This window comes from Xyrauchen texanus, chromosome 34, assembly GCF_025860055.1.
Source record: "Xyrauchen texanus isolate HMW12.3.18 chromosome 34, RBS_HiC_50CHRs, whole genome shotgun sequence".
Lineage (NCBI taxonomy): Eukaryota > Metazoa > Chordata > Actinopteri > Cypriniformes > Catostomidae > Xyrauchen > Xyrauchen texanus.
The window spans coordinates 13747848-13819936 of record NC_068309.1 but is presented as its reverse complement, the minus strand read 5'-3'; the positions used below and the strand labels follow the sequence as shown (position 1 = coordinate 13819936).

The following is a 72089-nucleotide window of genomic DNA, read 5'->3' as shown; positions in this document are numbered from 1 at the left end:
GGAAATAGCTATTGAGAATCATTCAATGAGGATTTGTTGGGATTTCAGTTTACCATGGCAGTGATCTCATCGTAGGACTGCAGGAACTCCACAATCTTGGATTTGTGGGAGGGCTCGACACGGGCGAAGCATCGAGCAGTCAGCACTGCCTCGCGCTGGGCAGCAAGAGACAGATCGTCAAACTCTCGGCCAGTGTAGGCCATGTGCGAGACATCATCATCCTCGCCAAAGATGCCAATGCGTCTACAAATGGCGACAGCTGTGCCCTTGTTGTCACCAGTGATCATGATAACTCTGATGCCTGCCTGCCGGCAGAGTTTGATGGAAGCTGCCACCTCGGCTCTGGGGGGGTCCAGCATGCCCACACATCCCACAAAGGTCAGGTCCGTCTTAATAAGGAAGAACAGCAATTGTAATCACTATTAGAAGTAAATTGATTATAGAAAATGATACGGATAGTTCTGAATCTAAGCTCTGATCGGAAGAGCCGCGTTTGAAGCCTTTGTTGAAACAGCTGAAATAATTTCTGTAGAAATAATAAACAGTCTACAGTTAAGCTGTTTATTCTAATTATTATTAAATAAAAAGGTAAATATTAATTGAACATTTATCATATTGCTTTAAATCAGGTGTAAGAACACCCCTTATCCATGGAAAAATCATTGTAAATACCAAGCCTTGAATGGCTTATTTTTTTTATTATATTATAGTTATAAAACATAGTATGAAAGTCTAATCCAATCTAAATAATATGAAAGCAGTCCAAGATTTGTAAGCATCAAAAAAATAATTCAATTAGCATCTTCACATTTAACTAAATAAAAATATATATGTTGTGTATTTTGTCAATATTTATTGCGATAATGCGCATTCATCAAGTCCGATATCCTTCTCACCTCATACTCAATAAATCGTCTCGAGTCCTCCAGTACCATGCTCTCTTTACTCAACGGGTTGTCACGGGTGGCCAGAGCCAGACAGCGCAGCGTGTCACGTCCTGTGCCGTACTCGCGGATCACAGACAAGATCTTCTCTTTAATGCCTGCCGTCAAGGGAACCTTATTCCCACCCACACGGATGTGCGTGCATCTGTCAATCACTCCCTCTGGAGCACCCTGCACTCAAATAGCATGAGGTTAATGAACATGCAGGCACGTTGTTGTATCACAACACAAAGTAGAGTAGTGCTGTTTTGCACAGACAATAAACATTGAAGTGTGACGTCACCTTAACGAACATCTTGCCAATGGAAGAGCGAGCTTTGTTGGGAGTGCAGTAAACCGACATGGATTTTCTGTCTCTTGAGAACTCCAGAGTGAACTCTTTCTTCATCAGCTGCTTGATGACCTGAAAGAGAGAAAGCAACATATTACTCAAAGATAAGAGCTGCCATTACATCACAAACACAGAAAGGGATGATGTGTCATCATAATTGTTCATAAATTCATTCTTGTGTAAACTGAATTAAGTGCAATAATTTACATTAAAATTGGTTTAACAAAGTTGAAGTCAGAAGTTTACATACACCTTGGCAAAATACATTCAAACTCAGTTTTTCACAATTCCTGATATTTAATCATAGAAAAAAAAGTCCCTGTATTGGGGAGTTAGGATAAATATTTTATGAATACGAAATGTCAGAATAATAGTACAGATCATTATCTCAGCTTTTATTTATTTTATCACATTCCAAGTGGGTCCGATGTTTACATACACTTTGTTAGTATTTAGTAGTATTGCCTTTAAATTCTTTAACTTGGGCCAAACCTTTTGGGTAGACTTCCACAAGCTTCTCGCAATAAGCTGCTGGAATTTTGGCCCATTCCTCCTGAACTGGTGTAACAGACAGGATTGTAGGCTACCTTGCTCAGGCACACTTTTTCAGTTCGGCACACAAATTTTCTATAGGACTGAGGTCAGTGCTTTGTGATGGCCACTCCAATACTTTGACTTTGTTGTTCTTAAGCCATTTTGCCACAACTTTGGAGGTATGCATGGGGTCACTGTCTATTTAGAAGACCCATGTGTGACCAAGCTTTAACTTCCTGGCTGATGTATTGAGATGTTGCTTCAATACATCCACATCATTTTCCTTCATGATGCCATCTATTTCGTGAAGTGCACCAGTCCCTCCTGCAGCAAAGCACACCCACATCATGATGCTGCCACCCCCATGTGTCATGGTTGGGATGGTGTTCTTCGGCTTGCAAACCTCACTCTTTTTCCTCCAAACATAGCTATGGCCATTATGGCCAAACAGTTAAATTTTTGTTTCATCAGACCAGAGGACATTTCTCCAAAAAGTAAGATCTTTGTCCCAATTTGCAAACTGTAGTCTGGCTTTTTTATAGCTTTTTTTATGGTTTTGGAGCAGTGGCTTCTTCCTTGCTGAGCAGCCTTTCAGATTATGTTGATATAGGACTTGTTTTGCTGTGATATATATACTTGTCTACCTGTTTCAGCATCTACTAGCATCTTCACAAGGTTTTTTGCTGTTGTTCTGGTATTGATTTGCACTTCTTCTCTAGGAGACTGAATGAGTCACCTTCCTAAGCAGTATGATGGCTGCATGGTCCCATGGTGTTTATACTTGCGTACTATTGTTTGTACAGATGAACGTGGTACCTTCAGGCATTGGAAATTGCTCCCAAGGATGAACCAGACTTGTGGAGGTTGACAATTAGTAAGGCCAATCTCTTTTTTTATTGACTTCAACCTAAGTGTATGTAAACTTCTGACTTCAACTGTATGACTTAAACTGAAGTTTAGTCTGTTTGTGTTCATGAAGGCACTTTGACATTGCAGTTGGAAATGTCTGACTTACTGAGTTGCATGCGTTCGCTCTCTCAACCTTGGAAAGGTCCTTCAACTGTGTGTCAAACACATTCATTTTCTCCACCAGACAAGTGAGGGCAGTCTCTGTTGCTTCTCCCACCTTCTCGTAAACACCTTTGGCCTGATATACACAGAGGTATTACTTTAGAAATCTGAAACTGCTGTGTGACAATTTAAGGACTGTTTTGAACTATATTGCATAGTTAAATAATTTATATTGTTAAGCAATTACGAAACATGTTAATAGCAAACCTCATTGAAATCTAGAGAGGAGTCATTGCATAGAGCACAGATGGTGGCCATTTCAACCAGAGCATCATACTGGGAACATTGCACTGGTTTGCTTTCATTAAACCTGGAAATAGAAATAGGAAGTAGCCAGTAAATATAATTTGAAGAAAAGAATCAACAGAAGTGTCTCAACCACTTTGAGATGTTTGTGTGTGTGCATGTCGCAGTAAAACTTACACTTGTCCATCAGGGGCATATGTGGAGCCAGTAACGCTAAACTCTTTCAGGGAACAGCTTTTTCCATCTGCCTGATCAACAATGAACATCTGAAACAAACACAAAAACAAAATTAAAAGCTGAAGTGTGTAAACTTCTAAACCACTAGAATCATCAAAAATGTGCAAAGTGACAGAGTTGAAAAATTCCCAAACACTCATAGTCCCATCCTAAACTCTTGCTATTGCTTGAGCCAATGTGATGCGTCAGGCTGGTCAGTTTACTTATAACAATATTTCGAAAGCACCTCAAAGCCACAGTGTACACTTTTAAGGGAAATGAACCTACCACTGGCTTACTTATTTGCCTCTGTACATTAAGCTGGGATCGGAGAACGCATACAAAAAAAAATCTTTACCAGCAGGTGGCAGAACACTCCACCACAGATCAACTCTGCAAACAGATGTTTCAGTGCACCTTGTGAAAACAGCCGCACTATACCTGACCTGAATGTACCAGAGCCGAACAAAATGTAAACACATCCTACATAACACTCAATTAATGGTGAACTTGAGGTCATAAAGTACTTTAAAACTCTCCAAAAAGCCCAAAACATAAGCAAATGGGCATTTAGGAGTTTTTAAACCGCAGAAGACAAATGGCATCCCCCGGATGTGTTCGAAAAGGGAAAAGAACAAAAGAGATGAGAGAGAGTGGGAGGTTAAAGTGGAATAGCATTCTGCTTTAGTACTAGGCCCAATGGACAAAAGTAGAGTGTAAAACAGGACAGTGTGTGGGAGACAGAGAGAAACAGCATTAGAGTACTCAATCTTTAAGGCTCCAGGAACTGTGGAAAAAGCGTTATTTGTGAATAATTGGTCAAACCCCCGCTCATTTGCCTATGCACTCCTAGACTTTCACTCTCTGATGGCTCATAATTAGAGATGTTTGATGTGTGTAAAGGAAAAATAATGTGATGGAAAAAATTTAACCGAACTAGACAAATGAGTTTTGAACGAACCCCTAGTATAGGAACCAGAGTATGAGAGTGTAGAGGCAACAATTTACCCTCCGTGCTCAAAGCACTCTATGGGTGCATCTCAATCAGCGCTCTAGTTCAACAGTCAGGGCACTGATTGGGGAGTGGGCCATTTTAAGGTCTGTCTCAATCACAAAATCATTCTAGGACACTGAAACTTTCACTCATTAAAACTATACCACAATGCACTGTAAAAACCAGGGAGCATCATTGCTCACTATGTTGCAGGTAACGGAGTAATAAGTGTCCCAATGTTTACTGGATGAACACCCTTGCCAGTGCCCGAATTCAAGATCACAAATTCACAACATATGGAGCTGACTAAGACGTACCCTTTAATAACTCTGCTCTAGCGTCACTCCGGGTTGTCATTTCCCACTCCCTGATAAAGAAACCCCGCTCAAGTGTTCACTCCATGGTCAAATTTGCGCCAAACTACCGCTCCACTGTAAAGTTATTTCAGTATGCTTTTATATATCAAAGACCTCCATTCAGCAAATGTATTAAATTAAAAATAAGACAAAACTAGGAGAAACGCTTCAACGTGCTTTATTATAACACTAACACACTGTCTACATCAGATGAGAGCGGCACGTATCGTTGCGTCAAAATCAACGATGCAGTCAACACCGGAGGAGCCTTTTGAGTGCATTGTCTGATAGTAAATTGGTGTCCAGTTCCATTTTGCACTGCTCGCACTGGTGTCATTACGGTCAACAACACAAATAAATGTTTTAGAAAGTTCGTTTCAATGTGTCTAGCGTAGACAGCCTCAAGCTGTTGCGTCACGTAACCTCAAAGTACGTGCCCGGTGTAGACAGGGTGTAACATTAGCCCAAGTCTGTATTAAATTAGCTTAGTTTTGAAACATGTCGACAACATTAGCAAACCCATTAAATAAAATAATTACCAAACTATATATATTGTTATTATGCCTATGTATTATTATTATTATTATTGCCCTTTATTTAATTTAGAAATAAACCTTTCCCTAGAACAAAATAACATTTGGTTGAATTACATTTTTAAAAAAAATTTAAAGACTAAACAAGAAAATCAAACCTTAGTCCAATGCGGAGATCACTTTCAAAATGATAGCTTTTAAATATTTTAAACATTTCACATAGAGGTCAACGATATATCGGTTTTGCAGATTAATCGGCACTGATCACAGATTTCTGGAACTACTGGTTATTGGCAAAAACCACACCGATAGGACACTACACTAAATCTAACCTCAAGTGGTTAGAACAAGGTGACAAAATACACACAAGTCTTACACAAATGTTTAAATGTCACGATCGTTACCATCTACAGGTGAAACTCGAAAAATTAGAATATCGTGTAAAAGTTCATTAATTTCAGTAATTCAACTTAAAAGGTGAAACTAATATATTATATAGACTCATTACAAGCAAATTAAGATATTTCAAGCCTTTATTTGATATCATTTTGATGATTATGGCTTACAGCTTATGAAAACCCCAAATTCAGAATCTCAGAAAATTAGAATATTACATGAAATCAATAAAAAAAAAAGGATGTTAAATACAGAAATGTTGGCCCTCTGAAAAGTATAATCATGCATATGTACTCAGTACTTGGTTTGGGCCCCTTTTGCATTAATTACTGCCTCAATGCGGCGTGGCATGGATGCTATCAGCCTGTGGCACTGCTGAGGTGTTTGTTATGGAAGACCATGATGCTTCAATAGCGGCCTTCAGCTCTTCTGCATTGTTTGGTCTCATGTCTCATCTTTCTCTTGGCAATGCCCCATAGATTCTCTATGGGGTTCAGGTCAGGCGAGTTTGCTGGCCAATCAAGCACAGTAATACCATGGTCATTGAACCAGGTTTTGGTACTTTTGGCAGTGTGGGCAGGTGCCAAGTCCTGCTGGAAAATGAAGTCAGCATCTCCATAAAGCTTGTCTGCTGAAGGAAGCATGAAGTGCTCTAAAATGTCCCGGTAGACGGCTGCGTTGACTCTGGACTTAATAAATGACAGTGGACCAACACCAGCCAATGACATGGCTCCCCAAATCAACACCGACTGTGGAAACTTCACACTGGACTTCAAGCATCTTGGATTGTGTGCCTCTCCATTCTTCCTCCAGACTCTGGGACCTTGGTTTCCAAATGATGCAAAATTTGCTCTCATCAGGACTTTGGACCACTGAGCAACAGACCAGTTCTTTTTTTCTTTAGCCCAGGTAAGACGTTTGACATTTGAAGCCCATGTCCAGGACCCATCTGTGTGTGGTGGCTCTTGATGCAGTAACTCCAGCCTCAGTCCACTCCTTGTGAAGCTCCCCCACACATTTGAATGGCCTTTTCCTGACAATCCTCTCCAGGCTACGGTCATCCCTGCTGCTTGTGCACCTTTTTCCTTCCACACTTTTCCCTTCCACTTAACTTTCTATTAATGTGCTTTGATACAGCACTTTGAGAACATCCAACTTCTTTTGCAATTACCTTTTGAGGCTTTCCCTCCTTGTGGAGGGTGTCAATGATGGTTTTCTGCACAACTGTCAGGTCAGCAGTCTTCCCCATGATTGTGAATTCAACTGAACCAGACTGAGAGACCATTTAAAGGCTCAGGAACCCTTTGCAGGTGTTTTGGATTAATTAGCTGATTAGAGTGTGACACTTTGAGCCTACAATACTGAACCTTTTCACAATATTCTAATTTTCTGAGATTCTGAATTTGGGGTTTTCATAAGCTGTAAGCCATAATCATCAAAATCATATCAAATAAAGGCTTGAAATAGCTTACTTTGCTTGTAATGAGTCTATATAATATATTAGTTTCACCTTTTAAGTTGAATTACTGAAATTAATGAACTTTTGCACGATATTCTAATTTTTCGAGTTTCACCTGTATTACGATCTCTTCGCATTAGTTTATATCCAGCTGATCATGTTTATACATTCGTAAGCAAGCCAAGTTGCATATTAAAGCTAGTGACGTGAGAAAGCAAATTAATATCTTCATGCAGCTGAGAGAAATGTATACACATATCAGAAACGCATCTGATTTCAATTTTTTTTTTTTTTTTTAAAGTGTCCTCACAGTAATACAATGACTGCAGATCAATCACATTCTTGCACTAAAAAAGCCTAGACACAGCACAACAAATACAGTTTAACAAAGAAGGTGTCTCAATATGCTTTTAAAGATCTTTTTAATTAGACACATTATCTTAAAAAACAGCGCTCCTGCACGAGACACTGAATAAAAAAAACAAAGGGAAACAAAGATGTTCGTCTAGCACTCATTTACATATAAATACAAACGCAAAAGCGTTGGGTGTGAACATCCCCTTACAGTTGGTGGAGGTCTTTGGCCATTGCATCTTGCTCGCTTTAGAAGTTCTCAGATTAAGCAATGAGTTGTTTAAATGCTTTGTCAGGAAAGATGTTCAACTTTCAAATGTGTGTCTGTCATTATATCCTTGCATTCTGTTCCAGTCTGTTGTGTTCCATCTGTTTGAACAGCCCCTGGCCTGGGCTCGTATTCTGAGCCACTTCACCACCAAGTTCAGCCGAATACCACCGCTATCTGTGAATTTTGCTACTCTACATACAACTGTACTGAATATAAAACAATGTGGTATTTCACGGTTATGAAGCTTGAGTCTGGAGTAGTACGAATCAGTGCAAGTGTAGCATCTTGTGAACTGTCTATTGAAGTGTTTCCTCCACTCATTTTAATTTTGACATAGCATTTGAGAATATGGACAGACAAAAACTTTTTATTTATGCACATTAGTTGAAAATATATATTTTTTTAACAGCCAGGATAGGAATGTTCTAGGCAATAATATAACTGTGCTGAATGGTTTATGTATTTATTAAACTCTCTTGTGGACTAAGGAAAGAACTTCAATAAAAAAAAAAAAAAATCAGCTGACTTTAAAATTTGAATATTAGTTCATTTATATTAAGATTAATTTCATTTAAAAAAAAAGTACGATACATTTTCATGGTTCACACAGTATGGTTTATTTTTGTAATAAAGATCAGCACTATTTTACTTTGAGTGTTATTTTTTCATTCAGTATCAATTTTAAAAACTATCTGTTTTTAATGAATCGTTATTGGCAGGTACTGCCCAACTTGGTTATCGGTAAAATCCACAATCAGTTGACCATTTCAAATCTACCCCTCTCTACCTCCATTTGTGGAGCTTCTACATCTGAATTACAGCACTAAAATAAACTTTAGATGGCAATCAATTAAAGTCAAAGTGGAGTGCTCTAGAAGCGATAAAAAAAAAAAAAAAAAAAAACACTCGGTCCGCTTCTAAATCACCTCACATACTCTTTTAAAGCCTCACGATTGCCTTAGCAAACACAACTAATCCAAATTGCATTCCTTCTGCAGAAATCCAGCTAATTTTAGAAGCAGATTTTCCATATAGCATCATTTTAGACTGTAAAAGCAATCTGGACATATAGGGTACAAATATTTTGGTTTGTCCACATCCTGAGCATAAATCTGAATTAATCAAGCCTTAAAGTTAATTTGATGATGAAAAGCAAACCTGATTCTACATTTTACCATTCTACTGCAGATGCACAGCAAATGGATAACTGAAATCTCTTCAGTACTACTGTGTTTCAGCTGTTCCACACATGTGGCTTGTGAACATACAGTAGAGCCTACAACAAAGGAACTGCCGTGGATCACAGCAAGATCTCTCATACAAGGTCAGTTATGCAACACTACTGCAAGTAACTGACAAATGCATACTGATCAGCACTCGCTGCAAAGGTGTGGAAGAACAGAAAGAGAGGGATAGAAGGGGAAATGAGAAAAGATATGACTGGAGAAAAGTATGCAATAATGTGAGGGGGAGAAACGAAGGAGAATTCAAATGAACAGAGAAGGGTGGCGTCCTTTGAAAGGAATCTTGTCAAGCAGAAAGAACAAGGAGGAAACAGGCATTCACAAAAAACAACCTGGGGTGGTCTAACACAAGGTTATCAGTATCATAAGAGTTTTTAAATATCTGAATGATTAAACTAAATGATTAAAGGATAGTTTACCAAAAAAATTACTTTACATCCATGGAACACACAAGGAAATATTAGGCAGAAAGTTAGCCTCTCTCACAATTCACCTTCAATGTATATAAAATGGATGCAATGAAAGTGAATGGTGACAGAAACATCTCTTTTTGTGTTTCATGGAAAGTAGTAAGGGTTGAGCAAATCGAGAATTTATATTTTCTTAAAGTTTTGGGTGAACTACCCCTTTAATCATACTGTTTTCATAGCCACATGGTTTAATAGTTTCCCATGACTTTTGTTGCCAATATAAGTCACATACTAGTCCTAAATCAAACCCATCATGAAGCAGTCTTTTATATTCATGAGTATTTGCAGCCAACTCTATTCAGTAATATTACTCAAAGTTCTTGGATAAGGCCCAGCCCACAAATTACTAAACAATAACAGACACAGTTGCCAAGAAATTAAATGATGGGCTTAACATAATTTGAAATAGCCAGGGATACAACTTATTTCCTCTTTGAAGAGCCCTAAAGCTGCTCACAAAAGTTGTTGTAAAAAAAAAAGCTGCATCCTTGCAATTTTTAACTCATTCCCATTAGTCAGAGGCCAACAATAGAACACCACTGTCCAGATCTGGACACAAGATTAAATAAAGACAATAAAATATATTGACTACTGAAACGGTGCCATTTTGGAACCTTTAAATACCCCTGCCATTGGCCATCCTATTTCAAGCATTCTTACCCTGCAAACGGACATCTGATTGGTGGTAAGAGTGCCGGTCTTGTCCGAGCAGATGACGGAGGTGCAGCCCAAGGTCTCCACGGAGGGCAGAGAGCGTACAATAGCATTCTTCTTAGCCATACGATGGGTACCAAGAGCCAGGCAGGTGGTGATAACAGCAGGCAATCCTTCTGGGATGGCGGCCACAGCTAGTGCAACAGCGATCTTGAAATAGTACACTGCTCCGCGGATCCATGAGCCACCGTGAACGGGATCGTTGAAGTGTCCGATGTTGATGATCCACACTGCGATGCAGATCAGTGAGATGACCTTGGAGAGCTGCTGGCCGAACTCATCAAGTTTTTGCTGCAGTGGTGTGCGATCCTGTTCTGTGGACGCCATCTCATCACGGATTTTGCCGATCTCAGTGTTCACGCCAGAAGCAACCACTACGCCCACTGCCTTGCCAGCTGCAATGTTGGTACCCTATAAAGATGAAATTGTAGGTGAGATTAAGGGCAAACATACCACCATATTAATGTGCCACGTCCACACTAGTCTGTTTTCAGTTTCCAAAGCTTTTCCAAGTATATGGCATTACTGAGCTTTTTCGAAAGTCTGATTTTGGTGGAGGAAATTACATTCTAGTGTGGATGAGACGTATAAACTAGGGCTGGGTAAAAATATCGATTTACCGATGTTCAATCAAAGATTGATGCAATCTCATTATCTATTCTTCAATCCCAAGATCGATCTTTCACTCTATGTGGCAACCCTCCAATGCAAATACAAGTTTGAAGCACTACATAAATATGGTGTTGACAGCAGTCGTACGAGCTGAAGTCTGACTTACAGAAAAGAGCATGTTCTTCTTGTCCTGGTTCACAGCACGAGGGTCAGGGACAGGGTCTGTATGCTTGATTACTGACACAGACTCTCCTGTAGAAAGAAGATACAGATAACAAGAGGGTGAAATACAAGTTCTCTCAAATCAGTACAATCCTCAGTTTAATAAATGAAGAACAGGTTAGTAGTACATAAAGACAGTCCAATGAACTAAGACTTGATGGGCATTTGAGTAATTGCCTGAATGGTTTTAGTTCTGTTGGGGATGGAAAAGTACACAACACCAACAAAAATAGCCATGGATGGAGCAGCTAAAAAGTCTTGGAAATGTTGCACAGACTGTTACCAATTAAGGCAGTAAAGTAAGTCCTGACTCCTACAAGTGCATTTCCTCGGTCTTCCTTTCACCCAATTTGAACACAGCTGACCTGAACTGGCTTTATAAGGACGCCTACTGCTGCAGTGCTTCCTAATCTCCAGCATCACAGCAAACAAGTATTTTCACCCAATTTTGGAGTTTTCAGTCTGAATTGAATGTGATAAGACTGGGTACTGTACCAGAGACATTATAGGATGAGGAGTCACTCGTATACATACGAATGAGAGACATCGTAATGTTAAATATGTCGAATGTATGATATTGCCAAACAACTCTTTGGTAGAGACATCGCCTGTCAGTTTAATCAAGAACGCACATGCGGTTGGCTGGGCCAACCTGAAAAACTGTTTTTGTGTGTGATTTAAGCTAAAGCAGTGCAATTTATGCGATTTGCCAATTTGAAATATGTTATTTGATTGAAATCTTGACCAACCAAATTGGGAGATTTTGGTCTTTCCCCTATGAAGTTGGTAAGGTCTGTACTTGTATAACTAGAAAATACTGTATCTTTTTGAAGCAGTTACGAATATTGCCGCAGAGTGACCGGATTTTCAGTAAAAGGGACTTGGGTCCTACGAAAATAAATTGAAAACTTTCTGTTGGGTTTCCATTATATTTCTGATGGCTGCACTCAAAATCAAAACACAGCAGTATTTAGGAGGCAAAAACTGTACTGTGGATATTTTTAACATCTAAAGTAAATGATCTTCCCTTGTAATTAAGTGGGCACAGAGCTACAAATGCGTTTAAAAAGCAATGTGTTTAAAACTAGCAAAAGCAATGGAATTGTTCTTACCTGTTAGAATGGATTGGTCCACCCTCAGGGTCGTTGACTTGATTGACGTCAAGCGAATGTCAGCAGGAACTTTGTCACCCACTAGAAGGAAACAAATCATGCTGTTAGCTGGAGATAATTTCAGCACTCTAAGCGAACAAGACTATGAAACACAAATGAGGCCAACCAAAACAATTCTGCCAAGAATTTACAAATTTATGAGAAAATGTTTTGAGCAGCAATAAAACTAAAACACTTTAGTGGCAAAAAAAAAAAAAAAAAAAAACTTGCAATCTCTGAGCAAAGGAAGTCAGGATCCACCGCTCCACAAGAGCTGTACTGTCAGTCTATTTGCCTCTCTAGCTCTAAACATCATTCCAGGTGACAGCAAAGGTGCTGTTACAACTCTCAAACCGATGTTTAAAAGCCACAGAGCCAAGATGAAATTATGAGTTACCAAGAAAGCAAGTCTTGAACCTTAAATATTAGCTCGACAGCTAATGGCTTGTGCTTTCAAGGTAGATGGATGAAATCAAGGCCAAAAAAAATATTAAATCTTTGCTCTCATATACAAAAACAGCACAACCCCCATTACAAAGGGGGTTGTGGTTTAAATTTCAGCACTTCTTTCAAAACACACTAGCTAAGCAATGTGATAATATTCATTATAAGAACTTTGGATTTTACCCTGCCTGAAAAGCTCTAAATTCTGCAATAAACTCAGTACAAACCAAAAATCAAAAGGAAGAGGACAATGGATCTCATCCATTCCTTTTAAAATGCACACAAAAGGTACATCTCAAAATTATTATAAATGTTTTATTATTAATAGCCAACATCTTACATTTGTTAATTTTCAGAAATAGTGCAGAATCTTAAATTAATTTCAAAGTTGTCTCAGATTTTCTTGGATCCCACTGTATATTCAAAATGTTCCTACCATGAAGAGGTTAAATGAATAGCATCAAAAGCTTTGAAATGTTCTAGTTCTACTTGGGCATGGACAAAAATAGACTGTGCTTCATTTTTTCCATAAACAGAGGGGGGTTAGTAATTGCTACTAGGGGGAAAAATAGCAAATATAAATACTTTAATCTTTCCCAAACAAATCTCCTTATGAATAAGAACACACTTGACATTTATTATTCTTGTGAGATGGCGTCCGATTAAACCAACTTCTTAACATGCATAAAGTTTACGCAAGGACAGACAATGACAAAGATTCTTTTTACAGGATGTTCTAGGAGGAAAGGACTTCAAATAACCTGAAGATACAGCATAGGATGCATTGCCGTTTCTGGACCAAGTTTTAACCGGCGAGCAAGCACACTGATTGGACTCTCTGCCCTTTTTTATGGAGGAGGCAGCATAACCGGTGGTAACAGACCAACAAGCAACACAGGTCCTATATTTTATGAGCCAAGATGCACAATCAAGCTAGTAAACAGTTTTTGTTAGAGATGATTGGATGGTCAGTCCAATGGAAAGGCCAGTTCCATGTTTAAGAGGTTTTAAACCATGTGGAGCTGACGTGAAGTATAAATAAGATGTTTGTTCATTTATTACCATAAAACATGATTAATGAGAATGTTGGCCTCACACACCATTCACTTCCATTGCACCTTCATATAAACTCATTTTGAAAATGACACCCATAGTATTAATGCAGACTTCGTCCTTCTAGGCAGCTTTAGATTGTACAGGGGAAGAAAAAAAAAAGTGTCTTCAATAGTATAAATTAAATGACAAGTTGAATTTTTTTGGTAGACGCTAGGATGGCGAAGAGCACGGAATATAGCTCTAATGAAAATAAACATTCTTCCCATGATCTAAATGACAAAAATACACTTTCAAAATGCCCCTAAACCAAACTATAGAATGTGGAACATGAACTGGATATATTGCTCAAGTTAGAAAGACATATAAAAAGGTAACCTACTTTAGGTAAACAATGAGAGAATGCCCTAATAGACCTCGGAAACTAATCATTTTGGAGCGATTTAATATTACGTTTATAACAATGTTTAAATGATAAGAGTTAATAAAACTATAGTTGCTAAAAATAAAGAGTTAGTAGTAGCTGCAGGCATTTTAATTAAAAGAATGCTCAAAACTTCTTCAAAAGGCACACTATGATATAAAGCTTATCAGGGTTCTTCCCTGTTCCCTTTATGATTTTATCTAACAGTGCTGTAATAGACTAGTCTTAAATCAAACCCAAACCACAATAAAAAAATAAAAAAACAATCTCCCTTTTTTCTCCCCAATTTGGAATGCCCAAGTCCCAATGCACTCACAAGGTCCTTTAGGACCTGGTGGCGTAATGACTCACCTCAATCCGGGTGGCAGAGGCCGAATCTCAGTTGCCTCCATGTCTGAGACAGTCAATCCATCCATCTTATCATGTGGCTTGTTGAGCGTGTTACCACGGAGATATGGCACGTGTGGAGGCTTCATGCTATTAAATGCGGAATCCATGCTAAACTCACCACGTGCCCCACCGAGAGCGAACCACATTATAGCGACCGCAAGGAGGTTACCCCATGTGACTCTACCTTCCCTAGCAACCGGGCCAATTTGGTTGCTTAGGAGACCTGGCTGGAGTCACTCAGCACACACTGGATTCTAACGCATGACTCCAGGGTTGGTAGTCAGTGTCTTTACTTGCTGAGCTAACCAGGCCCCCCAAACCACAATAATAAACTCATTAATCAAGGTCACTTTCACTGAAAACAAGGAAGTTAAATAGTTAAATGAGAGCAAGTAGTTTTGTCAGATCCACTACTAATGTGGAGTTGAAAACAAACTGTCCTTTGAGTTAAAGAAAAAACTTGAGCTAGTTCCTCTTCCTTAGAAACAGTGTAGTGCCTTATCTAAGTTGTGAAAACAGCATCAGCAATTTCAACTGAAAGTTGTTCACAAACAGACCATTAAGCAGTTGTAACACCACAGTTAGTGCTAACAATATAGGATGTGAACAGAAAGAGACCTGAAACATGTTAAATAAATTACTATAGAAAATGAGGAAAAAAAAAAAAAAAAAGATGCTTTAGTAAGACTAAACTCCAAAATTAGATTTCTACATTTTTGGAGAAAATGGTGCTTGCCCGTGAAGAAATTGCAGCCACAATTCCAGGGCAATGCTGCGTGGTTGATTACGGTCACATTAAAAAGAGCCCACCTCAAAGCCTTTGATATTTTAGTCCCTAGATATGGTTCAGGTTTCTCCTACACTGTATGGATTTCTTTTCTCCAGCTGTTCGATAAAACTCTGATCCCAAGAAAAGAAATACTACACCTCTCCTCAACTAGCAGATTTGAGGAATGGGAGATGCACCAAATTGTAATACTAGAGTTAGGGGTTTATTCAAATCCCAAACCTCCAAGTGCGAGCAATATCAAGCACCACTAATAAATTAAGTTATTTCAACAAGAAGCAAGTAGTAATGATTGACGTTACGCTCATATAATTTTGGGCCAAAAAAGGGATCTCTGGACCACTCAAACATGTTAGTAAGCACATTTTGAAACATTGGAGAAGTCTAATCCCTTCTTGAAAAGAAGCACTAGGAGTCTTAATTATTTTCCTTGTGTTATGCTTGATTATCGTTGGCTGGTTTGCGGATAGGACGCAGTGATGACCAGAGCACATAAACAAAAGGGCCAGATATGCTCCTTGTGATGCAGACAACTTGTCCTCAGAGCTGTTCAAGGGCCCAAAGAATTCGGTTTAATTCTTTCCCATTATTAATATAATTTTTTTCCAAATTATGTTATGTTTTCAGGTTTTGTTTTTTCTGGACTCCACGTTTTAAAGTTTAATCAAATGTTTAAAAAAAAAAAAAAAAAAAAAGAGCATCACAGTGTTAAATGCGTTGATAAAATTTTTTAGTTTGCTTAAATATAAAATTGAATAATCATTATTATTATTATTATTATTATTACTACTACTACACTGAATATTAGCCTACATTTTACTATACAGTTGTAATATAATTGTCACAACTTCATTTTCACATGTCTAGTTACATTGAGTTTTTTGATGAAAGCCGAATTAAGCCATTTGAGTTCATATGTTTTTGATGACAGCATCACACCTCCGGATATGCAGTGCACTATAGGGCTTAAATTATCTTATTAAACCACAAAAGGATACGATTTAATTTTATAAATATATAGTCTGTATGTACTGCATGCTTCAAGCTTAATGCACGATCTGCTGTCTGTAATTAATTAAGCACAGAGCACACGTGATGCTTATGCTAAGGTGTTAGTGTATCAGCAGCTGACTTTACACATTCCCTTTTAAACATGCAGCATATTCAGAATTAATATTTATTTAATTAAATCTCAGCCTTCTGTGGTTTAAATAATCACTTTAGGATTTTAATTTGATTTAGCATTAAATACATACATTTTCTCAAATAGGTCTAATTCTGTGACATTCCACATTTAACCGTCAGTTCCTTTGTGACTGGATTCCACAATTGTGTCTGTGTTTTTTATCAATCGCAGAAATCATACGGCCCTACTGTTCCAACAGCAGCCATAACTGATCCTTGCTGAGGACAGCAAGAAAGGACAAAGCAGAATACCTCCCCCCTTTAACACAAGAGTGTAGAAAGTGGCCATCTGGTTCACTGATCATTTATCTCGTCAAATCTGCTTGGCTAACAGCACATCCTGTCTCTGTCCTTCATTCTCACACTATGTTGGGACAGGGTGGTGGCTTAGGAGGCCAGTGTTTCCCGATCCTGGTCCTAGAGTACCCCCAACACTATTCACATTGGATGTCACCCTTATCCAACACACCTGATTTAACTCAACGTCTCTTTAGTAGAGGCTCAATGACCTGAATTGGTATGACAAATAAGGGAGAAGGTTACCATGACTGGAAAACACTGGTTAGGCTACAGGACAGTGGTGGTTCTCACCAAGTTTCACAAAATGTCTCAGTACCCATGATTTTGCCTGGGCAGACTTTAAATGCTTCTAAACGTTGACGAAATGTGTTTTCAGAGGTAGCACTGAGATTACCTTAAAGCTAATAGATATGGACTAAAGGCAAAACTTTCATTTTGATTTCATGGGGACTTTAAAAGGCCAGAGAAGTTTTGTTTTCCACGTGCAGCTGTTTCGCACACACTTTTGTCATCAGCTTAGTATGTGCGGATCGCATTAAGAAGTTTCTCTAGACACGCAGACAGTACATCCCTGGGTGCGTCGTCTGCACATGCATCTGAAATTGACTGTACTAAAAAGTATTACAAAGCAGTTGTAGTGCGCATGTTCCAAATTAGTCTGTACGGGCTAGCAGTTAAAATAGTATACTTGTAAAGGCTGGGCACTGACTGTGCATGAGACAGAACGGCACACAGAGAAATACCCTAGCCTTAAAATGCAAAACAATGAAACTGGAGTGGTTGCAAAGCAGTCTCAAATTACTTGTTCTGTGGACAACTCCCATGGGTCATGGCTGTATCCATAGCAAAATGCAAACTGTTGGCTCATTAGGAGAGAGGCGCCGTAAATTTATATTTATGCTTTTATCCAAAGCGACTTAGTGCATTTATTACAGGGACTCCCACCTGGAGTTAAGTGCCCACACAATGTGGGGATCGAACCAGCGACCTTCTGATTAACAGTTATGTGCTTTAGACCACTACTCGTAAAAGTAAATAACTAAATAAATATGCTGGGAGGACTTCAATAAGTATGGTCAACTGTAAAATAAATTCACTGTACAAACAATAGAGATCAAGAAAATCTTAATTCTGGTCTAATAGTCAATAGGAAAAAGAGAGCATTAGTAGGTTTCATGTGCAGAAAGATGTGAACAGCATTCACACTGCATATGTTAGCACTTGGCAAATGCAGCTTGGCAAAGGCTAATATATATATATAATGTTTTCTACTTTTTTTCCAGGTCAATTGTACTTTCGCTTGCATCAGCACTGTGCCATACTGTATTTCTCAGGATCAACTGGGACTTGTCTACACTCATCTTGGTATGAAAGGGGTGATGCCCACTGCTGAGTGGTCAATTACCACCACCGCTCTGTAGATGACAGGAGATGTTCCCCAGGCTCAACTGTAATCAGATGTTTGGAATTCGAGAAAATGGCAGCACCTTACATGCTATCAGCAGGCAATCACATAAAGGATGAAGGTAATAACGGAGATAGGTTAGTGGCTGGGTGAGGACGTGTTGAGGGGTTTTGATGAAGCATAGAGGACGTCATCTTCAGCATTGGCTTACAAGGTCATCCTTTTATGAGTGAGATGAGATATAAACAGCAATCATGGACTAGTTTATGACTCCCCTTCTTAAAGTAGGAAAGGTAGGCAAAAATGCAAAGCTATAAATGTACCAGAGGCAATACATTGCTCCCTCTTCACCCATTTAGAAAGATGATGCTGCTGTTGACAGGGTAACTGTGTTGAGGGGTGGGGGTTCAGTGCCGCTATGCAGCTGTCACTGTTTTATGCTCAACAACATCAGATTGCTACACTAGAGGATGACAACACAGCTAATTATATGGCAGGTTGAACCATTTTATAACTATATTTTTATATTTTCTGAAGAAAATGTGAGTGGTGCTTGCCTGTGAAAAAATTTTCACCACAAAGCCAAGATGTTCTTGAGGGTTGCTAGTGCATTGTTAGGGTGGTTGCTTACTAGAAAATAAAAAGTCAAAAGATGCCACCCAAAAGTCTATGACTTTCTGGTCATTAGATATGCCTTAAGTCCCTCCTTCAAATTAAGTTGGTGGGATTCTTTCACCTGTTTTATCATTGTCAAATGACAATCTGATCTCTTTCAGAAGTAATGGCATTCCTCTCCCAAACAAGCCACAAGAGTTGAGGTATAATTCATGTTCGTAGCACAAATGGCACAGGAAGAGTTGCATGACAAAGTAGGGTTCCCAAGTGTCCAGTATTAACCGGGATGTACCGTATTTTGGACAAAATGAAGATGTTCTGTACGATAGGATACGTCATGTAGACCTCATTAGGGAGCAAGAGGACTATCACTTTTCTAACTTAATTCACCATCTGCTGAATGTCAGGTCATTGACCTCTGGAGGTTACATGCTGCTGATCATGAAAGCTCATAAGCTATGAGCTCTGGTGCCACTCGACTGGGAGGTTGCACAGCTGCTGCCTCTACACTGACACTTAACATTCCTCTCACGAGACTAATTTTCCACCCTGCAGTCACCTCCCTCTTTGTTTCCTTCACTCCCTTTACCACTGTCTTTCAGCTCTACTGTTTATCTCCATTAACCTGTACCAGCATCCATCTGGGACACAAAGGGTCAAGAATTCACCCAGCTTCAGTTCCCTGTGTAGTGGTTTAAAATATCAGACTGCACAATGACGTTTCTTTTCTTCACAAGGAGAAAAGGAATGCATTTCTCCATCTCTGGCTGCAGATAAATAAGCAGCAGCAATCAGAACGATGTTGTAGAATGACGCAGGACAAAGGTGACCAATCAGAGGCAGGAACAAGTTACAAATCACCCCCAACAAAGGCGAGGAATTCTGAAGAATAACGATTTTCGACCCGGTGGAGGAAAACCTATATTTTTCCCTCCACCCATCCTTTCTCTTTCAGCCTCTTCAAAAGTGGTTTCTTTTCAATTAAAGTCTATATTCACATCCAATAATCTCATCTCTTTGATGTGTCCTTTGCAATTCCACCACCTACACAGAGGTAATGTATGTGTAGTGTTTAATATGACCCATCCGTTTACGGCACCCCTCTTAACTTGCGTAACAGGTACTCACCTGGTTGCATTACTGCAGGAAATTAGTCAGGACGCAATACGTTGCCTCCAGAAATCTCCTCCAATCTCCATCCAGCTGATGGGGGCTTTGCTGTACCATTTGGATCACCTCTCAGTACAGCTCGCTTCAACTCACAGTGACTAAGCAAATATCTAATTCTTATCATTCTTGCTATAGCACACACTATACATCTCCTCGCATGGCTACATGGGGTAATACAAAGATCACACACACACGGTAAAGAGTGTGTCCAGGCCCAGAGCCAAAAATGGCACAGCGAAAAGAATCTGTTGAGGGCACTTATGACTAAATGTTTTCATGATTTAGTCATGACTAAAATAACATCTCCACACTTTCTAAAAGTGTGCAGTCCAACAGACCAAGTGGAACATTGAAATAACATTAAGGTGAATCTGTATTGCAGTACTGTGAGTAAGTACTGGCCAAAAAGAACAGCTGCCCTGTGTGTGAAATACTGAGCGAAGCAATAAGGAAGAGTCTCGATCAATTCCAGTGAATGAAGAGAAACGTGGTGTAATGAGACGCAATATAGAGCAAGGGGCATTCCTGATAATCATTGTGCAGATTAATTCAGGTGGAAAGGACAGTGTTTTAAAGACCTTGTGAAATCAGAATTGGAATTTTGTGGCTTTTAATTCATGCCTGTTAGAGTTAAGGCCATCTACATGCTACAGCACTCTAAAAGATGACAAAACTAAGTTTTAGCATTTAAATCCACAGTCTCTCTCCTGGCAAAATATTGATGACTCCTCTCGCCCTACACAAATGTTTGTCCAATAAATTGTTCTCTTGGATGAGAATGCTCCCTCCCCTGCACCAACTTAAGACAAGCACACTTAACTACTCTCAGTCTTTTGCTTTAAGTTGTGGTGATGTGCACACTACACGACTGGGTGCAGCAACTACACGACCAAAGCCTTTTTTACACCAGCTATTAAGATGTGTTTAAAGGGATTCGATCACAAACAGACCTGATAATCTTTTTTTATCAATCGTGTTCAGATTTTGAGGAGAGTCTCTGATTTCATGACAGCACACATCAATCATTACGCCAGTGTTACTGCATGATAAAAAAATAAAAAGCGATAAACCATCACAGTTTCTCTAATTATACTTGCATTAAATAAATGGCAAAAATATGACATTTAGAGCAGAATTCTGAGTTATTTTAGTATAAAACCTGCATTAACAGTCAGATGTGCGTGCTTCTCATCTCAGTCACTGCACGTTGATATGAGGCATATTTCATCTGTGAGGTTCTTGTGCATGTACATTTCTTAACTTTTTTCAATTTTCTAATTGGATAAGTCATTTCCTTTCAAATCTGTATGTAACTAACAATGAATCCACTGAGTTCCCCAAAACATATCTTAAAATGATCCTGAAATTAATTCACAAAATCACACACATAATGCACAGAAGTGCACACACCTGACAACTCATCGGCCAGATTATAAGCAGGTTTGAAATCAGTCATACCATACTACACGACTATTGGTTGTGCTTTCTGAGACTTCTCATCGCATGTCAGTTGCAGACTCAAAGCTTCAAAGGTGGTGAGCTTGGGTTGTGTACTGTATGCTAGGCTTTACGGTTTCAATAGGAAATACATGACTCAAAACAGCAAACTGTGCATGTCAAACCATCTTTGAAGTACTTTGACAAAAATAAAAGCACACGAAACACAAAAACGTAAAATGTAACTTGCCCCAATAACTCAAGCAAAAAGTGATGACATCTTATACATTTCAAAAGATTAATTTATGGCACAGTAAACTTAGTGGCATTTAGTTGATTAGTATGTTTACAAGTTCTAACTTGTGCTCTCTAGGAAGTGTTCAATTGTGATACCTGTGAAACATAATCTCACCCATGGCAACCACGTGATCACACATAAAGGTTCAGAGAGTGCGTCATTGCAAGCCTAAACCACTGGGAAGCCTACCTGATCACACAGTAGCAATGCAATTTGGATGATGGGACTGACTGCTCTACACCAGTTCCTAATTAGCTTTTGCCTCTGGTGGGACTGTACAGTTTCCAAAAAACTGTATTCTGTCATTATTTACTTGTTATTCCAAACATGTGGAAACATGAAAGATGTTGTCAGGCAGAATGTTAGCCTCAGTCATATCATTCAACCTTTTGTTTTCTATGAAAGAAATCATATGGGTTGTGGAACGTGAGGTGAGTAAATAACAGAATATTCATATTTGGTAGAACTATCCCTTTAGCACATAAGCACATGAGTTTCATATCAAGAGTTTTCACTTGGGAAATCTTACCGGCAACTTCCACAATGTCCCCGGGTACGATGTCCCTGGCTTTGATCCTCTGTACAGTCTTCCTGTCCTGACGATAGACTTTTCCCATCTCTGGCTCATACTCCTTAAGGGCCTCAATGGCATTTTCTGCATTTCTTTCCTGTGAACATAATATGAATGAAATTAGAACTACTGCAGAATCCCCCCCCCCCCCATATATTTGAGGACAACCTTTGTAAAACAAATAGGCCTAAAATAAGCACTTGTCTAAAGCATGATAGAAGGATTTATAGATTGAATTCTGTTGGTCATAATTAGGCCAAAATGGAATCCAGTCAATCCACACACTTTTTACTTCACATTTCTGAGCATAAAAAAAAATGGCCAAAGTGGCCTATGCCACAGTGTTGTTTACTTTGGACAGCATAAATCACAAAATATTATCAGATATGCCAGAAGGGGAACTCCCTATGATGTTGACCTCCAGTCCTCATTCTTAAGTTTAACATTTCATTCAGCATGACCTGTTGTACTTTCTGCATGATTAATCCTTAGGGACATGCTTCCTTATATTGGTAACATACTTGACAGCAGTTTTGGGGGTAACGTGATTAAAGTAATGTGTGTTATGTAATCAGATTACTTTTTCGAGTAATAAGTAACAATTTTTTTTATTTTAGACCATAATATCGGAGTTACTTTTACTGTCCCTGTATTGTGAGAAATAAGTAGTAAAAGTGTGCAAACTTCAGGGAAGAGACATTGTATTTCTATAGCGTGTGAGGCCAGAGACGAGTCACATCTATTTAAATAAATGGGAGAAATTGGAATGCACCGAGATGAATTTTGAGACGAGGATTTATTTATTCAGACTTATTCCTTGAACATGTTAGGCTGGCATTCCCCACTGAATTTTATCCTGACTTTTGAAAAACATCTTAAGTTGACTCTGGCATTGTCGATGGGCACATCACATGAAAGATATAATGCAGGTTCAAGTTTTGGACTTAAGGTAAGACAGTGGTTATTCTTCATTATTCTCAATGCTTTACTTTCCAATAAATAACTTTATATTTAAGTTACTTTAAGAAGTAACGCAATATTCTAACAAGTTACTTTTAAAAGTAATGTTACCCAACACTGTGTATGTGTTGAATAACAGTGGATATCCTGTGGTTTCTTTTGCATGATGAGAACACTATGTTTCCAGGTTAAACAGATTATTAGAAATTAATCGTTGACGAATGGCCCTTTCACATAGAAAGCAAGGTGAATGATCACTGGTAACATATTCCTGCCTTTACAATAGGTGGTGCTAATCAACAAGCAATTTTACAGTAGCTGGCGCAAAGCACCTTTTAGCTGATCTGTTCTCCGCCTATGACACATAAGAACTTGACAAGTCAACAACCATTGAATTAAAATATAAATGCAAGCGAGTTCTTCTGAGAGTCGATGAGAAAAAATTCAAACACATCTCTCTCCAAGCTGCAGCAGTGATGACGGGTTTATTGCTGATTTGCTTAACAAGGAAGAAAGAAATTGAAGACACTTTCACAATCTACTGCAATTCACCTGCTGGACAAGTTGACTGACAAGATCATCATGTAGACACATTCGGAATGTTTAAATTCACTGAATGCACACTAGGGTTGCAATGGTATGAAATTTTCACGGTATGATAACCGCCTCAGAAAATACAATATTACAAAATTACTATTATTAGTGAAAACAGAAGGGTTATTTTTTTTTTTAGCAAACACTATTATAATTGAAACTTGAAACCATTTATTTTATTGAAGTATGTGTTACACTTAAGAATGATGTGGTGTCGACTCTTGGTACATATGTGTAAAAAAAAAAAAGTCTCCATTTTGAAAATAAATAAATAGAAAAAAATAAGAAAGCTAACAGAATTATAATAAACAGAATTATAAACATGCTAAAAAATATCATGTAACTATAACATGTTAAATAACTAATGCATGTTAGTTTACATGTTATCATAGCATGTTAAATTAAAAATAACATCAGCTGTGTGAGCTTTTGTAGTAATGTGCTATGATTATTAACAGTTAACATATACTGTAGGTGCGCAACAGTGAGGCCAGACTGCTCCTATCTGTACCTTTAACTCAGTGCTTCTCAACTGGTTTTGATTCAGGACAAATTTTACATTGGAAATCAAGTGTCGACCTGCCATAGATTAAATGTATCCTGTATTTAATGTATCCTGGGTTGCATTTCCTTTTATGTTCCATAGTTTTGTTCATGGTTTTCCAGTACAAGGGCATGTATCAAGTGTCATTATTTTTGTTGATGTCAACAACAAAATCTACAGGATGTTGTCTCTCCCCCTTTTAAAAATTGAAGAACATATTTACTTATACGAGCACATTATTATCCCATTTGTTACCTAATATTACATATTTATACACATATTACACAAAAGGAAATGCTCCTCATTACCATGGTTAGGTCAGTGTGCTAGTCTTAAATAATAGTAATAATAATACATGTATTTATCAAAAATAAATACTAGCTAGTTAGATTAACATACAGGCGTGAAGGGACTTCAACGATTTTAAATTGCACAAATAAAAAATATATTTACATATTCGTCTCTGGCTTGATTTTGCTCGCATGTCAACGATTACCCCTCCGTGTGTCAAAGATAAGCAAATGTACATGGTATGATAACAGTCAATTTTTAAACCATGGTATACCGTGAACGCTGCAACCCTAATGCACACACATAATAACGGTTAAAACAAATGTTGTCAATTGGAACAATACAGATCTTATTGCCACATACTTCTATTTTGTATACATTCGCTCAAAACCCTGCATGTTATGAATTAGACGTGATGACATCGAAATGCTCCAAGAGCCTGTAGTCTATAATGCAAGCAATAAAGCACAAATCCCAACAAACAAAAAGACATTTAAAAGGCAATAAGCCTTTAATTAGCCTTCAACAAACCCAACCTGCCAAGAGAAGGAACTGCGCTTCACAACAGAAGTCACAAGACTAATGTGCAAGTTTTTAAATAAAATAATTAAATTTTAAGGTTAGGTGAAAATCTATTAAATTGCCATTTCTTGTTTGAATGGCTATGCAAGAATTTTCTAGTTACACTAAAATCAATTTAGCATTTTAAAAGACTGATAATCACACAGTGTGGTGTTTCAGAGCTAACATTCAGATAGCTTTCAAGTTGATAATTTACTTCTGTACATTATTGTAATGTTAAGAGTAGAGAGAGAGAGATGGAGTCACACAATTTAGCCCAAGAAGTCTCGCGATTTCAATTTCTGGTTATTAGTGCAGAACAGAAAGACATGACCAATCAAGCTCTGCAAGAACACTTCATTCAGACATCATTCAAGCTTATGCTTACCCGAAACACCACACCTTAGTCACTCACTACTTTGGAAGGATGTGGCTAAAACTAGCACACCAGGCATTTATTTTAATAAGTTGTTTTATTAAGACAAATATTTTTTACCTGCAAAGTGTAGAGTACTCCCAATGTTTTAGTGGTTTTAATTGGTAAAGTTTAGATTAAGTTTAGGATGAATTCTAAAGACATTAAAGTCAATTCAATAATTATGCTTTTTGACGGTTTACATAAAATACCTTAAGCAAAAGGTCAGTACAAGACCACATAACATATGGGGAAATACCTCAATCACTGTATAGGCACCAAGCAATACCACCTTTGAACAGCTAATACCTTGGTTGCTGAGAAACAAACTCAGTTCCTTGACGTGGACATTTAATGGGCCTTTAAATCTTCAAACCCCACACCAGAGCAGGTGCATAGAGCAGCACTCTTTGAAATGACTTTTGCTCTGGGCCAGCTGCTGTAGTTCTTCTCTGATTGAAAATATGGTTGTGTAGACGAGAGTATAATTAGCTTTTGTAGGCCAGCAATAAACTGTATAAGTCTAAAAGGCCCTAAGAAATGGCTCGGCGAGGCTAGTTTTTGTTCCGGTGTTGACATATTTCCTGTTGAAAAAGGAAACTGGACAGAACATATCGATAAGCCTTTAAATTTACATCACAGCCATTAACTATGATTAGGTATTGGATTTTGCAGAGGATTCTCAAGCAGTCTGGGTAATGAATGGAGACAAAAATAAAATGAGAGAGAGAAATCTGGGACATGGGTTTCAAGGCCATTATGAGGTGCTGGAGAAAAAAATATGGTCTTGGCTCTACGCTGAATTCCACTGGGACAGCAGGACTATCTTTAGAAAAGGGCAAAAAAAAAAAACCAGCCACATGTTTTCATTTTCATAACAAGGCTAACTACACTGACATATAAAATATAATCTTCAGAATATACAGGGATCTAGAGGAAACCTGTAAGCTCAGCCTTGTTATAAGGTACAAGCTAGTTCTATCAGTAGAAAAAGCCTTGTGAGAAACAGCTGGTTGAGGAGGATAGTACAAGCAAAGCTTTAAAGCTCATTATGAATGGTGCTCACAAATCATACCACTGCAGTAGCTGTATTAAAATACACATGAATGAGGACACCAGAATTTGACTTAGAAAGACATTGTTAGAAAGACATTGGACAACTAAAAGATACACTTTCACAATAATAGGTCTCTGTATAACTCATCAGCTTCTCAAGGCGGGACCCAAACCACATACACTTCTGCACTATTCTACATCACTTTGAATTGCAAGTAGTGCGAGTAGTATGTTAACACTGAAAATGCAACAAAGTGTACTTTTGTGTTCCCAGATGATGATGCACTTCTTTAACTGTCAAAATGGTGAAGAATGTTGGACACCACGGAAGGGGTGGAGTTACCTGGCTGCGTTGTTGGTCCAATAAAACAATTGTAAATAATGGAAAATGCAGCAAGAAGTGAAACGTCAGTGAAGACAACACCTTACAAATTTAAGTTGAATGCTTTACTATCACCCCACGTTGTGTGAATATGTACAATGTTTGACACACAAGTGTTGAACTGAGGTTAGGTAGCAGCAACACAATCGCATGCATTAAAAATGTAACTTACGTCAGTTGTTAAACGCTTCAGTGTAGTAAACAAAAAGTAGTGTTCCATTACACTTTTAAAATGCATACACTACATGCCTGAGTGCATTGAATGTGCACAGTGCGTCATTTGGGACACAGCATCAGATGCATAGTTTATGCTTGTACTGTGTCAAAAGATTAATGAGAAGTTATTTAGAACCATATTTTGCATTGCACACAACTTGTAAATAACCATGTTCCATGTTCCCAGATCACAGTGATTATTTGGCCGATATTAGCTTTTTACAGATATATTGTGTCAGCCTACGTTTTCCAATACGTGCAGATATGAAAACTTTTTTCAGAACATAATGCAGAAAACAATTCTTGGGATGATTTAGCATTGGCAAGAGCAGAGCGCTCTACAACTCTATTGTTTATAGAGCTGAGGGTGGTTCTTCAGACAATGCAGCTCGGGGTCCTCACACTAAGTCGCTAACTAGTTTGAGAAATACATACTGGAAAGTTAATAAACAACGTCCATCTTTTACTCTCCATGACAACAAGCTTATATCTAACTAAATCACCACGCAGCTACTTTCATACCTTGTCAGCTGAGTGGAAACTAATGTGTAAATATTTATTCTTTAAACTGTTTTGTTCAGGATTCGCAGTTGGTTACCCCCTTCAACCGAACAATTCCAGTCGTAATATTTAAAAGTCTGGTTTTCCACCATTGAAAGATTCCCCTGTACTTGTACAGCAGAATACGTTGTAACACCGCTGCCACTGTTTATCTCTTGACTCGGCAGGTGTAAATGCTTCTTGTTTTACAAACTGCCCCTAATTGACTGGCAGTATTAAAAGTCAGTATTTGACAGATACTAAAGTTTATTTAGCTATTTATTTATTTGTATTTATTCTTTATTTTCTCAGTGTTCATTTCTAGAATTTGTTGACAATTTATAATAATAATGTCAAATATATTTGATAAAAATATTTGTTTAAGAAAGCAGCCTTCTGAGTACCTTTGCATAATCAGTTGAACAATCCACATAAAAAAAGGTCAGTTTTCATTCCAGCTCAAATGAACTATATTGGCCACCATATCGGTGATCTGTGAATTTCCCCCCTCTAAAATCGGTATCAGTCTCAAAAAATCCCATATCGGTCGGAATCTATTTGAGACATTTCTTGGTCAAAACATCCAAGCATGTAAAACTGCCCATAGCTAACTCCTAGTAGTAAGACACTTTAAAAGGGAACTAAACCCAGTGATTGCCTTATCTTGCCCATTACTTATTTTATACCCATTTGTTCAAGTTTGTTGAACAAACTGTGGTGAGTGATATAACAAACAGATATAATGGTCAGCGAAACTAACTGCACAAATTTGAATGTCTTAATATAAATGTGTTACTTTGACCTGTGCGAGCTGGTAACCTTGGAGGAAGCGGCTGTATTTGCATTTGGAATGTATGTTGTTCAGACATAAACGGTACAAAAGGCAAAGCTGAAGATAAAGGGGTCCAAACTTACCTGCCAGACTCCTACAATGGCGTTGGCTATAAGAATTAGCAATATTACAAAAGGCTCCACAAATGCCGTTATGGTGTTCTCTCCCTCTTCAAACCAGGCCAATACCTATAAAAAAAAATACATAAATAAATACAAGCTCCAATTTTTTTTTTTAAACTTTGTGACTTCAGGAAGAAAACATTATCAAAGACTGAATGACACCAAAGAGTCTTCCAGGGAACACAAAAATCGAATGCTTTAGCTCAGTTTTTGTACCCCCGGAATGTTCCTCTGTATTGACATTTAATGCACGGCACTTCTCGGCGGGGTACTACATAAAGACAAAGCACTTAATGAACCAGCCATGTGAATTTACAGGCATGCTGACACTCTCCAGAAAAGGCCCAATAAACACTACCCCCCTGAGTCGATTGTGTAACATGATCCAATTAAGATAGATGGGCTTTCATCAATCAGACACTATAGGCTTCAGTTTACCTGGGCCACACAATAAGTTTAATTTGTTAATGCGAGAAGATCTCCATTACACATGCAGTTGCATGAATCTAATAAGGCCACAAACAATGCGCATTCAGTGCATAAAAACAATAATGCAAGTTTGAGTACTTCAACACCTACTAGGTTTTTTTTAATACACACAGCATCTTAAATGTCTTCATGTGAAATTAGGGCTTGTGGGTTTAATCTGAGAGTCTTATAATAACATGTAAATGTGAAGAATTTCGGACAAACATTTGACCATTTTCCGACGTGGTGATCTGCTGTTGTAGCCCATTTGCCTCTAGATTTGACATGTTATTGCATTCTGAGATGCTATTCTGCTCATTACAATTGTACAGAGGGGTTTTCATAGTTACTGTAGCATTTTTGTCAGCTCAAAAGAGTCTTGCCATTTTCTGTTGACCGCTCTCATTAACAAGGCATTTCCATCCATAGAATTGCTGCTCACTGGATGTATTTTGTTGTTAACACCATTTTCAGTAAACTCTAGACACTTTTGTGCGTGAAAATCCCAGGAGATCAGCAGTTACAGAAATACTCAAACCAGCCCATCTGGCACCAACAATCATGCCATGGTCAAAATCAGTGAGATCACATATTTACCCATTCTGATGGTTGATATGAATCTGATCTGAAGATCCTGACCCGTATCTGCATTATTTTATGCACAGCAGCTACACGATTGGCTGATTAGATAATCGTATGAATAAGTAGGTGTAGAGGTGTTCCAAATAAAGTGGTTGGTGAGTGCATATACATGCACGTCAATGTCCAATCCAAGTTAAATAATAATAAATTACTTGAAGCATACATACACCTTTAGTATGACAATTTGCATCGTGAACGCCACAAAACAGACAATAAATCGTCAGCCAAATTTCATTATAGTGACAGCCCTAACACCAACCCACAAATTCTAGTGCAGGATATACGTCATATTATCTGCATGGTGTGTCGCTCTGAAATTGTTTTTGTAACATCCATGTTTATCAGAGGGTACTCTAGGACAAGTTTGCATTCTGCTCAGTGGTTGAAACTAGCACGTTTCATGTGCAGTTTAATCAAACTACAGTGGATTTTTGCATAGACAAGCTTCAGTCTTTATCTGTCTGTCAAAGTATACATAACACAATGCATACTCAAATATTTGAAGGAAAGATAACAAATACACTGGGTTAAATACAAGTTGCGTGATGGGTCACCTGTTTTTCAGAGCATGCATATGCATACAGTAAATATACATGCTGGACAAAGTGGAACTACAATAGTCTTTTCTAGGTCTGGAAGTCCTTCCAACTGAAACCCAACTTTTAAAGTGCTTGTAAACACACTGACTGATTGTAACCTACACAATTCTTCTTAAAATATTTATTGCAAAAATATTGCACTTTTTGTAATAAAAATGTTTGGGCTGTGGCTCAGGTGGTAGAGCAGGTTGTCCACTAATCGCAGGGTTGGTGGTTCGATTCCCGGTCCACACGACTCCACATGCTGAAGTGCATTTGGCAAGACTAATTGCAGACTAGCGCCTTGCAAGACAGCACTGCCGTCATTGGTGTGTGAATGGGTGAATGAGATGTGGTGTAAAGCGCTTTGAATACTACTAAGGTTTAAAAGGTGCTATATAAGTGCAGACCATTTACCATTTATAACCTACTTCTAATGGGAACTATTTAAATTGTTACAAAATCCTAAACGTACCAGCTGTGAAACAAAATACTACTTCCTGTAAAAAGGCTGAAGACTAACATAATACCAAAGTGTGCAAAGCACAATGGCTTCATCTTGTCAGAAATTCAATGCATTAAATGAGATGCCACTCATTTCCACTGACTTCAATTATAAACGCCCTTGTGCAAAGAGCTGTGGTTGTAAATTACAGTCGATGTTTTTAGTCCTTTTGGGATGCACTGTGCTTACTGAACAACACCCTCACCCCATGGGAATAACAAAGGTGAGAGTTAGAGCGAGTTAATGCATCTCCATGAGAGGTTAGTGAGGGCAAGCAAGAGACGGAGTCTGAAAGCGTTTGTATGCGTAACAGATCCTGAACATCACACAGTACTGACTCGGAGGGGAACAACGTTCCCAAAGCCAGTACCACTTGTGTAATGCAGGGTTTCCTGCAGAAAATTTGTTAGTTAAGGTGGTGGGGGGGGGGGACAAATACTGAAACTTGAGTCATATCTTTTTAATGATGTATTAGTTTGTCAAGGTAATAACATTACATCTAATAGTCCGTCAAAATGTGTAAAGCTTATTACAATCACTGCTTATGGCAGAGCTGACACCTAGCATCGCTACAGGCTATCCTCCTTGGTTTAGAAAAAAACATTTCAAGGGCCCTTCGGTAATTGCACTCTTTTACGAGTGGACCATTTATGCATATTTTCATAAATAACATTTATGACCTAAAAAACAGTCAAACAGCAAATGTTTAGTTTAGCAACTTACATCTTATCTAGCACTTGACCGACCGTAAACTGAAGCGCGTCGAGTCGCTCTGCTAAAATTTGCGCTGTGAACATAAAGCCCGCCTACTTTGATTTGATTGGTCATCTCAGATATTCTGACATTGACGAGCATTGACAGACCAATGAGGCGCAGATGAACACACACACACACACACTCTCACACACACACACGCTCGGTGCCGCTGCGGAAGAACGCGCTGATAACAAGACTGAAGCGAACACGAAGGCTTATCACATATTTAAAGATGGAAAGGGAGAAAACAGGACAGAGTAACACGGCGAATATCGCTCATATATATTTTTTTGACGACGTAGTTAAGGCGGCTGGCGTGTGTTGCTTAGGCGGCCGCCTTAGTTTCAAAGTGCTGCGGGAAACCCTGTAATGTCATAACACTGAACTCTAGCTCGGAATATGGGGAATGAGCAGCCAATGAGAGTAGCAATCTCTTCACTTTATTTGCAGCCCCATTAATAAGAATCGTTTCTCATATATTTGTCATGTAAACAAGCACGCTTTAGTAATAATCCCCAATGTTGATGCAACAAACAGTGATGTTTTGGCAAATCCTCTGGTTCAAATACAGGAAGTCGATGACAAACATGCAGACGAATTAACAAATCCCAAAGTCGGTTCAACAAAGCAATCCAACCTCCATCCATGGTACTGCATACCATGTTCTCAGAGGGCTCTCTGAGCCCTTTCGGATTTGCACCATGCCTCCCATCCCAGCAGTGAAACGTAATGCAGAAGACATGTGTTCAAGACCTTAAGAAAGATTCAAGATCTTATGAACCACTAAGTGGAACACTGTTCACCTTGGAGCCTGATGACAAGACTGCCTTTTGTAACATGATCAGAATTTCATGCTGAATGTTTGAGCCTCATACGGTATATCAATATTGTTCGGCATGGTGTAGGGAATTATAGTTTTCTTTTGTTTCCCCATGATCCACTGCTTTCTAAGCCTTTAACATGCCACAGAGGATTAACAAAATATATACGAGGACATAATGGACCATATAACAATTTAACAAAAAAAGTAAGGCACAACAATTCTTAAAAAAAAAAAAACTTTTTTAGCTGTAATATTGCAATTAAATAGAAACGGCATTACAGTAACATCACAAAATGGACAATAAATTACACTATCAAAATCTGCTGAACCAAGATTGATACAATTAGGCTTTGTTAATAATGCTATGATAAGGGGAAAAAGAAGAGTAAAAATATTATTTAAAAGGCCACACCAAACTAAAATAAAGTCTACTGTGTAACTAGAGTTACACCTGTCAACCGCAGGTACTTACAAAAGAAATGCAAGCTGCCAAGAGAAGAATCCTCACTAAAAGGTCCTCAAATTGCTCCACCACCAACTCCCATAGTGATTTACCTTAAGACAAAGACAAGAGATTGCATAAGAATAGAGACCAAGTCATGAAACCCATAAAAAAAGGTAAAAAGTACAAAGGTTTACCCTCTTCCGCAGGCAATTCTGTGGGACATCCAAAGGTTCAAAGGAGAGAGAAAAGGGAAAAAAAATTATTCCTGATATTAGATCCTTAAAGATACTGTACTGTGAATCATCTGCAACCATTAAAGGATTGTTCCAGAAGCAATACAAAGCAACGTGTGTTGCATGATGTTGATCACTTCAGAAAATTCACGTCCCTCGTTTATTTATTTCTTAATAAAATAAAATGCGGTGTGGTTACACCAAAACCACTTACAAATGGAAGTGAATGGGGCCATTCCATAAACATTATATACACACACACGGTTTTTTAAAAGTATAGTCACAAGACGTACACAATATAAATGTTAGCATTATTTTAATATGCTAAAATCGTGGATTTACCGGCGTTACGTATGGCGTTGCGTCATAATGGCAACGGAGTTGTAATATTGGATATTATTTAACACTAAAGTAATTTTATCCCACTAAAATCAGGTTAAGACGAAACATGGAACCCCGTTTACGTTCTGTGGCCAAACGGTTGAAACAACGTGTAATTTCATATTTATGTACTGAAGTAATCCCCATACACTTTCACAGTGCTTTACTGTAACCGCGAATTTCGCTTTTAATAAATGAGGGATCATATTATCATTATATAATTATTATTATTTGTATAAGCCAAGTATTGAATGTTTAATTTCGGTAATTAACATGGTAATGTCTTGAACCTGGAACATTCCTTGAAGGCTTTACAGCCTGGAGGCAAAAGACAATTGGAAATTTAAGAAACGGTAAAATAAGTAACTGAAAAAATTTGTCTTTATTTATAGCTACCGAAAGCACTTATTACCGGTCAAATACGCTTGTGATGAGTAGCTCTGACGTCACGCGCCTTTATTTCGGACACATGCCGACTGACGAAATGAATAACGCCGCATGTGCGTCCGCTCTATTGAGGGCCTAAAATGCTCCTAGATCAACATTGCGAAACCAGCCAAATCATTTTGCTTTCTAGTACCGTGCACTGCCAGTCCTAGTCTGCTCTGTTAGCATTATCCAGGCCATGCTCGCTCACTCACCGTTTGGTCCCCATTTTTCGCGCTGCCGCTTCACTTGCTCCAGGCCGAGCCCCGTACTCTCGTTCACGGAGAAAAAACTGTAAACTTCTTCCACGGTCTTCGTGTGTGCGTTCTCCATCGTTGACGGACGGACACCCTGATTATGAACGGACTCTCAACCCCCCCAAACGGGCTTCTTCAAGCCTTTAGTCCTGAATCCTAAGACCTTCGGACCCTTAAAAAAACTATCCAAAAACTGTAGTGATTTGGAATGCAATAAACCGATGATCGCCGCGGCTAACTTTTAACCGGCGTTTAATCACTATAGAAGGAAACTAAAATAAGTTACCGACCAGCCTAATTAAACAAAGATTATACAAAATACATCGTAAACTCGTTGTTTCTTCTTGATCGTCGTAAGCGATTCATACGTTGCCAGGAACGCTTGAGTTCTAATCAAATGCTAGATTCAAAAACGAAGCCTCTGTATAGTCTCTCGTTCGACGGAGCCGGATCTTTTCCGTGAATAGAAGCACACTGCCGGTGTTCGCAGCTCTTGCACCAATCGCGTGTCTTTGCTCCGCCACTCGGCTGATCCGCATGCACTGCTCGAGTTGTCCGCATGTGGAATGCGCTCATTGGCTGCACAGACTCCGGAAATCCCGTTTCTTCCGTTGACTTTTCTTTTCGTCACGTCATTGTGGATCAGCTGACCAACTTTTTCGAGAAGCTTTGGCCGACGTCATACCAGATGAACAACACCTCCTTGATAAAACATGTACTTTCCTGCTTAAAGTGAATAGACTTTATTGACCATTTAGTATTTAAACAGACCAAATTTAAGATACAGTTAAAGATAGATAAGATAAAGAAAATATATTTTAAACATATGAACACTGATCAAAATATTATAGTTCTGATTAATACATTCATTAATAATGGAAAATATAGTTATAAGCAGAAACGGGCAAATATCCACACAGAATTTTCTCCAAAAAAATGATTCATTTATCATGTTGGCTTCACAAGGCAAACATACTGTTATTATAAAGAGTTGCACTGTGTCCAAATATCCATACTTTCCTACTAAATAGTATGCCAAAAACAGTATGCCAATGGATTTGTATGTCCGAATCATCAGTATTCATGAAGCAGTAAGTCAAGAAATACCTGGATGACCTACTATTTCCTGTGATGTTCTGAAATGCGGATCGACTGGACACTTTACTATCCCATAATAACCAGGGGCGACATCATGAACAGCAGAGAACCATGATTTGGACAACTCTTCTCAACTTCATGTGCTGTATATACCAAGAAAGTGGTTTCTTGTGCTTAAATGGTGCTTGTTTAACAAACCAGAGCAGATTACTTCTTTGATTTTATATACTCTTATTATTTATGTCATATATTCGGGTCATGGGTCAATGCACACATCCTCATATGAAGTCTGTCCGAAATCTTTTCATACTAGTATGCATACCTAAAAGAACGTACTGTTTTACCGGCCAAGAAGTGCGTCCTTCTTCAAATACAGTATGTACTGAGGCAGTACGTGTTTTGGCACAGGGTTGGTGTAAGGTTGTTTCAAAATTCCTAAACCTAGACCAAAATTCCAATTATAACTCATACTAGAATTTTCAAGCTACGTCCACCAAACTTGGCACAGACCTTCAGACTGTTCTAACTCTGGTTGCTATGTCTTTTCTTACTGATCTGTCAATTGGGTTTTCCCATAACAGACAATTTAAAAATTCCAAACATCCCATAGACTCCCATTGATGGAATGTTCAAACATATCTAGCAACACTCTAACAACTAGCTACACCATAGCAATGCATATTAACCTACCCAAATAATCAAGCAATCAGCTACAACCGACTAGCAACAAATAGCAACCAGCCTGAATACCCTAGCAACCACTTAGTAATGCACTGTCTGTCTGTAAGGCCTGTGTAACCTTTAAAATTCAAAGCTATATTAAACAAGGCTTTGTTAAGGCAACATCAAAATTTGTCTTGACAAACTTCACCTATTTTTATTTTCTGATATTGTTCTGAATGTTACTCTTAATGCCCATTATAATATTTGTGTTTCTAGATCCTTCATGTTCTGCAAGTATAAAATATCAGTAAAATAAATAAACAGCGAAGTCTCATTGATATTCTTAATGTAGGAGCGGTCATTGAATGAAATATGGTAAGGAATAATGGACGACGGACAAACTTGGGTCAAACCTTTTGGATAGCCTTGCACAAGCTTCTCACAATAAGTTGCTGGAATTTTGGCCCATTCCTCCAGACAGAACTGGTATAACTGAGTCAGGTTTGGAGGACACCTTGCTTGCAGATGCTTTTTCAGTTCTGCCCACAAATTTCCTATCGGATTAAGATCAGGGCTTTGTGATGGCCACTCCAATACCTTGATTTTTTTGTCCTTAAGCCATTTTGCCACAACTTTGGAGGTAGGCTTGTAGTCATTGCCCATTTGGAAGACACATTTGTGACAGAGCTTGAATTTCCTGGATGATGTCTTGAGATTTTGCTTCAATATAGCCACATAATATTCCTTCCTCATGATGCCATCTATTTTGTGAAGTGCACCAGTCCCTCCTGCACCAAAGCACCCCCACAACATGATGCTGCCACCCCTATGCTTCATGGTTGGGATGGTGTTCTTCGGCTTGCAGGCCTCACCCTTTTTCCTCCAAACATAACAATGGTCATTATGGCCAAAAAGGTCAATTTTTGCTTCATCAGACCAGAAGACATTTCTCCAGAAAGTAAGATCTTTGTCCCCATGTGCACTTGCAAACTGTAGTCTGGCTTTTTATGGTGGTTTTGGAGCAGTGGCTTCTTTCTTGCTGTGCAGCCTTTCAAAATATGTCGATGATATTCGATTTATTGTGGATATAGATACTTGTCTACCTCAGTGTTTCCCAACCTTTTTTCTGCCACAGCACACTTTTCAACAAAAATTTCAACGGCACACCGCTATCCCACATAGGCTAACCATCATTAATATCTTTCCTTTTCAAGAACTTGTCCATGTTTTCTGTCCGTCTTAGCAGCGTGTTTACTTGTAATGTTTGAAATTCAGCTATGCAAAAGAAAACAAAAAACAAGTCACATGTAGTGCTTGCGTTAGACTTTCTCATCGTCCATCATTTTGAAGGACAGGGTTGTAAAAATTCCATCATAATCTATTATTACCTGTAATTAAAATTTTCTAATGATTATAAGACATTTAATAACTTTTATTTTCATTCACCTTTTCTTTTTTAATCATGAATTTACAGTTTGAGCATATAGCAAATTATGCATTTATTTATTTATGAAGAGAACAGATGAACAACAGAGATGCAAAGCAGATTAATGTTTTTCTCCACGTAGTGACCGTGGAGGCCACAAAAATATGAACGCAATATTACAAAAAAACAAATACGATTGAAATATGCAACAAAACACGTAAAAAATTAACTGAACAGAACTCAATCGACAACTCAAACCTTCCTCCTGGTCATTAAATTTAGCATCTTTGCCTCAGACTTCTTGTGGCAGTTTTAATTTGGTTCTGGAGGCTGAATCCAGCGTCAAGCACCACATTGCCCTCCACATGACAAGAGTTGCAGAAAGCATCACAGAGGGACGATTTTACGAGTTTGCCACATAAAACAGCATGAGGTGTGCAAAATAAACATTGAAAACATGTATTTGGAAGAGAGAAAAAAAGCTTGCTGTTGCTTAGATAGCAGAAAGTAATAAAAGGGCTCATTTATCTTTAGGTCTAAGTGTTTTCTTGGTGAAATTAAATTAGTTCAGTAACTGGAGTCTCTGATATTTGTAAACGATAAGGTAATATTTAATGAAAGGAAATGAGACATTCAGTGTCTCTTCAAAAATTGACAGTTTTCAAATATTTCTTGTTGCTTAAAACATTATTGGTGAAGCAAAAACATGTGTGAAAAACACTTTGGTGTAAAGTCACTTCATAGACCTCAATGTAATTGCTCCCAAGTATGAACCAGACTTGTTGTGGTCCACAATTTATTTATTATTATTTTTCTGAGGCCTTGGCTGATTTCTTTTGATTTTCCCCTGATGTCAAGCAAAGAGGCACTGAGTTTGAAGGTAGGCCTTAAACACATCCAAATGTACACCTGCAATTGACTCCAATTAGCCTATCAGAAGCTAATTGACTAATTGCCTAAAGGCTTGTCATCATTTTCTGGAATTTTCCAAGTTGCTTAAAGGCACAGTTAACTTTGTCTGTAAACAAGTGTTGTGTCATGCACAAAGTAGATGCTCTAAACAACTTGCCAAAACTATAGTTTGCTAATATGAAATCTGTGTAGTGGTTAAAAAATTAGTTTTAATGATTTCAACCTAAGTGATAAGCAACTGTTTTTATTGAGTCGCAGGGGTCTGTCGACTTCAAGGCTCTGTTGCTTGCGAATTTCTGTGTGTGCATGTGTGCCCATGTGTGAGTGTGTGTGAGACTGAAAGAGAGAGGGGGAGCTTGAGGGTGCTTTCCACCCTCAAGAACATTCATAACTGAATGGAGGAGACTAAAGAATTACCTTATACCTTCCCGCCTGCATTGGTAATAAATCCAAGTTGTTAACAATTTGGCAGTAAACTATAAAGAGAATGCAATCAATGTTTTTTCTTCTTCTAGGAATGCTATCAAAGTCTTACAAACACACACACACTAACCTGTCATGTTGTTTTCCTAAAGATCAATAGTTGAAACTACAAGAAAGAGCTAAATACTTTGGAGAATATAAAATTGCAATGATTATTTGGCATAGTTCTGTAAAAGTCATTTACGCCACTTGTTGATGAATACACATTATTCTGGATTAAAATAAAGACAAGAGGTGAGGTGGTTCAGGTATGCTGCCTGATTAAGATTCAAGATTGGCCATTTCAAATAATATTACAGGCACAATTCACCCAAAAAATAAATGTTTTTTCATTATTTACTCAACCTCATGTTCCAAACCGGTTTGAATTTCTTTCTTCTGTGGAACTCAAAATGAGATCAGTCTCAGTAATTATTGACTTTCAGAGCATCTTTTACCATACAATGAAAGTGAACTAACTGAATGCGTTGCCTAAACAGGTGCTACAGGGATGTACAGAATTTTCTGGGTTTGATTCCCAAAGTAACATTTAATAAAAAGATATCCTAATTACAACCTTTACAAGAATGAATGAAAATCACACTCTGAAAATCAACTACACCAAAAATAACTAAAACAATTTTGGCTAAAACCAGAATTGTTCCCTTTTGTACTGTATTTTTATTCACTAAAAGGTCATCTGAGCCAGTAATAGCCTATTCTTCACACCTCATGACTGACACATTAATTGCAGTAGGCTCTAGGGAAAAGAGTAGCTTGGTCAGCATCTCAATGCTGTGCAATGACGTGTGAAGTCGTTTTGCCCAACCGTATTTAACCGGTATGCATTTTATGTCTTCTGCCACTGTCTGTAATGGGTCCAATTAGCTACATGAAACTTCAAAGAGTGCTGCTAATTAAACTAAGAGGTTTTAGATGTTCTAACATTCAGAAATGCTATTTAACAACTAGAATTTGCAAATGACAATAAGGAAATTACTTACAATTATTAGGATTTTTTGATCTGTGCATTACATGAAATAGAAAGAAATTGTTAGTGTTACTTTCTGCTGGTTTATGCAGTCGGCCTGTTCTGATTTAAATGTTATGAGTTGGATTGTTTGTATCAGTGACAAGGCACCCCGCAGTTCATGAGAAGAGTCAGATCTTTCCGAAAGATTAAACATAGACACTCTTTATTTCAATGTACCATCTTTTCTCTGTGTAAGACAGTATGGTGACTGTTGCAACGCTAAAGTATATCAACAAAAGATAAGGTATATGACAAATCACTGGTAACCTTAGAGTCAGACAGACAGATCTGGGAGGTACACCCTTCAACAGCGTGTGTGCCAACAGAGAAAACATGCAGGAACTGTACACAAAGTCCTGCTTTTGTCACCTGAGAGTGGCTGTTTATTCAGAAAACTATCCCCTTGTTTGAGTTTCTCAGATGTGGAATGGAGTTGCTAACAACTCTTTCCCATATTCAGTCTATGTTTGGTATCAGCCTATGGGCTGTGAGCCAAATGTTTGCCTTTTATGGTTCTGCAAAAAAGCAAATGTAAGAATCTGGCATGTCAGACTGATTGTAAAGCTCTCAAAATAAAGGATGGGCCAGGCATTGTGAATCCACACTAATTCACAGGCTCATTTGAAGGGATGGTTAAAGCTCAGGTTTGTTGTGTTAAGATATTTGAATAAATTAATAAACATTTATTAAAACTTGATACAGTATATTAACTAAAACGATAGCTAAACCACAAAAACCCTTCTACAAAGTGTTCCTTACACTGTAAACATTTTTAGACCTCTAAAGCTGATTTGTTGCATTGACATTTTTCAGTTGACGCAATTAAAATTCTATGAGTTGAATATTCTCTGTTGCAGCAACAGTCTTTTAGCATTGACTCAACAGATACTTTCTGATTGAGCCAATGTTAATGTAATTCTCAATTCTCTCCACTTTTCAAAAATAATTTTTTTTACAGTGTATCCGAGGGATGTTTGGGGACACATTCCACGTGAGCAGCGTATGCCACCTTGTGTATTTATTTGTCATTGCATTTAACAAGTCATTATGCAGCAGATATATACAATTCTAATGTAGACCCACCAGACCTGCACTTAATCATTTGATGGGAAGCTGTTTTGATATGATTTCTGCTAATTAAATCTGAGCACTTAAGCACTGGCTATATACTCTTCATTTTAATTTCATAGATTGTCACTATATGTGTAGACATTCATAAGATTGTAGGGAAAAGATTCTAGGCTTTATAACTTAGGCTACTTTAAAAATAAAAAATATATTTACAGTATGCTATTAATATATTTGGTAACATGAATCATTTGCATTAATGTTCCATTCGTTAACATTACTTAATGCAATAGGTATCATAAACTAACCTTGAACAATATCTTTTTTACAGCATTTATTAATCTTAGATAATTAAATAAAAATGCAATTGTTCATTGTTAGGTCATGTTAACTAATGTTGTTAACAAATGGAAACTTATTTACCATATATATTTATTAACATATAGGCCTATAATAGTTAAAAACATTGGACACTTATTGGACATTTAAATAGAAGTTTGTTTCTGCTTATGAGACTAAATAGATTTTCAGCAGTAACATCAACAAAATTGATGGGTGTCTGTACCTGCTGGCTTGGGCCGTGTCTCAAAACCTAGTCAGCTGGCCCATCATTGTTGGGGTATCACGCGCGCGTGCAGCAGTTTTGGGGCATCATGTCCAAATGCATCGAAACGTGCCTATGTTGCCTAAACAGCATTGTAGCATACGCTCCTTTGGTGCCCATAAGCAGCCGTTTTTCAATAAACAAACATGCGCTAGATGCCTTTGACCATTGTGTTACACTTTTTAAACGTACGTGTCATTTATGGGTGTGACGGATAGGACATGTCCCTACCACTTTTTGCCTTTGCCAATTTTGTCTCCACACTTATTGAAATATCTTTCGTCAGGTAAGTGTCTAATACAAAATAAACATATCCAGTTCTTGAGCAGGAGTTTCCATTTTGTTTGTGTGTGTTTTAATAAGTTACGATGGATTTTGTTATTTCAGACGTTATGATGAGTGCTTGTTGGGCCTGTTATCAATGCCGTTGTGTGACAGCGGGGAGCGATCTTCTCTCTTGCATCCAGGCGCATGCTCTAAACATGCCACATAGCGCGCTCCATCCATTCCAGTTAAATTGCAAAGCAATCCCAGGCAACACTTCACAGCCGTCCACACCGTGAAGGCACCCAGCAGCCACCGTCGGCTAAAAAGAAAAGAAACAAATGCACAAAGAAATCACCAAGGGGTAATGCGCCATAAGAGTCAAATTTACACTCTTTGATTGGTTGTTTTAATTTAAATTTTCCTGGCCTAATTACTCCTCCACCAACCCCAAGCGATCAGACATGAACTCTTGATCTCTCACGATCAATATAAATCAGCACCAATAGTATCCAGCTGCAGACCCGCAGCACCACCAGTTTCAGAACCCCAGCGCCAGAACCTGAAGTGAGGGGCGGAGCTTACGTTCTAAACCGAGTAGCGCCACCTAACGTTTTGGAGAATACTTTGCTTTTAACGAAACATCATACTTTATACGTATGTTATAATGATTATTTAAAGTACAGTACAATAAGCATTTTAAAACATTGATCTTGTGTAATATAATTGTATATAGTTATCCGTTTCATTGTATTATGAGAGTTACTTCCTGATCATGATGGTGAAAAAAAATGCTTGAAACTTAATGGGCATTTTATATAAAATATACTTTATTTCACAAGAACATGTGCAGCATGCATTTTTCTTTATGTAAAATAAAACATGTCAAAAAAACTAAAAAAGAGAGAAAATTCAGCATAATTTTAAAAGAAACAAAAATATATACAACAAATGACCAATTCACCCCTAGGCCCATTTTATCATGACAATCCTGTATAAATTAAACTTAAAATGTATCAAATGAGGAATTCACTCTCAGGCCCATTTTGTCCTTACATTCTTGCTAAAATAACTCCATGTCATCCCTGAACACAAAATGAAATAGAAAGGGCTCTCTGGAAGCTTCTGACTGTTCCAGGAGATTGTTGCGGGCCTTTTCCTTGTGGTCTTCATTCATTCGAAATGACTCTACATGAGATGAAAGCGCCACACAATAATCTCAACGTAAAAAAAAAACCTCAACTATAAGGTAACATTAACTCACAAACAATGCATATAACAGAGGAACGTGGAACAAACACTTTAACAAGATGTCTTCAAAACGTCACCGCAAGGCTCATTTACAACACGCAAATATGTATCGAACCATCCGTAGAATTTTTTTTTTTTAACACAGTAAAGTATGACAACATATTCAAGCTTCATTAAGATGATAAAGTTATGCACAAAATTAAATATTTAGCAGATAAACGCTGAACTTAATATATGCGATAATTTTTCACAACATGATGTCAAAAACGTTACACAACTCACCATACTCTCCGCCATGCTTGTCTCATTGTCAATAACTCCGCCCATCACTTCAGGTTCTGACGCTGGGGTTCTGAAACTGGTGGTGCTGCGGGTCTGCAGCTGGATATGTCTCAATCAGCAATGCACTTTATTAATCTCACACAGGACTGTCATAAATTATATTCTCTCTTAACAACACACTGGCAACTGACTATCAATGGACAGCCTGAATGTCAATACAACACAATACAAGCTACTGTATATATGGTTGAGTGAAAATAAAGTGATTTGATTTGATTTAAAACTAGCTAGAATGACTGAATAGGCTTAATGTGTTCCATGTTTTTTAATCCCCAATATATAAATACATGCTTGGGGAGTAATGGGATTACATATTTAAAATATAAGTAACGGTATTCCACTACAGTTACAGTTTAAATAATTGGTAATTAGAATACAGTTACATTCAAAAAGTATTTTGATTACTGGAGAGATTACTTTGCATTTTATTGTCATTTGTTGATTTAGCTGATTGATGTATTTGTCTACTAACAAAATCCCAGTAATGACAGTTTTAGATGTACATATCAAGTTATCAAATGAATTGTGTAAAATATGCAGGCTATTGGAGCGCAATCAAATAAAAATAAAATAAAATGTCCCCAACACTTTTAAAAGCAAAGTGATGCCCTTGTTTTTAACGCAAGAACGCGTTCGGCCTGAATGGCCCTACGTAGGCAGCGTACTGGGATTTGAGACACAGCCAGTTAGTATTACGTGTATCTGTTGTCGGCTCATGTGAAGTAGATCTCAAATACACTGAGTCCAGTAGCCAAAGAGTTGCGTGTCGAACCGCTTTGACTGCTAAATTGATTTCTGTGACATTTTATATTTTGTTCAAATTAGTTTCAATAAAATGACTGAGCAATCGGCCCTGCTTTTGCGAAAACAGCTAGCAGGTAGGTGGCTAACTGTTAGCACGAAGAAAACAAAACATCTCTAGGATGTTTCTTACTGTTATATTCTTATTTTTAGCATGCTCTTTTAACAAATGACATGGTGTGTAACGATACCGACAGTGTGTCTGTTTATGGAAGAGCTTATTGGTTTCGTATTTCCAGTTGTAAAGCAATAAGGTCAGAAGGTTTTGTTAGCATGCTAGTTGAATAAGTTAGTGAGATATGAACATGTTGATCACACAGCTTTGGCCTTCCAGCGAAGAAAACGTCAAAATATTCTTCGAACTTTTTATTTTAGTTATTTGCTTTAAAATAAACGTATAAACGGTAAAGCTAAGTTTTGACTGCTCATTGGATCAGCTGACACGTGTTAGTGTGTCATGGACAAATGATTGATCTGCCAGCTGGGAAACGAAACATCAACGCATGGATACAATGCATGTCTGTATTGTGACTTGATTTGACAGAGCTCAACAAAAACCCAGTGGAAGGTTTTTCTGCTGGTCTAATTGATGATGATGATATCTACCAGTGGGAGGTTGTTGTGATCGGCCCACAGGACACTCTGTTGTAAGTACCAGTTCTAAATATATATATATCAATGACAACTTGACTAATGTGATCTCCAAAACACTAATCTCATTTTGAAATGGGTCCAACAGGTAGTTACTCATATTTTCTCTTTTTGGTTTGTAGTGAGGGTGGATTTTTTAAGGCAAATCTAATTTTCCCTCATGATTACCCACTTCGGCCTCCCAAGATGAAGTTTATTACAGAGATTTGGCATCCTAATGGTGAGTGCGTTTGTCAGTGTTAGGTAACGTCTTCTGTAGCTGGCTGATACTGATATTATTCGTCATCTCTTCATAACCACAGTTGCGAAGAATGGAGATGTGTGCATTTCCATTCTTCATGAACCAGGAGAGGACAAATTTGGCTATGAAAAACCTGAGGAGCGTTGGCTCCCCATCCACACTGTAGAGACAATCATGATTAGCGTGATCTCAATGTTAGCCGACCCCAATGGTGACTCGCCAGCCAACGTGGATGCAGCTGTAAGTCTAGTAACAAAATCACTTTTAGAATAGCTTATTCTCCTCTGGAGAAATGACTGTAACTGTACTTTTGTAATGTGTTTGGCCTGCAGAAAGAGTGGAGAGAAGATCCCAATGGTGAGTTCAAGAGGAAAGTTGCCCGCTGCGTGAGAAAAAGCCAAGAAATGGCATTCGACTAGGGGCCTCATCACTGTTAAGCTAGTACATATACTGTGGTATCAGTTCCCATCTTCATATCTTGGTCAAACTCGACAGAAATTTCAGTTGGATTTATTTCTGTGTTGATATTAAAAGCTCATATTAATTTAATAGATTCAAATGATATATTGGATCAGATTTTCTGTGAGATAATGCTTCATTGCGTAAATCAAATTCTAACAATCCCTCCTTGGATACATCAACTACAAACTTTCATAGACATTTTTATTTTACTTCACGACAGACTTCGCACCAGTTATTTGGGGTTGAGACACTTAGGGAGATCAAAGCAAAGCAACCATAGTATAATAATTAGATTTTCTCTGAATGTGTTAATTTTAGCACATTTTGTTATTGTCAATTTCCTCCCACCCTCTAGTGTGTCTGGATTATTTATTATCTTAATTATGATGAAATGTATTGCATGACACGTGTGTTTTGACTCGCTTTTTTATCTGCCACTGAGCCATCAATTTTGAACAAAGTCTTATATGCAATTCTGGAGTGTTGTTTGCATTTATGGTACCGGTAGAGGTTGATTGTCAGTAAATGCTGATTTACTGTTCACTGACATGTTGGACAGCCCTATTCCCTTAAAAAAAAACAATACAATAGGTGTCTCTCAACAAGGGTCATCTCTTTCTGTGCTGCCTTAAGTTGTTCTCCTGTAAGAAAGGAAAATTGTATTCAGTGATGTCAAGTCATTCACAATGTCTAATCCATTTTTGAGCTGCAATCCTCTTTTGGACAAACCAAAAAGTTAGATATTTGCATGAGAGACAGAGAATATTTTTTGTATTAATATTAAGCTCAAAAGCTGTATTTTTTGTGTATGTAAATATGATGTATTGTACCATAGCTATGTCAGTCGAGTCATTTGTATGTAATGTTTTCCCCCTCATTTATGGCTGTAGCCTCTTTTTATTCACTTTCTGTTCCCCAAGGCCTCAATGTAATTGCTCATTAAAATGTAGCATTTGTCTTACATATCTGTTCGTCCTTATATTTTTCTTAGTCTTGCCTTTGTGTTGTCATTTATGCCTTAAAGGAATATGTCAGGTTCAATACAAGATGAGCTCAATCGACAGCATTTGTGGCATAATGTTGATTACCACAAAATATTTGACTCGTCCTATAAATATTTTTTTGAATCAAGGGTTCAGTGTCAGTTCAGTCATTTTAGGGTTTATTGACATTGCATCATCATGGCAATGAAGTTGTAAAATTCACTATAACTACCCAGAAAAGGTTAAGTGACTTAATCACACTAAAATCAATGTTAACACACTGTTTATGTATTGTGGCTATACTTTTGAAACTGAGTATTTTAACATCTACAAATTGGCCCCATTAATTTCCATTTTAAGTACCTCACTGTTACCCGGATTCTTGCTGGGTGGACTAATTTAAATTAATTTAGGTGGTAATCAATTTTATGGCAAAATGCTATTGACTTGTATTGAACCTAGAATATTCCTTTATATCATGCACAAAGCAGTTACCTCAATATCCTCAAAAAGTGCATAAGATGTTTGGCAACACTCTTAAGTGAAATGATTTGTTTGGTGCTGTGTACTACTGAATGTGTCATTGTATTGTTCAGAAGACCGAAAGCTATTGAGCAATAAGTTATACATTTTCAATTTAGTCCTAGTCAGATTTTAATTTGATTTACTGGCTTTAAAGTGTTACAATTGAACTTTCTTCAACTCTTATGGTTTATGGCAGCAATTGATTTTTGAGCAATAAATGTGGAGGAATGTCACATTTCTTTCTTGCAACAAACTCCTATGCTCTTTGCCTAATAAGTACAGATAATAAATATATTAACATGAACTTACCATTGCTTCAAGTAGTATGTGTTGATTAATGACATGAGACACTTTGCCTTTAATAGATTTTATTTTATCTGCTTCTGCTTTACATGATGCAAGACAGGTCAGAAATCAAATATGTTTGATGTCACCAGTAAAAAAAATTCTTCTACAGAATCTGGGTAAACACATTCACACACACATTGAAGAAAAAAAAAAAAAAGACAAAAAAAATGGCATTCGCATCCCACATAGGAGTACCAAGAGAGATCCGGAGATATTTCTTACTGGCCAGGTGCAGACAGACTTTTGTTCATGAACTGTTTCTTTACAAAGCACACCCACCACTGAAAAAAATAAAATAAGAATTTTTATGATTATCATCAATTAATTTGAAGTATTCTACATACCACTTCAGAAGAAAAGAAAAACATTGAGGCACTTAAGCTGATACTAGGGTGTATCTCACGAAAACTGCCAAGATACGTCGGTCATATTTCACCCCAAAATATAAAAATAAAATGCATAATTTATTAAAAAAAGTTAGTACTGTTATTCTGCCTCTAATGTAGGCTAATTATATAACATTGTCTGTACAGGATGACTTTCATTACCGTATTACGAAAAAATGTATGTCTACATTACAGTAATGAGGCTTTGTGGGGAACATGTGCTTAAATTAAAAAAAAATCATTATATATATATATACACACACACACACACACACACACACACACAGAGTACTGCAAAAGTTTTAGGCACTTGTGAAAAATGTTGTATAGTGAGGATGTCTTCAAAATTAATGACAAATAGTTTTCACGATGTTCAGTGTTGGTCTTTGTGGGGGCCATGATATCTGTTCAGGGTTCCCTGTTCTTCTATACTAATCTTTTCTATTTGCAAAAATAATGTTTGGGAGACTAACATTTATATTTCCTATTGACACACTAAAGCTGAAGACATAAATAACCATCTTAAGACAAAAGCTTTTGTAAAACATTACGTGCCCAAGACTTTTGCACAGAACTGTATATATTATATATATTTACACAAACACAGGCCAATTTTTAGGTACACCTGTACATCTACTTATTCATGCAATTATCTAATCAGCCAATCGTGTGGCAGCAGTGTAATGTATATGAAATTCTATACATTACACTGCTGCAACATGATTGGCTGATTAGATAATTAGCCACAACATTAAAACCACCAGCCTAATATAGTGTAGGTCACCCTGGTGCCACCAAAACAGCGCCAACCCACATCTTAGAATAGCATTCTTGTTAGGGGGCTGGTTTGAGTATTTCTGTAACTGGTGATCTGCTGGGACCCACAGCAGTCTCTAGAATTTACTCCGAATGGTGCCAAAAACAAAAAAACATCCAGTGAGTGGCAGTTCTGTGGACGGAAACGCCTTGTTGATGAGAGAGGTTAACCGAGAACGGCCAGACTGATTTGAACAGACAAAGTGTACGGTAACTCAGATAACCGCTCTGTACAATTGTGTTGAATGCTATTCTGAGATGCGGGTTGGTACGAGGGGAACCTACACAATATTAGGCAGGTGGTTAATGTTGTGGCTGATTGGTGGATATATAATGTAATTGAAAAAAAATCGAAAAATATGCTTTCATATTGTTTGTCTTTTGATGTAAAGTATGACCCACTACTTCTCTTGCAATTCTCAATTAACTAGATTTGACTGATATTTAATGTTGCCTTACTTTGCTAGGTTTGTCTGTCTGAGGGTCAAATACACGGTCACACAATCTCAGTCCTGTCTCCTGTCGAATTTGCTGCAGGTAAGCCCTCATTGTTTCTGTTTGAAAAAAAAAGACAATATACACACTTCAGCTCGGTAATCAAAATTAAAATAATCAACTCATCATAATCAAAGGCAGACCAATCAACCTAAACATATGAAGTGTTAAATATATTGCCCCATACCTTCCTCCTGTTTATTGGAGGGTTTAGCATACATGGCATTCAGGGGAAAGCCAGGTTCTCCAGGGATAGGTAAGCTGGTGATTCCCAGTGTATACATCTCTTTCTCTCCTTGGCCCCTTGAACTACACTGTAAATAGTTATAATGGTGTAATTAGTTACTTATGAAGGTTAAATGATTACATTGTCATTATAAATATACCATGGAGCATGTATGCTTCAATAGATACCTTTTGGAGCTTCTTGAGGCATTCAGAGATGTAAAGAGTGATGTAGATCAAAGTTCGGTCAGCCTCATTCTATCAAAAATATTAAAGTAATTTAGAAACCACAGCAACATAAAGGAATCTGATTGTAAGCTCAAAATGACAAGATAAAAGAGTAGTTTTGGACCATTACATAGACTGATATTTGGCCATTTTGAGATACCTGAAAGCAACCAATAACTGTGTTTGATTGGACGAGTAACAGAACAGCTTTGTCAACGGATAGTGCACAAAGCACATTTTCTGTTTTCAAATATTTTAGCTTTTAATTTATAGTCGGCAATTTGGTGTAGGCAACATCTTATTTCCTATAAGAAAATGTAATTATATATTGGCATTATACTGGCCTTTGGCCATACTCTACTCAATCAGTCATTAAATAACTCATGTCAGTCAACCACTAGTAAAAAAGGGCCATTATGTGTAAAAGCGTTTCCAAATAACTTAAAAATCAATTATGATGCAGTTATTTTCTTTAGCAATAAAAGTTATTTAAAAACAAAAAGTGTAGAACCAGGACAAAACAATATAACCATGTAGCAGATTCAACAAGAATGCATGTTAAGACACGCAAGCACATTTTCTGGCTTTCTACACTTCCTGTATGGCCTGCTTCATAGTCAGTCGCCCCTTACCTTAATTTCATAGTTCTTAAAGAAAACATTGGCTTTGAAGTAGTAGATGGCCTCTTCGATAATATCTGTGTCTTTGGCTGAAATGGAAACAGGAAGGAAACAGCTGATGAGTCAAAAACACTGCACTAATGATGGCCATTTAAGGAAGAACTACATCTCACAATACTGCCAAGTAAAAAAAGTGTATGCTTATAAATCAAACACACGCATCTTACTTTCTTTAGGAGCAGGCCCCTTAAACTGTGTTTTGAGGGGCAGTAATGCCATATTCCCCACCAGTTTGGTGTCTGCATCCATCAGGTTTGAGTGGTAAGCCTGCACAAATGGGAAGGTTTCAAAGACACAAGCGTCAATTAGTATTATTACTGCGATATAAGAAAATTGCTTTAAAAACTACTGATATATCAAGATTACACTGAATGTAGCAGAGAGAAAAAAACAAGAGTTGTGATGTTGTTTGCATCACATCCAGATGCAACAATATTAATTTCAAACAACATATTTCCTACACTTATATGTATAGCTTGAGTAATAACACACGATGACATAAAACATAATAGAATATATACATATTGGAAAATGAAAAGATGTTACATTTGTGGAAAATTGTAGAAGTAAGGTGGCTTTTATTGGTTAGCTGCATTGCTAACAATACCAAGTTCTAGTTGGCTTGTTTTAAAACGCAGCACAACTGTTCATAAGGCCCACGAATACGTTTATTATTTAAACGGTTAAATTACAAAATTTCTTACCGGCATTCTGGTAAAATATGTCCCAGATGTGGCAGGCAAAATGTATAATGTCAACGCTTCGAGCTGCTGCTTCCGCTGTCCCACCCTTCACCGATACAGGAAGTCAAGTTTCTTAGGTGAAGATTCCAGTGCAACATCCGAGTATGACCAGTGGGGGCGCCAAAGGGCACCAGCTTTGATGACGCTGTTTCCGTTGATATTTCCTCGAAATTTGTGTGAACATCTTTAATAGATCTATTTTTGAAACGTTCTAAATAGTACACGTTTTTTTTTTGTTCTAAATGACTCTGATGACACCGGTTGCGTCTCAAAACCTAGTGAGCTTCCTACTTAGACAACATGTTTGAGCATCACAGGTACATTCTAAATGCCTATCAAGAAATGGCCAGAATGTAATAATTACAAAATCCTAAATGTAAAACACCATATTTGTCATTTGAATATTTTTATTGCAAAAATAAATAAAAATTCAAAAAAAGAAAGAAAAAAAGAAAACATTGTATAAAACTCTGTTAAGACTAAGCAGTCACAGGTTAGGGTTGAATCCTTCAAACAATGCCATTATGAAATGGAGCCAAGATATTTTTGTATATTTTTTGTGTACTCTTTCTTGAATGGTCTTGAATCAGAACAGTCAAACACATCCTAAAGTAGTCCTGCCTGAAGTTTAAATGTCATTTCCCACACTCAAGAATCCACTTTGTCTTGGAAAAACTCGTCAAAATTTGTGTTACTGGGTTCCTCGTCAACTTCCTAGAGAGAGAAATCATTTTTTTTTTATGTTTATTTGATATATAACATACGGAAGCCCATTTCTGCCACAGAGGGGAAAAAAATCATACTTTGGTTAATCAAAATTATGAGAAACAAAGTCATGATTTTGAGATACATTTTTTGAATTTTGAGTGTAAAAAGTAATAATTATGAGATTACTTTCTCATAATTCAAATTTTTAATCTCATAAATTTTACCCTTTTTTAATAATTAATTTTTTAATCTCATAAATACGATTTAGTAGCTCATAATTTGTCATTTTTCATGTCATAATTTTGACATTTGATCTAAAAAGATTTACTTTTTAATCTCATAATTATGACTTTGCATCTAATAATACTGATGCACCAAACAAAGCATGATTATTATTATGTGGCGGAAATAGGCTTCCATAAAAACAACTGTTGTTATTTAAACAATTAATTAGCCACAAAAAGATATAAATTCTGAGATTTTCTAACAAAGAAATGACAGAATAAAACAAGTTTACAGAATATGGCAGAAACCCACCTTGGGCTCTTTAACCTCCAAGTCTTCACCATACTGTATGGAGAAGTCAATGTTCTGCAGGACAATGTTGATGCCCTCCTCATCAGTGCGATCAAAGGGCAGGAAACGGACCATACTGTAGTCATCAATCTAAAGAAAGCAGTGGTAACTATTTTGTACAGGACGTTTGTAAAACTTGTTCCTACAAAACATTAAAACAATAACTCCAAGAGAAGATGCCTGTTATGTTGAAGGGTCCATTTATTTACCACTGAACCTCTTCAATTCAGGCATTTTTGGGTGGCCACCTGCAATTTTTAACACTCAAATGTATAGCTCAATATACACACATACTGTAGACCCCCCCCCCCTGAAATGTAGGTGGCACTCTAAGGCATCTCAGACCTCAGAAATGTGCTCATTCATAGGCATTCATTGAATAGGATCATTCATAATTTTCAGTTTATGCACCACCACCATTGTTTCACTGAATATCTCTGCCTCTGAGTGGACTAGAAGCTCAATCTAGGTGTCATTAGGAAGCTGATATCCTGCCCTATGCGATAATATATAACATTTGATCGATAGTTGATAATATATTTTTCAGATGATTAGTTTGTCATGTCTTTCCTGCTAGACTGCATATTTTGTTCTGGACATCTAATATATTACGTTTGATTATTCACACTTATTTGCAATGCATAGGTTTTCATGCCTAATTTTGTTATTTTATGTAACAATTTCAGAAGTTATGGTGTTCTATGAAAACTTCAGATTCTAAACTTTCAAACGATACCACATATGCCTGCCTAATAAAGTACATCCGGGGACTTCAACACATGGCTGTTTACAGCCGGTCGCTTAAATACGTCTCCTGTGTGCACTTGTGTTAGAATTTTGAGGGGAGAGTCTGATTTCATGACGACGTCAATCACTATGTCAGTGTGCTACTTCCTGAAAAAAAAGGCAATAAAAGACAAAGAAAGTGCAAGAAATCTGCACACTGTTTCTCCCAGATGCAGTTGAAATTTAAGCACAAATGCAAAATTTTGAGCAGAATCTCTGTTATTTTAGTGGAGGACCTGTTAGATGAGCTTCAGATGTGTATGGTTCTCATCTGTGTTACAACATATTAATAATATCAGACACACTGAAGAAGATCCTGTGCTTGCATATGTATTTGCTTTTTAATTTTTTTCACACTTTACTTTTTTTTTAGCGCAGCGGTTGATTTACAGTTGAGGGGCGGTGCTTCGATGCTGTCTGGGACGCATTCAGGAAGGATTAACTTTTAAACCTCAAATGTGATGTGGTCACATGTTTTTGAATATGTTCGTATGTGGTTTATGTGATTAGATCGTTTAAACCCTGTTTACAATATTTAGCGCTGATTACTTGTGGTCAAATCACGCCAGGTGTTAACGGGGGCAATATCACATTACTCATGGATTTGTTTTCATGATTATTGTGTCTAATAGGGTTTGTCGATTATGATGGCTAATCAACATCACCTATTAAGAATGACATAATTTTTCAGTGCCTGATCTTTGTATTGGCCATCTTACCAAACCACATATGGCCATGGTTAATTTGCTGAACTTCTTGCTTCTCAAAGCTACAGAGTTGTCCTCCATCATAGAGTACATATCCGGGTCTAGATACCTGTAAACAATAAACACAGTCACATCTAAATGAACAGGTTGTTTCTAGCTAGACTTAACATTGGTCCTATTTAAGTCTAAGAAACATACTTCTCTATTTCCTTTTTAGCCTTTGGACTGAGTAGATCCATTTTGGTCATTATGTTAACTTGGGGGATTTCTAGCATCACCATAGCGCTCAAGGCTGCCATAACTCCAGAGATAAACTAGATAATGAATTTGAACAGATTATTCAAATTATTCAAAACAGTGTTTAAAGATACAATTCAAAATTGCTGAAACCGTTCCAAATAAAAAATCTTAAAACATAAGTGAGTTACATAAGTTTATAAAACAATGAGACTGTTGTTTCTGAAATTATTTGTCACTGCCTTGTTACAAACAGCTTCCCGAATATATACATTTTACCTTGAAGGTCTCCACCATGAATTGAGAATCCACCAAGAAGATCCCACACACACGGAACTCCCACTGCTGTAGCTGCTCCACAATCTGCTTCATAACAGGCAGATGAGTATACAACTCAATCTGACCTGCAATCAAATAACGCAGTGCTCTTTATCATTCCACAATAAAGGCATGCCAGTCCTAATCAATAACAATCCTTAACTGATTACATACAACAATACCATGCATACTTGTTCTTTTGATTATATACATGTAGAGCATCTTACCAGGGCAATCAAAGAGTATATAATCATCCTCTACATGACCAAGACACTCTTCCAACCAGTCAAAGTTGTTGGCAAAGTACTCCATACAAAAGACCAGACCTCCATTAGGGCCAAATCGCAGGGAGTCATCCTCCATTACGTCATCCACCTGGATCAGTTCTCGAATATCTGCATTTTTAAAGATTATGTTAAATAAGGGAGTGGCTTGGTTTATGTACATTACCACTCTAGAGAATTTCTTTAATTTGTTCTATTTCAGTACTCAAAATGATTACTAGAGTACTCATCGAGTTTAATTTTATTTCTTACATTTTTCATAATTTGCTAATTGTTTCCAGGGGCATATTTAGGACATTAAGATAATCTGCTTTAAGAAAATTAAAACATCAATCAACAATATTCTTGTTAGAGGAAATTCAGCTTTTTGTTTATTTTATATGCGTAGGCCTTGTGGCTCAGAACAGATATTTTTTAGGCCATTTTAACCTGGCCAAAATTTGAAATGTTATTACCAACACAATTTGATAGTGTTTCCTTTGAATGAATGACTTGCATATTTAGTTACATCCATGGAAAAGCATCTCAGGTAGATAACCACGAAGTTGGTAAATAAAATACCAGGAGTGTACAAAGCTATTTTCAATGACAAAGGGCCAAAGGGTTGCTACTATGAAGAATCCAAAATATTTCATAGTTGAGATTTATTGAATGGGATAGGTCACCCAAAAAATTAAATTATCTTATTTACTCACCTCATACCATCTCAGATATGTATGACTTTCTTACTTCTGCTGAACTCAAATGAAGATTTTTAGAACAATATTTCAGCTCTGTAGGTTCTCACAATGTAAGTGAATGGGTGACATTTTTAAGGTTCGAAAAGCACATAAAGGCAGCATAAAAGTAATCCATAAAACTCCAGTGGTTAAAACTATGTCTTCAAAAGTGGTATGTTAGGTGTGCTTGAGAACCATATCAATATTTTAATAGTGAATCACCAAAAATCAAAGAAGAAAGTGAAAGTTGAAATTGATATTTTAAAATAACTTAAATATTGATGTTTCTCACCCACACCTATCATATGACTTCAGAAGACATGGATTTAACCACTGGAGTACTTTTATGATACATTTATATGCTTTTTGGACCTTCAAAGATCTGGTCACCATTTTCTTGCATTGTATGGACCTACAGAGCTGAGATATGATTCTAAAATTCTTCATTTGTGTTCAGCAGAAGAGAGAAAGTCATCCAAATCTGGGATAGCATGAGGGTCAGTCAATGATGAGAGAATATTCATTTGTGGGTTAACTATCCCTTTAAAATGTTTTTTTTTTTTTTTTTTTTTTGTCAGCTGCATAATTCTCCATTTATATGTTGTGTTGCTGACAGAACAAATATGATATAGAGCTGTATGTTCATTGTACCTATACCATGTATTCTCTCTCTCTCTCTCTCGTGTGTGTGTGTGTGTGTATCTATCTATTACTAACCTGCCATGACAGGATACTCAAAATGTTCTGCTGCTGGATCCAGATTCACCACCTGTACAGAGCGGTTGAGAGCCTGGCAATGCTCTACCATGGAGGAACAGTAAGTACTCTAAGGATTTCAATAAGATAATAACAATACAACAATAAGCCACATAGAACGCAACAATTCACCATAACACAGAACAGAATGGGTTGAATATTTAGTACTTCAAAATTGATAAGCGCACTCTAAATAAAATAAAGCAGAACAGCAGAATTACTATGGATTATCTAGTTTATGTTAGTCAAATTTATCCTGGTACTAAATGTAGGCCTACCTTTCCACTTCCTGCAGGACCCATCACCAGCTGTGCGTAGCGAGGCATTGTCACTACTCCAACGCATACAGCGCGAGGTATAATGTTGTTTTCACTTATTTCCCAAAGAAATGCTTATTTATCTGCGAAATGTGTTCGTGTTTCAATATCGACACTTCTGCGCACGGTGGCCATGCTGTTTTCAGTCACCTACGGAAGCCCGGTAAGGTCGAAAGACCAGAAATAACGCACGCAAACGCATTGTCGGATGGGTTACAGTTCGTCTTGTAAATATTCTACAGGACTCACAGTTCAGGTGACACTTCAACATGAAGAAACATGTGAAATTCCTTGAGAACAACAGCAACAAAAGTGGTCTGTACCATAAAACGTCTTTATTGCCATTAAGGTAAGATAAAAATTATAAGCTGACTGGTATAACATATTTTACTGTGTAGTTTTACAAGTTTATTTTTTTTAATTTTAATGATCCATATATGATCATGTGGTCTGAACAGGTCTTCTGGGCTCAACCATGTGGATGGTGGTAAGTTTTTTCCCCATAAATAATTATTTATTAATTGATCCGATTAGGAGTCTGTTGGCTGCTTCTACACTATTAGCTAATGAAATACCTAAATTAAACAGTTGTTTACTGTTGTGGTTTGTTTTTTAAAACTTGACCCCGTTTGCGGCAAGGGCTTTCTTTCCCTTGCAATACATACTTAAATGAGATGATGTGTTAATTTGTGTTAATAATGTGTTCATTTGTCACCATACGTGTTTTTTCTTCTTCAGCTGAACAGAAATGATGATTAATAAAAGAATATCTCAGCTCTGTTGGTCCATACAATGCAAATGAATGGTGACCAGAACTTTGAATGTCCAAACAGCATATAAAGGTAGCATGAAATCGATCCATAGAAGTGACATGCACAGACCTTAGTAGGGGCAGAGGCGAAATGTCATGAACAGAGTTGGGGGGCACCTTACATTTGTGTACCGAAAGGGGCAGGGGCCTGCGCACGTTAGTGTCTATATGTTGTTAAATGGATAAACGTATTGCTAGCTTTATGTGCTTTTTGAGCCTTCAAGGTTCCGGCCACCATTCACTTGCATTGTATGGACCTACAGAGCTGAGATATTCTTTTAAAATCTATGTTTGTGTTCTGGAGAAGAAATAAAGTAATACACATCTGGGATGGAATGAGGGCGAGTAAATGATGAGAGAACTGTAATTTTTGGGTGAACTATTCCTTTAATCTCTTATTCCCTATATGCAAATTTAATGTAGCCAGCATTATGCTTCAGTGTTAATGAGCAAAAAGACTAATGTGCTTTAAATCATGTTTAATTCAGTATAAAAAATTGTACTGCCCTAAAATGCTGCATTTATATAGCACTTATTTTGCATGCTAATGATTAGCGGTCTTCAGTCAGAATTGGTCACTAATTGTACATCATCAACCTGTTGTTTAATCCATCTGCACAGTTAGAATTGTGCAGTATATTTGAACTAAGGATACAACCGTTTTATCTCTTCAGCAACCTGACAGGTTTTTTCCATACGGCTATAGTAGCAAGCTTTACCTGCGGAAATTACAGAAACGTTACACCTGAATAATTTGGACAGAATAACCAGAGTCTCTGACCCCACAGAGATAAATCAAAGACCAAATAGGTGTTCCCAAGAAAGCAATGACAAATGACTCTAACACTATCTCATAATTTGAACTGTACAATATTTAATTAATGGATGTGTAACTACAGCGTAACATCATGTTGTTCCATTGTGGAGTATTCACTATGCATAGCCAATAATTTCAACCAAACTGTAATGTATGTCATGTAGAAACCACTATCTGGTTGTTACTAGGCTATTACTGTATAACAATTAAGGACACTCAGTGTAAAATGTAACTGAATATTCAAATTAAGTATTTCGCTTCTCTCTTTATTTAGACAAAACAAACCCAAAATTTGGACATGGAATGCAGAAAGCAACTGTTAAAGTGGCAGAACAGAATCGTGACATGAGAACTATTCAGATCCCGAAGACCATGACTGCTGCTCCATTTTTACAGGTAGCTCATGAAAAATATACAGTGGGGTCCAAAAGTCTGAGAATGTAGAAATAAAGTTAGTTACTTTATGACACAAAAGTAATATGTAAGATTTCTGGGACACTAATCGAATGCTAATTTTTAAAAACAGATTATCTTTTATTGAAGCACTTTGGAACATTTTCAAATCATGGTGGGGTAACATAGATAATCAGGTTTTGCACACACTTGTTCATGCCAAGTCGAGTGCAGACTGTCATGAAAGAAAACAAATTCTGATATTTTGTTTATTTTTCAGCTCTCCATTTTAAGTTGTCATTACTGTAAAAATCAAGTTGTCTTAATTATTACTTAAAATGTAATGTTTTTGACTCATAACTCAAATATTTAAGTTCACTGAACTTATTTTTCTTGAGGAGTTAATAACTCAAACTATGGAGTACAAAATTGAGGCTACAGGGAATACCCACAATCCCTTGCTGATTTAATTATGTTTCCTTGGTCAGAGGGAACAGATTGGAGAATTTAAATAATTGTTAAGAATTCATAGATATTTAAGCTCTTTTGTTGTATTATTTATGCTTTGTTACTAATAGTTGTTTGATGTAATGTCACACTTAGGGTGATCTGTGTTTCTTTGGTCAAGTTGGATCCAGGTCACACCATCTCAGTTCTCTTTGTGCATGTGCAGCTGAAGTGCATATATGCATTTCTGTAAAGAATGATTTAATAACTGACCTAGACAGTTATCATATTTATTTGAGCTGTCCTGTTGTTTGATCTAAAATTGAATCAATTCAATTAAAATGTACAACAGTATAAACAACCATATTTAAATTAAAATCTGAGTTAAGTCTACTTGCATGTAGTTAACTCAACTTAAATATTTAAGTTCACTCTACTTGAAAACCAGTTAATTGAACTTAAATACTCAAGTTTTGTGAGACCCCATTATACTACTCAATGGAATTGAGGGAACAAGTTTACTCAAATGAGTGCAATGAACTTATTAGGGTTTTCAGTGTAGCTGATAATATGTAAATCAAAAATTTAAAAATAAATAAATAAATAGAAGCACTTTCACTAACGTCTCAGACTTTTGAACCCCACTGTTTGCAATGATTATGTCACATTTACAATGATTTGTATCTGTTACTAAAATATGGTAGGATAAACACTGAAAAACAGCTACCAAATAAACTCTCTTGTTTTCAGCATCCAGGCTTGACACCAGGACAGAAGCGCTTTCTGTACAGTATTGCAGAGGCCTACAGCACGGATCAAATGCGGCAGCTAATATGTCAACATTACATGAATGTATTACACCGGTGTATCAGGACAGGTACACAATAACACTTGAGGGAATTTATTTTTTGGCTCTGTAATACAATTTATTATAATGAAATATTTAATGTACACTAACTTACTATTTTATGACAGACTTGAAAGTAAATGTGAAACAGCCGAGGTCAATATACGCCCCAGAAGTGGAATACATCACAAACCCTCAAACTACAACTTGCAAGACAAAAGAAAGTGGAAAGAGATATTTGACTGCAGAAAAAGTCAAGAAAACAACTTTCCCAAAAATCATCGATCATCAAAGGTGGGAAAATAAACACAGGGTAAACTTTTGTACAATATGCGAGTAATTGTGAAAATAATTAATTGTGATCCTTATATTTACTACATAGAGTGTCTATGAGATTGCAAAAATCGATTACAGTACAATCAAGAACAAGAAGAATGAAAAGTAAGACTACTTTGGCAAAACATGCCCCTTTACAGGGTAAGTATGCAGCATTACAGACCATTGCAAATGTACTTGGGTATCTTTCTTAATGATCCTGATATTATGAACACTTCAGGTTTCTAATTACTGTTTTAAGCCGGTTTAAAGCATATAGCTGTATTTAACATTCTCCAAAATTAACTGAAATTTTCAGGATCACACCTATCGGATGTTGACATGGAATGGGAAGTGACTGATGTGGATACTTATCTCTCTGGACAAATGAGCGGCCTGGCTTTCAATGATTCGAGGAAGAGGACTTCCTATTCCCTATCTAAAATACGTTTGATATATGCTTTACAAATTGATGAAAATTCACACACACCTAAGAATTATAATGCAGTTCTAAGTGAAAGGCTGATCCATACATTTTAATGCCAAATGTGTTAAGTGTGGTGTGGTATGGTCTCTTTAAAAAATAAAATAAGATTACACTTTTCATGTGATGTGGTGTTTTTATTGTATGAAACATAATTTTAAATGTCTTATGGCCTTGAAAAATTAATTAGGGCACACATATATATTAACAGACTATTTCTCTCAGACATTTTGCAAATAATACAACATTATTGCTTTCTCAATGACCATCTGCTGAATCTACAAACTCAAAAAACAATGACATTCTGATGACATATAAACAGTATATTACATTAAAATAGCGTATGATACACCATTCGCACGATGGTGATGTTCATGTGAGAGGGAATGACAAGATTAACATCCTGAAAGAAGGGAGCCAAAGCCATCAACGTTTTTAAGACTTTTTGTATTCGATTCTCTCGACTTTGACGTCGTCTCCAATGAGCTGGTAGACATATGTTACAACTGTGGAGGCTTGAATGTCCATCAAAACAAACGATGGTGTAATGTTGCTGTGAAGAGACAATTTAATAATAAATGTTGAGTACATTAACAGTACTACATACAAGTTCAAGTCAGAAGTTTACATATGTCTTAGTCAAATACATTTAAACTCAGTTTTTCACAATTCCTGACATTTAATCATATAAAACATTCCCTGTCTTAGGTCAGTTAGGATCACTACTTTATTTTAAGAATGTGAAATGTCAGAAAAACAGTAGAGAGAATTATTTATTTCAGCTTTTATTTCTTTCATCACATTCCCAGTGGGTCAGAAGTTTACATACACTTTTTTTAGTATTTGGTAGCATTGTCTTTAAATTGTTTAACTTGGGTCAAATGTTTTGGGTAGCCTTCCACAAGCTTCTCACAATAAGTTGCTGGAAGTTTGACCCATTCCTCCAGACAGAACTTTTGTAATTGAGTCAGGTTTGTAGGACTCCTTGCTCGCACACACTTTTTCAGTTCTGCCCACAAATGTTCTATCAGACTGAGGTCAATGCTTTGTGATGGCCACTCTAATACCTTGACTTTGTTGTCCTTAAACCATTTTGCCACAACTTTGGAGATATGCATGGGGTCATTGTCTATTTGGAAGACCTATTTGTGACCAAGCTTGAACTTCCTGGATGATGTCTTGAGTTTTTGCTTTAATATATCCACATAATTTTCCTTCCTCATGATGCCATCTATTTTGTGAAGTGCACCAGTCCCTCCAGCAGCAAAGCACCCCCACAACATGATGCTACCACCACCATGCTTCACAGTTGGGATGGTGTTCTTCAGCTTGCAAGCCTCATCCTTTTCTCTCAAAACATAACAAAGGTCATTATAGCCAAACAGATAAATTCTTGTTTCACTAGACCAGAGGACATTTCTCCAAAATGAAAGCTCTTTGTCCCCATGTGTAAACTGTAGTCTGAGCAGCCTTTCAGGTTATGTCGATATAGGACTCGTTTTATTGTGGATGTAGATACTCGTCTACTGGTTTCCTCCAGCATCTTCACAAGGTTCTTTGCTGTTGTTCTGGGATTGATTTGCACTTTTCGCACCAAACTAGGTTCTAGGACTCAGCGGTATGATGGCTGCGTGGTCCCATGGTGTTTATACTGGCATACTATTGTTTGTACAGATGAACGTGGTACCTTCAGGCATTTGGAAATTGCTTCCAAGGATGAACCAGATGTGTGGAGGTCCACAACTTTTTTTCTGAGGTCTTGGCTGATTTCTTTTGATTTTCCCATCATGTCAAGCAAAGAGGTACAGAGTTTGAAGGTAGCTCTTAAAATACATCCGCAGGTACACCTCCAATTCAGTAGCTAACTGGTTAATTGACTAAAGGATTGAAATCTTTTTCTGAAATGTTCCAAGATGCTTAAAGGCAGAGTTAACTGTATGTAAACTTCTGACCCACTGTAATTGTAATATAGTCAATTAAAGGTGAAACAATCCATCTGTAAACAATTGTTGGAAAAATTACTCATGTTATGCACAAAGTAGATGTCCTAAACGACTTGCCAAAACTATAGTTTGCTAATATTAAATCTGTGGAGTGGTTAAAAAAATTAGTTTTAAAGACTTCAACTGTATAACTGCATTTAACCAGGGATTAAAAACAAGAGCAAGATTTGTTTGCAGAACGTAATCGAAAATGACTGTAAAAATTACAATTTAAACAACTTTACAACTTAAATAATATATGAGTTTTAACAGAATTAATGTAGGCACTTTTGTAAAATTAGAAGCTTCACAATTCTGCCTTTAAACCCTCCAAAAAAATTGACCCATTCACTTCCACTGTAAGTGTCTCACTGTGATATTTGCTTTTTTTTTTTTTATCATAAAAAAAGCATTCTAACTGGTAACCATTTTGAAGAGAGTTCGTGGACCCCCGAAGCTGGAATGTAAAAATAAATTTTTTGCTCAGAACGAAAACAAAATGAAAATCCATTTAGTTTCTAATCCCTGTATACCTTCTACCTTACACAAAATGTGAAAGAGATGAAAGTAAATGTTATACCTTTCCAATGCGCTATAGGCCCCTGTGGCTGATCCTGGGTTAATATAAAATTTGTTCTCATTCTCGAAGGCCTCAAACTTGTGCGTGTGTCCAGAGATCAGGATATCCACATCCAGCTGCCTTTGAAGCAGTCCCAAGCTGGCCATGTCACCCCAGGGGATCACCTGGTGGCCATGAATCAGACCGATCTTAAACTGCCCCACTGTCACCACCTTCTGCTCTGGGTAATTCAAGTTCTATCATTTAAAAACAAGAGAAACAAGCAATATGGGTGGTTATACCAGTACATAAGAGTATATGAAAAACTGATACAGTAAATGGATGGTTCACCCATCTCCTTTTATGTTCCATGAAAGAAAGTCATGAAGGTTTGGAACAATATGAGTGAGAGTAAATGTTGACAGAATTTACATTTTTGGATGAACTAAACCTTTAAATGAGAAATGGAAATAAAACTCAACCTCATCAAAGTCTCCTCTGACAATGTGCACGTCTCCAGCTAATGTTTTCAGGTAGTCATAGGTCTCCTTTGTACAGAGGTTGCCTGTGCAGAGGATGTGCTGAATCTTGCCAGGCACCAGTAACTTCTTGAATTTGGCAGGTAGGGTGTTGCATCGATGGGGAATGTGCAGGTCGCCTAACACAAGGACCAGCTATTGGCAAAATTAAACTTGTTAGTGAACAAACCTTGATGTTTAACTGCTGCTGGACACTAAGAGTAAAGAAAAAAGGAGAGTCACAAGCAATGGATTGCTGTCTGAATAAAATCTTTATCCAAAAAAGCTCTATCCAACAACAAAAAATGTATATATATTTTGGGAGAGACTGTTTTGCCTTTGTAGTCTATATGGACATTTTTAACATTAAGTAAAAAAATAGGATGAGGTTTTCACCAGACAGCAATTAGATTAAAGCCTACATTTTTCAGCTAAGCAAAAGAGCTTCTAAGAATGTTTGCTAACTCTATAAACCTAAACATAGGATGAGATCAAACCACTCACATTCAATAAAAGTCACTCACATACATAAAACAAAGTTATGTCGAATTAGATTTGTGGCATTAAAGAAAACTGAGATATAAGAAAACACATTACCTCACACTCTAAAGAAACAACAAATCAAAACATTTGATTTGATTTATTTAGAATGAATTAATTTCACCATATCAATCTAAATAACCGTGGCTATGTTCGGAGTAGCATACTGTGTACAGATTGTACATTTTCTGTATGAATGGCATAACCTGATGACCCATTATATTTTGATTTATACTGCTAAAAACTGCAGTACACAACAAAGAACACTGCATAGAATAATGTTTTCCACAATGCATTGCGCTCAACTTGATCTTTAATTTTCAGTGACAAATTACCTGAATGCGATATCTTTATTATCTCTTTCTTGGCTCATTATTTTATTTTTTATCAGCTGTCAAAAGTTAAGACATTATTACACAATATTCAATTAAAATGCAAACTGTTTTTAGGCAAATGAAAACTGGACCCGTTTTTACCTACAAGATAATAAAAGGACAGCTTTTTTTCAAATGAAGGCGCAGTCACACTAGACTTTGAGTCTGCATAATTATTTTGGATACCGCAATGGACACGCTTGAAGGTTTTAATAAATAATAAATCACAATTAGTAAATAATAGCCAATTATATATTAAATGTAAAACTATGCCATCTAGTCACTTTCCTGCAACAATAAATCACACAAATTTGAAATGTTTTCTTTGTATTGAGCCAAGAGGTCAGTGTGTGAGGTTTAGATCTTCTATTGGTCTCATGTTTTCTCATCATACGAATTCTCAAGAGTTCAACAAACCTGGGCGGGGTATTAAAAAGATTTCAGATTTGATTCGGATTCAGAAGCTATCGATTTGATATCGATTCATATGGGTATTTCATATTTAATTTAATTTATAATGTCCATTTTGCTTACATATCACAGAATTTCTACCAGCTAATGCTGTTAATTTTACAGGGGACCTTCTAAATAGATAATTACAAAAATATTAATTTTACAAATTGTAATTTGTTAGTTTTTGTTATTTACATTAACATTTTAGCTTTTTTAATGTGTATAATCCATTTGTTCCATCAATAATTATTATAATACATTACATATGTTATATTTTGTAACATGTTTATTGTTTAATGCATAACAGTATTTACAAGTTTTTACATTGATTTGTAGAACAGGTGCTAAAAATAAGCTAAGCATATTAACAAGAGCAGCCTTGAATGGCTATTTTACCTCATCTGTGCTATACCTGATAAGAAATAAAGGTTTGTGTTTTGTTTTTGATCAACAATTGATTGTAAAGAACAGAAAGGATATTTTCTGGAGACATTATTCATTGACAAAATGTTTGCATGGATCACGTCTTTGGACACACATAACACAGAATGAGTCAAATCAAACTTTTACTCTCAACAAAGCAGCAAAAAGATGCCGAACTTCTTAGCCAATACACTACTCAATCTGGTGAGAGAAACCAGAACATTTACCAGCCAGTGGCTAATCACAGAAATTTTAGTCCCATAGTTAAAGTTCAAATAATACGGAAGCAGACCATGTAAATAACTTCAAACTCCGAAACTGGCATTTCTCTGTGCAGTCAGCGCCACTTCTATGACCTGCGCGAATGTCCTGATCTGAGGGGAAGAGATTGAAACTTCACCAGGTTGAGGCACACTCTGTCACAGGAACGCTCATCCCTCAAGCGCACGCTTGCTGCAGCTAGATTATAACGTGATGGATCGCAACTTATTGAATCATAATATATGTGTCACTGTGCATTTCTTATCGTGAAGAAAATTGCCAATATACAGCTTTATTAATAAGAAAGAATGTCAATGGCCAGAATGGCCAGAGAGGGTATTCTTCGCCCCATTATACACTGCAACAAAATATCTAAAACTCCTTTAAAAAAAAGATGTATTCACTTGAAAAGCAGCAAGTTTTAAACTTGCTTTTAGAGAATAGAGCTTGAATATATATGTATATTTTGTCTTTACTGCACTCGCAGAAGTATAACCAAGTGAAAAAATATGCTTATATACAAAATACACTTACTGTATATTTAAGATACATCCTCTCAAAGCAAGTCTAAATATCTTATATGTTGCTTCTCAAGTAACTGTACAATTTTAAATGGAAAACAAGACAAAAACTCATGATATGATTTTTTGCAGTGAATTTCTTTACTGAATTAAACTTCATAAAAAGTTTTTTTTTTTTTCATTTAATTCAGTGAATGTAATTTAGAGGTATTTAAAAAAAAATGTCTCCTCTTTATTGATAGTAAGCACGTTTAATACAACCTTTTATGTCGGGGCACAAGATGAATAATTGGTTAAGAGCTAATGATTAATCGTTGCAATTATCGCAGAATAGTCTAATAATCATTAGATTAATCGATTATCAAAATAATTGATCGAGAAATAAAGATTGTGATTCTTTGGAAAATCAATAATTTTATCAATGCAGCGGAATGCAAAATTTAGCGTGGTCATGAGACAAATGGAGCTTACTACTGTTTAAAAAAAATAAAATACCACACACACACACGCGCACTCACCCACACACACACTAGGCAGTATTCAGTGTATCCTGCGTAGTATGCAGCACACTAGTATTCCATTCCGAACATAGCCGATTTTTCCCATGTGATCACTATGTTTGGAGCAGCCTCACTGATACTATAATTAGACGTGTGCATATTTTAGACACAATTCTTTTCATAAAATATGTAAAACACAAAATATAATAAGCAGCAATGCTTAGAAACAGGATGATATATTGTTAAAATGGCATGTTGATAATGATGGTGTAGTCAGGTACGTACGTAATAATTATTCTCAAGCTGCAAGCTAATACTTAGATGATTAGTCATGGCTATTTTATGATCAGAGAGAAATTAATCTATTGTAAGGCTTCCCTGCAAAAGAGTTTAAACAAAATGCACAATAGTGTGGTAAGAGGAATAGTGCTAGATCCAGCAGCCCAGAAGCAGCAGCACTATTCTAAAATTCAGAAAGCCACAAGCATGAGAGGTCTGGGTAGGGCACTTACTCTGTGACCAGCCTGAATACAACGCAGTGGTCGATTGGAGACAAGATGAGGAACAGTGGGTGAGGAAAGGTAAGGTGGATGGGGTGTTTGGAAGCATGATCACAACAAAGGGAAAAAAAAGATGAAAGATGGTGTGAGACAGAAGGAAACTGAAACAATAAAGTGGAAGAATAATATAAAATGGAAAACTCAAATGTTAGTTTAAATGTTAGGTGAATGAGGTTGATAAATGGATAACAATTGCAGCAAACACTTAGTGTGAAGCTTAGGGTGAGAGCCACTGTATGCTGCTGAAGAATCCCATCAGAACATAGTTTCACTTTAATCACAGCTGAAAATCTAAAAGCATTACTTAATATGGACAGTATAAATATTTGCTGTTTCTGATTACTTAGTTACAATTAGAGGTCAACTGATAGTGGATTTTGCTGATGCCAATACCTAAAATTGGTGGAAAGGGGCAGATAACCAAATATTTGCAAATAGTTTTTCAAATCGATTTATTGAATGTAAAAAAAAAATCTTAATCTTTCCTCACTGTTACAGGTACAGAGGCTGCAAATGAGTAAAATCCCACACGCGTGTTTGTTGTGCAACCAAAATCACAATAATAACAAGAACAATTTCAGATTTGATGCATAACATGGGACTTTTAATTATAAACAAGTCTGAAATGGACCAGGGACGCTTATTTTGAAACTGCCGTGCTTCCAGCTCACACAAACACAACATGATTTTTTTCCCCCAACCCACTGGAGTGCAAACCACAGCCTTATTGAAAACTACCAGCAGGCTTAATTTACCATTAAGATAAGATGTATCTTTCTGGAGTCTGAACTAATCACAGGTTACTGCATGATTGTGATGACCAATGAAAATGTTCCTGAGGGTTTAGTCATGACTGCGGGTTTGCACTCAAGTGGTTTGGGGAAGGGAAGAGAAAAAAATAAATAAAAAAAAAATAAATAAATAAAAATCACACACAAGGGAAACAAAACATACACTATTACAATCATCTATAATGTATTAAAATAGAATAACAATAAAGTAAACATTGTCAAATGGGCTAATAAATACTGTACGAGCAGTAATTAAAACACAGTAGATCATCAGCGATCGCCTGTCAATTGTAATAGGTGTCTTTTTAAATAACATTTCGCACTAATAATCATAAATTAGTACATAAACAGTGATGGTAACAGAGTCTTGGCTCCCTTACAATGCTCTTTACATATATATTTACCAAATTAAGCTTTTCATAGCCTAATATATAGCCTAATATATATATATATATATATACACACACACCAAATAAAGGGTTTGGGAACAGAGGAACACAGAATAGTAATAATAATAATAAGACGAAAACTAATGCAACTATCAGCGTTGGTTTTTGCCAATCATGATAGTTTCAAACAGAAACTATTGGTACAGATTAATAAGCAAAACTGATATATCAGTCCAGCTTCAGCTATGAACACCCCTTTAATTTCCAAAAATGGTCATTCTAAAAAATATTCCCACTTTTTAAGCTGCTTCTTAATTTACATAAACATAAACATACCATTGAATTGTTTTAATGTATTAGAAGTACTTAGCCTATGCTAAACCCTCTGTATCACATATTTTAGGCAACAAAACAATTTTGGCTCCTTGAATTTAGATATTTATAGAGAAAGATTTTCATTTTATTCTCAGACTCCAGTAACAACTACAGTCAAGCACTTTCCAAGAAAATTATATTAATATAAGTACTTTAACATTTAACAACTGATGAATTCAGAGGAGTGATTGAGGCATGCTTGGTCAGAGCATTTAATTAACAAATGTTGGAAGTTAATGTTTCATCCAAGGTTTTTGTTTTCTATTTGAAATACAACTTTTAAAGGGTTAAAAGAGCAAATATTGCACTAGTTTTCAATTAAATATAACACGATCTATTTTGGGGTAAACCCCCAATTTTTTGTATTATTATTTATTTTATATTCAATGTATGTTCAATGTGAGTTTTGTGTGAAATCCATTAGTAATAATTCTAAAAGCAATAACAAATCGTTAATCAAGACTGTAGAAGTACAGTTTCATGTTAGCTACTGGAGGCTAACATGCTATTATCATTCAGCATTAACACATCAGATTAACCGTCGCAAAACTGAAACACATAATTAGTTAATGTGGCCAAAAACATACTACGATCCTAATAGATTTAATCAATTTAAGCGAGATTAACTGTCTACATCCTGACTCTCTATTACTGGTAACACGAGATGAACAACTCTGCGCTAGCTCGCTGCTGTCATGTGACCCACCAGCCTTAAAAAAAAACAGCTTTTTCGAAAAGAGGATATTTTATATATCTACATAGACTTATGCATTTAAACGAATTCACAGAAATCCAAGGCATTTCTGACATAAATAATGTTGTCTGATAAGTGTACACGTACCATTTTGTCCAGCTACGTTTGAAGCAGAGCTCAGGAAGCTGATGTTGACACGCAAGGCCAGAACTCCTCCTTCAGTTCAGCATGCAAGGCGGAACGAAGCCTGTGAGCGAAATAACCAGACGACTAGTGTTAACATGAACATTTTCATACACCAATGTTGGGTGAAGACCTATGGTTCAGACACACTGTGGCCATTACATGAGAAATCCAATGTTTGAATTAAGAGAAAGACAAACGCAGTCCTCCGTAGATTGATATTAGCTTTTAGGACACCCATGCTGCCTTCATTTCACGTGTTTAATAAAGATATGAGTTCTTATTTTCACTACACAATCTTCATTTTTAAATTTGATAACATGTGGATTAAATCATTAGCAATTCTTTTCGCGATTGGTAGACTTAATTAAGCATATAGTCTTGTAAAAATCCTTTTTACATTTTAAAATTATTTTCTAGATTCAAATTAAATATTTTTATGTGATTAATTTCAGAGCTGGTAAAGGTTTTTTAAGACTTAGAACTCTTGAAATGTTTCTGGAATGCTTATGGAAAATTAGAAATATCCTTGAAAGAGTGAGGCTGTTGTTTCCATGGTTCCATTATATAATTCTATATTACCATAATTATATATATATATATATATATATATATATATATATATATATATATAAAATGTATTTTTATTATTGTTATTACCATATATTATACAGACCCAAATGTAATGCTGAAGTTTGTAATTTCTGCGCTACTACTGACACCAAAAGGAATTGCAAAAATAAATTTATTTTCAAAACAGCTTTGTGAATAAGCCCCCCTCTGCCGTTGGTCAAACAAAGTGATAGTCCCACCCCAACTCACGCCATTGGTTAAGTAACGATGTTGGGGTGGGTCCCATAAACAGTGCAATTTTAATAGCGCCACAGAAAGACAGTGCTTACAGTAACCTATGAACGGCTTACTTAAGTTGTCTCTGCATATTATTTTGGGATAGGAAAAAAGTATTTGATGCATGTGGATAAACGATTTTCTTTATTTTATACTTTGCTTATAAAATATTATTTTTGTAATCAATTATAATCCACTATTAAGCAATATTCATATATCCATAAATTTATCTATGCAGTCATGTCATCATTGTACTTGATAATACTCAAAATATATGTAGGGATATTAAGTATTTATTTTCTTATTCAATGTTCAGTGACTATGATTTGTTACTCATGATACCTATCTAAGTGCTGAATTAGTTAAGGTTAAAAACTGGTTAAGGTTCAAAACTGTTTTGTCTTAAATAATACTGCTTACCTAGTTTTAGGTCCTGAATGCCATTGAGACCCAGGCTGAATGTGTTGTTTTCTATGTCAAAACAAAAACATTGAGATAAATCATGATTGCACATGGATTTCTATTATATATGTTCGAACAAATATCTTTTCAGCTCTTCTCTCCTCGCTCTCTGCAAAGACATCTCTAAGGCCACAGTCTATCTTAATCCTTTCTTTTTCTTTCTTAGTTCATTAGATGAGACAACATACTTAGTTTAGGAGTTATATCTTCAAGACCTATTTGCTAAATATTCCAAAAGTATTTATTTATTATTTTGCATTTATTCAGTGTTCATTAAAATAGATTTTATTAGTTTAATTAACCAGTTATAATTGTTCCAGTTACCAGTTATAATTGTTAAAGGCCGTTCACACCAAGAACTATAATGATAACTGTAACGATAAAGTTTTCAAAATCATTATTACTCTAAGTAAATAGCAGAGTCCACACCACAACTATAATGATAAAGAACAGAGGAACGATATTGTTGAGATTACTTTCAGAGCATTTTTTTTTTTTTTTTGTAGCTGATGAACAGTAGAAACTTTGACAGCCAATCCAATTCCATCCGAGTTTACAGGGCTCAAGCGCAAAAAATGGCAGGTGACAAAATGTCTCGACTACGTACATAGCCTTGGTTCCCTGAGGTGAGGGGAACGAGACATTGCGCCACAAAGCTGATGCATATGAGGAGTGTCCTTTTACACGGCTATAAAATTGGGCACGCAAACACCATTCCTCAGAATTTATCTGACTGAGGGTCAAAGAGCGCATCGCTCGCATCTCAATGAACTCTGAGTCCATCTTTCACAATGTCTCATTCCCCTTATCTCAGGGAACCAAGGTTATTGTTATGATGCAGGAGGAGGCAGACAAGGGGGTGGATCTATGCATGATTTTTATTACTCAAATAAACAAGAAAACACAGAGTAAAACAAAACACATGGGAACAAATAAAACATCCACGAGGGGATAAACAAAAATGTAAACATTAGAAACAAGAAAGCCTCGAAGGAACACGGACTGGGGAAACAAGGCATAAACAGGAACAGCGAAACACGGAAGAAACATCCATAACATCTAGAACACGTACAACATTCATCAACATTCAACAAACGACAAGGAGTGGAGAACAAACAGGGTTTATATACACAGACACAGGAGGAACACAAACGACAAACAGGTGCAAACAATGACACAATGATGGCAGTGATGAGAACCGG

The 72089-nt window shown here is 36.9% G+C and overlaps 6 protein-coding genes across 6 annotated transcripts in view; 2 read left to right on the top strand and 4 right to left on the bottom strand.

The window, feature by feature from the left end:
- Nucleotides 1-34771, bottom strand: part of LOC127627983 (sarcoplasmic/endoplasmic reticulum calcium ATPase 2-like) — a 43377-nt gene extending 8606 nt beyond the window's left edge. Inside the window, exons 1-14 of the mRNA XM_052104617.1 lie at nt 34183-34771; nt 33122-33139; nt 32955-33037; nt 28672-28776; nt 22156-22294; nt 12080-12160; nt 10912-10997; nt 10080-10544; nt 3304-3392; nt 3088-3190; nt 2825-2956; nt 1228-1347; nt 897-1115; nt 54-389 (exon numbers count right to left, since the gene is read on the bottom strand). Of these exons, the coding sequence (XP_051960577.1) occupies nt 54-389; nt 897-1115; nt 1228-1347; nt 2825-2956; nt 3088-3190; nt 3304-3392; nt 10080-10544; nt 10912-10997; nt 12080-12160; nt 22156-22294; nt 28672-28776; nt 32955-33037; nt 33122-33139; nt 34183-34300 (2094 nt within the window). The 5' untranslated portion in view covers nt 34301-34771. The remainder of the gene's footprint in view (nt 1-53; nt 390-896; nt 1116-1227; nt 1348-2824; nt 2957-3087; nt 3191-3303; nt 3393-10079; nt 10545-10911; nt 10998-12079; nt 12161-22155; nt 22295-28671; nt 28777-32954; nt 33038-33121; nt 33140-34182) is intronic.
- Nucleotides 34772-44008: 9237 nt separating this feature from the next.
- On the top strand, nt 44009-47309 carry LOC127627991 (ubiquitin-conjugating enzyme E2 G1-like). The gene is made up of 5 exons (XM_052104627.1): nt 44009-44225; nt 44693-44795; nt 44922-45019; nt 45102-45280; nt 45373-47309. Exons 1-5 carry the CDS (start codon nt 44183-44185, stop codon nt 45457-45459), a joined length of 510 nt encoding a protein of 169 aa, XP_051960587.1. The 5' UTR covers nt 44009-44182; the 3' UTR covers nt 45460-47309.
- A 58-nt stretch (nt 47310-47367) lies between these two features.
- On the bottom strand, nt 47368-51032 carry LOC127627990 (actin-related protein 2/3 complex subunit 3-B). Its single transcript, XM_052104626.1, has 7 exons — nt 50893-51032; nt 50356-50455; nt 50141-50217; nt 49470-49538; nt 49243-49369; nt 49020-49114; nt 47368-47639 (listed from the first exon to the last, which is right to left on the bottom strand). Exons 1-7 carry the CDS (start codon nt 50896-50898, stop codon nt 47577-47579), a joined length of 537 nt encoding a protein of 178 aa, XP_051960586.1. The 5' UTR covers nt 50899-51032; the 3' UTR covers nt 47368-47576.
- A 134-nt stretch (nt 51033-51166) lies between these two features.
- Nucleotides 51167-56447, bottom strand: LOC127627987 (GPN-loop GTPase 3). Its single transcript, XM_052104622.1, has 8 exons — nt 56301-56447; nt 55984-56092; nt 54491-54658; nt 54225-54349; nt 53907-54022; nt 53721-53817; nt 52177-52305; nt 51167-51645 (listed from the first exon to the last, which is right to left on the bottom strand). The coding sequence occupies exons 1-8, from the start codon at nt 56346-56348 to the stop codon at nt 51580-51582; spliced, it is 858 nt and encodes a 285-aa protein (XP_051960582.1). The 5' UTR covers nt 56349-56447; the 3' UTR covers nt 51167-51579.
- A 98-nt stretch (nt 56448-56545) lies between these two features.
- Nucleotides 56546-60509, top strand: LOC127627988 (uncharacterized). Its single transcript, XM_052104623.1, has 7 exons — nt 56546-56688; nt 56798-56826; nt 58242-58363; nt 59558-59684; nt 59783-59948; nt 60037-60131; nt 60289-60509. Exons 1-7 carry the CDS (start codon nt 56609-56611, stop codon nt 60507-60509), a joined length of 840 nt encoding a protein of 279 aa, XP_051960583.1. The 5' UTR covers nt 56546-56608.
- LOC127627989 (vacuolar protein sorting-associated protein 29-like) lies at nt 57892-69640 on the bottom strand. The gene is made up of 4 exons (XM_052104625.1): nt 69541-69640; nt 63477-63668; nt 63016-63251; nt 57892-61006 (listed from the first exon to the last, which is right to left on the bottom strand). The coding sequence occupies exons 1-4, from the start codon at nt 69541-69543 to the stop codon at nt 60889-60891; spliced, it is 549 nt and encodes a 182-aa protein (XP_051960585.1). The 5' UTR covers nt 69544-69640; the 3' UTR covers nt 57892-60888.
- Nucleotides 69641-72089: the final 2449 nt, after the last annotated feature.

Bases quoted from the DNA above. Each gene is read 5' to 3' on its own strand.
- LOC127627991 (XM_052104627.1), top strand. From the start codon at position 44,183: ATGACTGAGCAATCGGCCCTGCTTTTGCGAAAACAGCTAGCAG. The intron at 44,796-44,921 runs GTAAGTACCAGT...TTTGGTTTGTAG, and splicing joins GGCCCACAGGACACTCTGTT to TGAGGGTGGATTTTTTAAGG. The intron at 45,281-45,372 runs GTAAGTCTAGTA...TTTGGCCTGCAG, and splicing joins CAGCCAACGTGGATGCAGCT to AAAGAGTGGAGAGAAGATCC.
- LOC127627990 (XM_052104626.1), bottom strand. The intron at 49,539-50,140 runs GTAAGGGGCGAC...TATTTTTGATAG, and splicing joins TTAAGAACTATGAAATTAAG to AATGAGGCTGACCGAACTTT. The intron at 49,370-49,469 runs GTATCTATTGAA...AACTATTTACAG, and splicing joins GCCTCAAGAAGCTCCAAAAG to TGTAGTTCAAGGGGCCAAGG.
- LOC127627987 (XM_052104622.1), bottom strand. From the start codon at position 56,348: ATGCCTCGCTACGCACAGCTGGTGATGGGTCCTGCAGGAAGTGGAAAG. The intron at 54,350-54,490 runs GTAAGATGCTCT...ATTTGATTGCAG, and splicing joins TATACTCTTTGATTGCCCTG to GTCAGATTGAGTTGTATACT. The intron at 53,818-53,906 runs GTATGTTTCTTA...TATTGTTTACAG, and splicing joins GCTAAAAAGGAAATAGAGAA to GTATCTAGACCCGGATATGT.
- LOC127627988 (XM_052104623.1), top strand. From the start codon at position 56,609: ATGAAGAAACATGTGAAATTCCTTGAGAACAACAGCAACAAAAGTGGT. The intron at 59,685-59,782 runs GTACACAATAAC...ATTTTATGACAG, and splicing joins ACACCGGTGTATCAGGACAG to ACTTGAAAGTAAATGTGAAA. The intron at 60,132-60,288 runs GTAAGTATGCAG...TGAAATTTTCAG, and splicing joins AAAACATGCCCCTTTACAGG to GATCACACCTATCGGATGTT.
- LOC127627989 (XM_052104625.1), bottom strand. The intron at 63,252-63,476 runs GTTGAGTTTTAT...TTTAAATGATAG, and splicing joins TCAGAGGAGACTTTGATGAG to AACTTGAATTACCCAGAGCA. The intron at 61,007-63,015 runs GTATAACATTTA...GTCTCTTCACAG, and splicing joins GCCTATAGCGCATTGGAAAG to CAACATTACACCATCGTTTG.